Source organism: Lissotriton helveticus, chromosome 5_1 (assembly GCF_964261635.1).
Source record: "Lissotriton helveticus chromosome 5_1, aLisHel1.1, whole genome shotgun sequence".
Classification (NCBI taxonomy): domain Eukaryota; kingdom Metazoa; phylum Chordata; class Amphibia; order Caudata; family Salamandridae; genus Lissotriton; species Lissotriton helveticus.
The window spans coordinates 683,638,788-683,710,876 of NC_136065.1; positions in this window are offsets into that span (position 1 = coordinate 683,638,788).

Genomic DNA, 72,089 nt, shown 5'->3' on the forward strand with positions numbered 1-72,089 from the left:
TTGTAATAGCAGTGCGGGGTAATGCCCGCGTTGTTATGGATGTTTCCCGGGTGACGAGAAGGGGTTCAGATTGGGTGACTCGCGGCTGAAGCACCTTCAGCAAAAAATTCGTCTTGACAGCCACGGAGGGCAATTGAAGGTCCAGGACCTTGGTTGCCCTCCTCACCACCATTATAAATGAGGCGGCCTCATCCATAGCCACAGTAGGAGTAAAGACCAAGTCAGTATCTGGGGTGGAGTCCAGACCACTGGAATCTGCCAGATTCTCACACCATATGTCCTTGGTGACATCTAGTGGCTGGCATTCATGAGGGTAAAGTGGCCCGCCCCAATCATCCCTAAGTGCTAGCCCATAAGAATAGGGCAGAGACTCTGGCCGGGATAGAATGCCGCCAGTTGGTTCCAGAGTTGGCGTCGGACGAAGCTCATTCGGCTCAGTGTCAGGGATGAGTATGGGGTCTGGGATGAGTATGGGGTCTGCGACGTCGGTGGGCACCAGGGATGTCAGCAGTGAAGGTGGGAAAGGTTGAGATGGCTTGACCAGTGCCGCTCTGGATCTGTCCATGGATCTGAAGGCTCGACTGGTGACAGGGGTGAACCCAATTACAAAAGACTGTAAGGACCCCGCCAAACCTGTGAGGCCGGAGGGTGGGCCAGCGTGGAGCGGTCACCCGAATATGAGGTGAATGGCCTCATAAAACTCATGGAGATGGGCGGGGTCACTCCAGGTCTAGGAAATTCGAGGAGGCATGGAGACGGTCCTCGCACAGACTCAAGTGCGGAACCAGGCATCAAATGCCAACGTTCCCTCGTCTCCTCAGATGACTTAGACGGACAAGCCGAAGTTGAAAACCACTTCGACTACTTGTTCTTTCTCCATTTGGCGGACTTACCCGAATGCCTGGATGACTTTGACTGCAACGACGAGCGCTTGGAGTGGCTCCTCACCCGATCCCAGGACGTTCCTCTCAACCGGGATCGAGACCATCACGGCGTCGCACTTCGAGCAGCAAAGAGCTTGAGGGACCGCTCCCTCAAGACTATGGGGTGCATGACATGGCAAGCGCCGCAGGTCTTGCCATCGTGGTCTCTCTCGAGGCACCAGAGACAGATGAGAGGTGGGTCCATCACTGACATCTGCTGATGAGAGGCCTCACAGGGCTTGCAACCAGCCTTCCTTGTGGACATCCGTGCCAAACCAGGAGACACAGTCTCAAAAATCTTCGACACAAGGGTCGAAAAAAGGTCAGTGAATAAGTGACTGGGGGGGGGTATCCCTTCGCAGGATCTGCGTCGACTGGCACGGATAGAAAAGAACTGATGTCGGAGTGCTGAGGTGGCACCTATATAGGTTCCGAGCATGTCACTTCTAGAACAGATGACGGCCACACAGAGCTGAACAACGCCACCTACCGGCCTGCAGGGGCACTGCTCACTAAAGATTTCCAGATCCAGTCTGAAACCTGGGGATAATTATAAGGTAAGGAATCTGTGACTAGAAGTCTCTTTCAGATGAAAAAGAATTTGCAAAAGTGAAATAAAGAAGTTTAGAGTGGTGGAAGAGAGAGGCATGAGCTGGACTGAAGTCTAGGCAGCCGTGGTATATAATAACTCTGCCATTGTCGATAGCAATGATGGGCCCCTAAGGAAAAATGTCCACGCCTTATTTTAATGTTAGAAATTTTTGTTCACAAATTAATAATGTACCTGCGTATACGAGCAAGTGCTTAAAAAAGTGAGTCACGGGGGAGGAGCCAAGATGGCGACCGAGATGGTTGCGTAAACGCTCGGCTCCGTGAGCCTTCTCACCCCGCGCATACATCCTGGCAACTATCCTGGGCCGTAACGGCATATTTATGTAGGCGAAGGATAACCTTCACTTACCGTTTGCTCCTGGGGCTTCTGCTTGCTGCAGACCCGTTGAAATGTCCCCGAATGTTTTGCGGCCTTCACGGAGCTGGGACCGGTGCCTCGAGTGCATAGAGTGGCCGGCCGCGACTGCAACAACAGCGGCCTCTGGTGATGGTGAGGAGTCGGTCGGAGGGAGCTGACGACTTGCTTGCCGATGGTGACAGTGCCGACCCAGCCCAACTTGCGGAGAACCATGTGGGGAGGGCGATACAGCTGGGTCGAGGGGAGTGCATGATACTTGGCCCCCACTCCGGTGTTGTATCCGGGCACACTAACGACTTTTCCCGGAGTCAGCGTGCGGCCCCCAGGGAGCGGCGGAGTTTTTAGCCTTTTGGTGACTCTCCGCTGAGAAACCTGCCTTGACTTTTGAGATTCCTGTTGTGAATCCTATCCCTCCCTGGTGTGGGGCCCGGTCCCGAAGTGAGGTAGAGAAAGACGAGGCCGGATCAGCTAAGATGGCGGATAGCACCCTCTTACGCACACCTCATCCGGGCAGAGAATCCGTTGTGAGGGAGAGTCCTGGGGTCTGGGCGCCACGAGAAAGAGCCCACGTCCAGAGATATATTGGCTGCGTTAACAACCCTGTATGTGACCCTGAGCCGGGACGCCGGGGATCTGGGAAGAAGGATGGCCGCCATTGTTGTCCCGCCGCTCCACATAGGCATGGTTCAATCTCAAGGAAGCGCCGATGTGCCCGCCTCTGCGTCAGTGATGAATGCCCCGGCTGCGCCTGCGTTCGTGGAGACGCCGATAGACCCGGTCCGTGATACCGCTGTAGATTGCTCTGTTGTATATGTGAGTGACTCGTCGGGGCCCTTATCTGTACGGCGGCTGAAGAAACAACATCGATCCATAGTTTGGGCTGCCCCGGCGGCGTTTCAACGATTACTGGCTTGCGTGACTCTCTCTTCCTGGCTGGTGAGACTGTATTCGGGCTGGGGGATGTTTCCGGTATCGACACTGACACAGACGGATTTCCGCCATACGTCTTCGACTGGGTTTTGGGGGCTACAGTCCCATGGAGTAATGGCGCTGCCCGGTACGCCCGGATCGGTTGGACCCACCACACTGCTCTATATGCCGATTGATGACTGGCTGCATGTGGATACTATTGATAGGAAAGGCCAGGGGTGAGACCGTCTGGGACATGGAGGAGCGCATTGTTGGCTGACGATGTTTAGGGGGACACTCACCGGGGATGTTATTGATTGAATTGATAATTATTGCTTATTGTGGCTATTCTGACCTTGCTTTTATGATGCTTATTGTGCGCGCTGGGTGAGGGGGGGGCCGGGTGGTTTGATCGTGGGCCCTTCTCCACATTTTTTCCTTCTTTTTCCCTTTTTCTATTATTCTATATTTCGGGTTTCTCCTTTAGGGCGATAGGCACGCTGCTGGGGGGGGGTAGGCCGTAGCCTTCTGCAGGGGTGCAGGGTGGGGGGTAGGGGGAAGGGGGTTGTTTATTTGTTCTTCTTTGTCTCTATGGTCCTTTGTCTTTTCTTCTTGGTGTCGTCGTTTTTCATGTTTCCTACAATCTGTTTTGTTTTAGGGGCTGGGGTGCTGTTCGACACGACCTGTATGTGTTGTTTACATTTATCCTGACTCGTATGCCTTGACCCCATGTCTTTAAGAGTATTTGCACTCTTTGCAGATTTCTGTTTCATGTTGCTATTGTAGGACCATGTATGACCGTATGGCAATTATTCTGATATTTTTTCCTTTTTCTTTTTTATTTTCTTCACTGTAAAATGAACCCTATTTAATCCTGATTATCACGCTGTACGCTTGAATACGAGTTATATCCTGAATACGTGTCTGACCCCGAATTACGGGTTGCTATATCTTTCTATATTGCTTTGCTGAACTTCTGAATTGACTAGCGGCCGGCCGGAAGGGTTGTAGGCCCATGCTTGTATTTATGTGAAGTGATAATAAAGGTTCTCAAAAAAAAAAAAAAAAAAGTGAGTCACAGTGACTTGTTGCAGACTTTCCAAATCTCATCTATTTATTTTCTTCCTCCAATCACTATGCTAGGTACCTTCCCAGATGAGGAGAGATTTCTAAATTAGTTGTGTAGCTTCCAAGTGTTTGGATGGGCTTAATCCGTAGTTCTTAACCTCTTGATTTCTGTAGACCTCCACTTATTCATTTTTGGAGTTCGGGGGAACCCCACAGAATCATTATTTAAATCCGGGGACCCACACTGAGATTTAGCAATTACTTTGCTTTAAAGATCCGAGCAATACACAAATATACTGAAACAAGCATTCATCATATAAAACAACAAAGGATATTTGATTCACGATCAGATATGAAAAAATTTAATTTTCACTTTAATGGAAAGATTGGAGCTTTTTTAAATTCAGATGAGGCTACCCATTGTCCATATTGTTTTGAGTTTGATGCATTTGTACGGTTCCCACAAATTAACCTGAGTGCAAAAACGTAATTTATTTTTTTAACTTCCAATTTCAAAATCCTTCACATTTGCAGAATGTTTTAAAATTTTCAATTTTGCTTCTTTATTTATATAATCTTTATTAATCTGTTACTATTATTTAACTTTGTACGCACTTGCGGACCCCCTGAGTAGATATTGCAGACTCCCAGGGGTCCCCAGACCACAGGTTAAGAACCACTAGTCTAAATGATCATAGGGTGGAACATGCAACTAAGCACTTTTTCCCAGTCAGTCTTGCTTTTTATGGACAATACCTTGCTACAGGGGAGAGGAAAAAAACCTTCCTAAACGTATCAACATTATCTTGGAATATTATTTCTTTTTTAGTGTTTTGCAAAGCATTCACACTCGTTAATGTACGCTTCCATGTGCTTATATGAAACGTTATGAAGAATAATACCTGTGGATAGTTACAGATGAGATGGAGGAAACAAAGTTGAACAAGAGCATCAAAGTAAGTTCAGGAGAGTCAGAATCAAGCAGGGTTTTCAGGATAATCACTACAGGCCGGATTCACAGAACTAATTTACGATAAAATCCTAAACTTACTACTTTTGGTGTTCACAGAAGGCATTTAGTAGTCTTAAATTAGGATTTTGTCTTAAATTAGGATGTTGTCCTAAATTAGGATTTTGTCTTAAATTAGGATGTTATCTTAAATTAGGATTTTGTATTCTGGTGACACCTGGCAGGGTCCAATAGAAGGACTCAAGAGAGCACGAAGCCAAGAAACCTCAGACCTGCTCTCCCTGAGACCCATGCCAAAGGTTGAAACATCAGGATCATAACCCGAATGTTGTTGACTCATTGAAGCGGAGGGATAGTCTGGAAGAGCACCGTATATAAGATGGCTCTGATGAAGGGGAGCAGCTGTGAAGGGTTCACATGTGACTGTCACATTGATAGAAAGACCCAGCAATGTCAACAGGTGGACAGTCGTTTGGAGGTGAGTTACGACTCTTTGAGGGTAGTCTGTCTTCATCAAACAGTTGCGAATAGCATATGTTACCGTGCATGCCAAAACTACACGTGGCTTAATAATGCTGTCAATACCAAGACTGTGTCAATACCACAAGCTCCATTACAACGCATGCCATTAAAAAGACTTGTTTTAGGGAAGCGCTGGACTTTGGAACAGTTTAAATTACTATTCCAACTCCAGTCGGTGTATCAGTTGGGAAGGTGATGCACTTAAAATCCAACACCAGTCCAACACTGTATTCCCTAAAGCAAGCCGTTGTAATGACTTGCCTTTTAATGTAACTCATGTTAACGTCGCAGTTGTGGTACTGACTGTGTTGTACAGGCACTACAATGTAATGCCTGCATTGTAATAGATGTTTTCCACCAGTTGCTGATGTATGGAAAGACTGGCATTCTCAACCACTGCAGATGCATTGCGACCAACACCATCACCTTTGTGAACACCCGTGGTGCCCTGGTAAGGCCAAAGGGAAGCACAGAGAAATGAAAGTGCTCTTGGCCCTCTGCAGATGAATTGCGACCACCGCCATCACCTTTGTGAACACCCGTGGTGCCCTGGTAAGGCCAAAGAGAAGCACTGAGAACTGAGAGTGCTCTTGGCCTACCTGAAACAGCAGGTAATTGCAAGACAGAGATGTGGAAATAGGCATCCCGCAAATCAAATGCCACCAACCAGACTCCTGGATATTGGGCAGACAGGACCTGGGCCAGGATGAGTATGCTGAACTTGTCTTTCCAGAGGAAGTTACAAATACCACTGTCAGAAACGATTTCAGAGGGCCACGGGGCATGCAAGGACTAACCGTGGTTGTTGAGGTCTGTAACTTCTTATGTTCCCTGGCCCGACTTACTATGCATCCTAATTAACTGGGCCAAGAAACCCTCTGCACTTGATTCTCAGTTGTAGCTATAGACAAGCAATCAATGGCTTCCTCTAGGGAGAAGTGTAGCTAAAGGTTAGTGAACACGACTCATAAACTCAAAGTGCACTCAGCAGAAATAAGGACATTTGAAAGCAACAACACGATGCCCTTGAGGTTGGGGCTCTAGTGTTTATCTGGCAATTCTTTGTCCTACCCTCTACCTTGCAATGTGGTCCGGATTATTCCCCATTCACAGGTGGCCGCATCCAGGGATTGAACACGAGGAGGCAATACTCAAAAGTTCCCCTTTGACTCAGAATTAGTCAAAAGTGTCTATGGTGCAGCAGCACCTTCAGCAGCATATCCCCTGGGCCCCACCAGGCCCGATTCAAATCTTTCCCACTCCTGTAGTATGGATGCTTTCAGCGTTTCAGCCTGTGTCCTGAACGTGGTCCTTTTCTGGTCCTCTTTGGAGAAGTCAGGCTACATGCGGTACCTGCGGCAGCACCCAGCAGGCGCAGCCTCTCTCCAGAGTGGCACTGCCGGCTTTCCCCAGTGATCGGAGATGCACCCACTCTGCGAAGACGAGGTAAGTCAGTCTTCCACAAGGGGTGGGGGTGGGAGATTCGATTTTCCAGCTTCCAAATAGAGCACCAGCAATGGTGAGATGTCTTCCTCTGCATCCTCCACAGTCCTTGGGGGGTCAGTCAGAGGCAAATCTTGATGTGCTGGCTCAACCCACTGGTTGCAACCGATATCTTTTCCTGGACAATGGCCCAAGCTCTTGCCAAAGTTAGTACCGGTAGCATACGTTGTTGCCATGGCACTTAAAGGCACAGCACTGTAGCCTCCGATGGGGCAATTGCCTATACTACAGTGGCCCTTCCTGGCACACTGGGTTGTCAATAAGGCAGACATAAGTTTCTGGCACACTTATCATACACTCACTTCTACGGTGGCCTCCTCTATCATAAGGGATCACTACAACCAGGCGGTACAGGCTTGGCACACGATGCACAACTCACTCCACAGCGGCCCTCCCCCGGCCCATGTGCATGCATCAGTCTCTCTGAAGTCTGCAGTTTTGTCCTGCAGGCCTTATCACAGCCTGATGATCAGCAGGAAACCAAGTCACACTATCCCTGTGGCTGTGTTTGGTCTGCATCTGCACCATCTAAGTGAGTGATGCAAGGAATTCTCCTGCCATGCTTTTGCATATGGTGTTTCCACCCCTCTATCCCTCTTAAATATTGGGTTTCCAGGCCTGTTCTGTGTGAAGAATCACCAACTTTGTCTTGCACTCTTGCCACACTTCTGCTCGAAGAGGAAAATACAATGATATCTTTGGATTGTGGTTCCTTAAGCACTGTTTGCAGGACTGGTCTCATATTTGTTCTTCCCCTGCTTTCTTCTGAAGCATCTATCCCAGACTGTGGATACATTCTTTAAAATAAAAAAAATCTAACTTGTTAAGTGCATACAAAGATCTGATCAGCTTGCATGCCTTTGCTTGAAGGGCAAGGGCGCATCACTGAGCTATAGTACAACCAGTATCTACATGTCATACAGTTGCTTATTTTGCTAATGTGGGACTACATAAAAAATAAAAGCAATTGCTAGTCATAACAAATTTCAAATGTTTTTGTTACAGCAAGAGAAAACTGTGACTTCCCAGCTAACACTTCCTTCAGAACAACATAAATATTTCAATGGTTAGTGTGATGTATGCAGTAGCAGTACTAGCAACACCGCTGGATGTACAAGGAGCGCTAAATGAGAATTGAATTCAATGGATAAAGAGCTTTGATATATATTTAGTTGCAATTGACTGTACAAATACAGTGCAGCTAAGAAACAAGTTCTTTTGAACAATTGCTTAGGCGCAGAAGGAAGATATGTATCATATTGGAAAGAGACACATTTTATTAACAATATCCGACAACAAGAGCAGTGGAGAAAGAGTAACCTGCAACTTTGAGAATGTGGGCCACTACGTGTTGTTTTCAGGGCACACATGAAATGATTCGTGACCAAATCATCATGCGAAGCAGCTAAGGCACATGGAAGGTTGCTGTGTTAGAGAGACCCCAGCCTAGAAAAGCTTACAGCAACTATAAAAAGTACAGAAGAATACCTGCAAAAAAGTCGGAAACACAAGAAGCAGAAGTAAATCAAAAACAGAAAAACGTGGGGTGGTACATACGAGTGTTAATTAATTGTATAGAATTAATTGTTACTCTGTCCCATTATATTAATTGTAATGTGATATGTGACCAATTGTTGTCAAAGGCATTATTTCGTTTTCTAAATTTCTTGTTTGTAAATATCGTTCCTGTCTGTACTTCCTGCTTTTATGGCTATATTAGCCGAAATAAAGTTGAACTGAACTGAACTGAACATACGAGTGTAAGCACCAACAGAAACAAAGAAGGGGGAAGAGGCTCATGCTATCCTTGTGGATCCATTAGTCAGTATCTACTTTGAGAAATTGCCCTGTGGTGGGTAAGGAATGCAGAAAAATATTTTTGGGAGACTGACAAAGAAGAACATTTTAAGAGGGTATGTGTACTAGATGAAGATGACGACCTGCTTGACATCAAAGAAGACGTGGAAGACCTTATACTAGTTGTGGAAATCTTTGGGGAAAAATATGACATAAGCCAGCCAAGAAGCACATTTTAGTTTAATGAGGAGAGTCGGATGTTCTTGTTGACATTTGTCCAAAAAATAACATAATTTCAAAAAGTACCTATGAAGATTTAGCAAATAAGGAAGACTAAAGGTGCAGAATCATCATGCCTAGTCCTTACGGTTGCCACCAGGCCCGGTTCCAGGAATTTTTATTTGGGTGGGCCAAAGGTGCATTTGGGTGGGCCACTGCGAGCTCGATTTTTCGCATATATGTCTAGGCAGGCCTGCTTCAGGGCCCTCCTTTATCTCTTCTTAGTCTTACAAGGCCCTCTTTCCCAAATCTCTTTCTAAATGTGATCACTCTCAAAAAGTGTTTTTTCCATGTAATGTTCCTTTGATGGGAAGAGGAGGTTTCTGAGGTGGGAGTATCAGGCAAGTGACACTTCTCAGGCTCCCTCTGTGCGAGCCTTCAGCGAGAATCCCTCTTCATTACTACCTCCACCTGACCACGGACTATGCAGCGCACTCCCTTACAGGCTTGATTATCCACTTCTCCTCTCCAGTGCACCTTATCTCACAGTTCACCTTGGGTCCCAGCACCATATCAGGCACAATCGGGCTCCACTCCCATTCTAACAGTCTATAGGGAATGTCACATAAGCCAATGAGGATTTTCAAGGTGTATGAATCACATGTCATCCATACTGGTGGGCGGGATATTTTAAGAGTGTTTGGTCAGGTGAAACACAACCTTAGGATTTAAAGAGTATTCCATGGGGGTCAGCTTTACTGATAAAAATGTATATCTGCCCAAACATACTCATTTTAACAACATTAGAATAATGAAAGACTGGGGAAGTTCTAACTATATCACAAAACCAAAAAAGCTAAGTTCTAACTATACCATTCATGTTTGTATTCAGCTCTTTGATGACAGTTCATTGGTTACTGTCCTATGTTAGGATTGTAACTTCTGAACTGCAAGTAACACAAGGATCTCTGTGACAAAGGCAGTAACCCACTGAGCTATCCAGGGCCTTAAGTGGGCCGGGTCTCACTGGGTCTGAGCACCGGCAGTTTTTTTAAAGGGGCCTCGAAACGGGTCTCTATTTGGCTCTGTTTTGTGCGCTGGTCACAGGTAGTCCGTTTTTTTCCGAACTGCAGTGACAGCAGTCTGCTGTCACTGCAGTCCGGAAAAAAGTGCCAGGGCACGAAACAGAGCCCGATAGAGACCCGTTTTGAGACAGCAGGCACATCGGTGTACCCTGCTCACACTACTCACAAGTGGAATGTTACGGCATGACGTCATGCCAGGTGAGCGTTGTAGGGGGAAGGGAAATCCTTTAAAGAGAGTCATTTTCTCTCTGGATTTCCCTTCTCTTTTTGAAACTCAGGAGCAGCAACATTGTTTTGATGTCACCAGTGCTTTAAGTGGAAGCTTTTGCAATTATATACAAGCCATAGTTGCTGTTATTTATCTTATGCAACTAACAACCATTGACAAAGCCAATAGTCCTGACTTGTAGGTATGATGTTACTTGTTGTATCAAATACCTGGATGCAATGACAGAAACAGCAAAATACAAGTCGGGCCGCACACTGCTAAACACAGATTTTTAACGTACTGTTTTTAAGCCACGTCCTCAATTACATTGGCCACGCCCCTTTGAGAGACCCCCCAGTTTTTTCATCCCACTCAAAGCCCTGAAGCTATCCACATAAAATACAGTTCATCTGCATTTGAAAAATACTAACAGACAAATGATTGCTCTCCAGCAGGATTATTAATCACCATCGTTATCTGGGCATTTTGTATTCTTATTGTTGTCCTGCATCGGCCATGATAATGATAAAAACCGTTTTAACGAAGCACACACGTAAGTGTCCTGCAGGGCCTGTGCAGATTTTAAAAAGAAAAATATATAGTAACACATTCTCTTACCTACTCCATTAGTCAAACTTTGTGTCACAGCCTTATGTGATAAGCCACTGCAGGGGCCAGGAAAGGTGAATAGGAATAAACAAACTTCTTTTCTCCTGCGCTGCATATGAAAATAAATATCAACGCAGCAGGACAGTAAGCAAAGGTTACCAAAGGTTACCCTTGTCAAAGAAAGGATTTGTCACCTTTCACAATGCAGAGATGAAGGGGTGAAAAAATAAACAAAGCCTCGTTAACATGTACATGGTCTGGTAAAGACCTGTGAAGTACTGGGGCGCAGCTGTGATAATCTCTAAAACTGTCTGTGTGTGTGCGCCCCTCGGCCCGGGCTGACACACACGACGGGGGAAGGTTGAAGCAATTAAATCCCAAAGATACCTGCCTTCAAGCCCTCACTGCGAGGGCCAAGGATCCTGTTTGGGTGGGCCAGGCTCATGTCTGGCCCACCCAACCCACCCGCTAGAACCAGGCCTGGTTGCCACAAAATCATGCTGGTAAGTATATTTAAGGAAACTCTGAAATATGAAGGAAGGTGTAGTATAAATAGAGAATATGTAGAGGATCAGGGAGTCAACATTGTCGGAATGGAGAGAGCACACAATCTGTGCGTTAATAAATGTTTGGAAAGGAGTAGGGGCCAGATGTAGGTAACTCATTTTTACCGATTCTAAAATACCGAATTTTACCGATTCGGTATTTTAGAAATGGGAAATGAGATGTAGGAAAAGAATCGGTAATAAATACCGAATCGGAAAAAATCGGAAACCCCGATTCGGTATTTACCGAATCGGTATTTACGGATTCGGCAAATACCGAATCGGTAAATCCCATTCATTCCTATGGGCCTGGATGCCCATAGGATTGAATGGGAGTTACCGATTCGGTAAATACCGATTCGGTAAAGACCGAATCGGGGATACAAAAAAGCTAGCAGTTGAGCTACCAACCAATCACGTGCCTCCACCCTGTCCCTCAGCCAACCAACAGAGGAATCAACCAATCCTGTGTATCCACCCCACCCCACAACCTGGAAGTGGCCACACCCATGCAGGTGCAGAGTAACTGATCACCCAGGAGAGCAGTTACACACTGACAGGCTGTTGTGAAGCTGAGCTGTGTAGGAGTTAAAAATGGATTCCCAAGACTCCCAGAGGGAAGGTGCAGAGAGGAAGAGGAAGATGAAGTTCAGCACAGGTGAACTTCAGGTGCTGGTGGAGGAGGTGGTAAAGCACTACTCCAAGCTTTTTAGAAAGCAGTCTCTGCAGGTAGCAGAGGCTGTGAAGAGGAATACCTGGCTGGGGATCTAGTCCAAGGTGAACGCCATTGGAGTGACAACCAGGGAAATGGACGATCTAACGAAGAGATGGTATGATCTGAGGATCATTACCAAAAAGATATTGGTGGCAAGAAGGAAAGAGGCCAATGCTACAGGTGGAGGAAAGAACAGGGCACCTGCTCTCACGGATCTGGAAGAGCTCATGGACTCCACACTGGAGCCAGAGAGCGTGTTAGGAATAGGTGATGCTGACAGCTCAGCCCGAGCTGCATCAAAGAAAGGTAAGGGACATGTCCATCATTCCTCACCACTTGCCTGTCTCCCTCCCCCAATGTGGCTGTGTGTTGAGGAACTCCAGTACAGGCTTCTGTATCAGCCTGCAATGTATTATGGGAGTGGTAGTCATGAGAATTCACATCAGAGCAGGCAACATGAAAGAATGTCAGGCATGCGACACAATACAATTAGAGACAGGGGAGGACCATGAAATAGTGCAAATGATATGTGATTTATTATAGAAATACACGGTGAAAGCACCACTAAGCCACTGTCCATATCTGTCCACAGGAGAGACTTCGCGCAAGACAATGCAGGAGAGGGAGAAGAGGGCACCCCAAAGGGAGAGGAGTGAGGAAGAAGCCAGGGATGTAGGGCCCAGCACTGAAACACCTCCAGCACCCTGCACTCATGCAGCTGCCACACCACAGGCAGCCACCATGCAACTGCCATCATCTCCTCTGCTCCTTGACTCACCACAACATGAGCCACAACAACTTTCCACACCAGCAGACACAGAGGTGTCAGAAATCTGCAGGCCCAGGAGGCATGATGTTCCCCCGCTGAGAATCCTACAAACATCCTCTGATGAGGAAAGGGAGGTTGAGATCCCAATTGAGTCAATGGAGGAAAATACAGCTGGTCTTCGGTCCACTCCTGTCACTGTATCCGGAGGCACAAGACGCCGTGGGGTCCGGGAGGAAAGCTTGAGTGGGCATGGTGACGGTTTCTTCCGTGGACCTGAAACAACAATGGTGAAGGTGCAGCGCCTGCTGGCGAAAGCAATTAGTGCAGTGCACAGACAAATGTGCAAAATGAATAATAACTTTGACAACATGAACCGGGGGATCACATCAATGGCGGACAGCATGAGGGACATGGCCGATGGGGTCAGGGACATGTCACAGTGTGTGATGTCACTTTGTGACAAACTCCATGAGGACCGTGCACAAAGGCGCAGGGAGAGGCAGTGCATGCAACAGCAGACAAGGGGCATGCACCGTCTGGCAACAGCGACGTCACTGCTGTGTCGCCGTTCTGTTGCAATGCAGGAGGGGCTGGTGCACTGCTGCACAGATCTCACAAGGGGGATGGGGAGAGTCACTACAGCAATGGAAGTGCTGCTGACTAACCAGTCAGCCACCACAGGAGGTGAAGGTTTAGGGGACACAGACAACACTGGTAGCAGGAGCAGCACCCCTATCCCGAAAATTCGGAGGAGCAGCAGACGCCAGAGTACAGGCGCTGGCACAGCAGACAATGATCAGACCCAACCACAGGCATCACGCAGTGTAGTGCATGGGCGCAGGCAGTAAGGCTGCCAAATTTTGAGTGGACATGTGAGGGTGAGGTGACCCCTGTCCGCCCAGTTGGGCTAGGCACACTTAGGATTTGACCAATGTGTCTTCAGACATTTACAGTAGTGCCAATTAAACTACGTTTATTGCATTGAAACACTTGCTGTGTCTCTCTACTTACTCAAAAGTAGTTGTGTGTGATCTCTGCCCGTCTCTGTCTGCCGTCTGTTGGTGTTGGAACTCCTACTGTGTTGGGTGCAGGTAGTGCATGGTCATCGTCATGGTCTTCATAGTCGCTCAATTCCACCTCGGTGCCCTTCTTAGTAGCGAGGTTGTGCAGCATTGCACAAGTTGCAATGATCTTACAGCAGATGACTGGTGAGTACTGCCGTGCCCCTCCACTTTTGTGGAGGCAGCGGAACCTGCTCTTCAGAAGGCCAAAGGTGCGCTCCAAGATGTTCCGGGTAGATTTATGCGCCACATTGTATCGTCTCTGGCTGGGGGTTCGTGGGGTTGAGGTAGGGTGTCTGGACGAAGGAACGGAGGGCATATGCACTATCCCCTGATGTGAAAGGAGAAAACCATTACTCACAGGCACACATAAACATACGTCTGCATTATCTATCAAGGGAGTGTCACAAAGTAATTTACATAGCAGGTATCCTTCGCCAAATTCCCCCGCTCTCAGGCGGGTGTAGATCCCACTGTTTTGGAAGATGTAGGAGTCGTGGGTGCTTCCTGGGTACATGGCCACTATGTCCGTGATCATGTACTTGGCATCACAGATTACTTGTACATTTATTGTGTGGGATGACTTCCTGTTCCTGTAAATGTACTCTGTGGCAGCAGGTGGGCATATTGGAATGTGGGTGCCATCAATACAGCCAATGACGTGTGGGAAATGTGCCATTAGGTAGAAGTCAGTCTTGGTCCTGAGCAGGTCGGCATCAGTTTCCGGGAATCGGAGGTAATGCTCCATTCTCTGCATCATGGCATCCAGGAACTTCCTGAAGAAACGGGACAGGCAGCTCTGGGACACCCCACCTACCGCAGCAACAACACTCTGGTAACTCCCAGGTGCAAGCAGGTGTATGCTACAGAGCACCTGCACATGGGGTGGGATGGCGTGTGCCCTTGGTGTTGGGTGCTCCAGGAGTGGGTGCAGGTCCCTGATCAGGTCCAGGATGGTTTGGGGGTGCAGTCTGTACCTTTACAGTATCTCTGGCTCAGTCAGTTGGAAGAGTGTTATCCTCTGCCTGTACACGTCTCCATTCCCTCTCTCCTGCTGCCTGTAGCCGTAGCCGCCTTGCTATGACGTAGAATGCCGCCATTCTGGTTACACTGTTGCATTTTGGGGCCCTAATTTATAGCCTGCACCTGGTTACCACCTGCTTTCAATCCATGCTAAATACCGACTCTTAAATACCGAATTTCATGCAAATTCGGTATTTTAGGGGTCACCTACATCTCAAGAGTCTTATTTTTCCATTTCTTATTTTCCGATTCGGTAAATTTACAGATTCTGAAAAGTTACCGATTCGGAATGTTTACCGATTCACTAAATCTACCGAATCGGAAAAATTACCAATTCGGTAGTTTTTGGGAGCCCTAAATCTCAATGTCTTTTTGGCCGTTACCGACCGGTATTTGGCTACCTACATCTGGCCCTAGGTGTGTTTAACCTCCTGAATGACTTAGGTACACTTTTACAGGACTACAAGAAAGTCTTCAGGCCAGAACTTGGTGGGCTGAAAAGATCCTAGCATGAGATAATTTTGATAGAAGGGGCACAACATATCAAACAGAAAATAGCAAAAATTCCACTGCCTGCAAGAAATGAGATTAAGAATGTGATTAACGGGGGGCGTGGCTAGCCGCCGATAAGGATGGCCGCTCACTACCGTGGCTCCTATTGACTAACCCCTAAATCCCCTGCCATCCGATAGAATATCTATTACCACAGCAAAATGCTTGAACTGCAGACCTCCCCTGTCTATCGGGAGGTGTGTGGCATGGTGGGAGCACCACAGTGCTGGGGGCTGACCGTCTTGGAGGGTGTGGCCTGAGAGAAGTGCAGTCGCTGAGTCCTCGAGTGACCTGGTGCCCAGTGGCTGCAAGGTGGGTGCGGACCGGTGGCAAGGGAGGTAGCTCAATGTTGCTAGTGGAGCTCCTCGAACTGGCCCGTCACAACACAAGATTTTGCTCCATGACCCGACACAGGTAAATGATACCGGCGCCCGCTCACTGCAAGCTGCGGGGCCACCGGGAAATGTGTGTAGAGACGGCCAGCATGGCAAGAGCTCCTGAGGCTAGGGTGACCAACTGGCATGGGCACAAATTCAGTATGGTGAGTGTTCAAATTCAGGACAACGGGTCAAAATTAAGGACAGTTGGTCAAGATTCAGGATAAAACTTTGGGACAAAACGTACGTTTTATAGACACATTAGTGCCATTGTGAGATGTAAAATGGCAAGAATAGGATGTAGCTAATTTGGACCTTCAGTGCTGGACTAGGATGCAGTCCTCCGAGTGGCCAGCTTTATGTGTCAGATTGCTTCAAGCATTTCATTTCAGTTCAGCTGGTGGTGACAGGTGTAGGAGCTGGTACAGTCTAAGTGATGGATAAGACCCATAGAGGACACGACTTGTGTGAGGGTAAGAGCGTTACGCCGGAAAAGCGAGTTATTAACCAGCCTGAATGAGCTTTAATTGGATGCACACTGCTGAGTGTCATGGTATTATTGTGGGCCAGAACGGTTAGATAGGAGTTGACATTACTATATAATGACTGGTACAGTCTAAGTGATGGATAAGACCCATAGAGGACACGACTTGTGTGAGGGTAAGAGCGTTACGCCGGAAAAGCGAGTTATTAACCAGCCTGAATGAGCTTTAATTGGATGCACACTGCTGAGTGTCATGGTATTATTGTGGGCCAGAACGGTTAGATAGGAGTTGACATTACTATATAATGACCTTTCTAGTGGCTAGCCATATATCAGTCCTCCTTATTTTACCTATATATTGGAAATAGTATACTGTTTGGGCTGTTTTATTTCAGTGAGCTGTAAACTGCAGATTCTCACTGATGCACAGAAGTGTGCTACACACTAGAAACTGTATTCACTTTTGAGGCATAATTGTAGGGCAGAAGGAGGCACTGTCTTTTACATACAGAACATTTTCTACTGAATGGAAGCAAAAGGCCAACATACAATTTTACTGATAAAACTATATATCATACAATTGCTAATGTGTAGAAATGTGGTTTTAGCAAATATGTATCATTTGAACATCACCAAGTAAAGTGTCTTGGTTGTTTTGATCCTATTAAAACTCTGTTTCCAGCACACGTCTGAATTACAAACAAGTGGATATGTTTAAAACATTTGCACAGTTCATTTGTAGATATTTAAAAGCTCTGTGTTACCAACAAGCTGACAATTTACAGCCTTTGTTTTCGCATCCCCAAGAATATGTGGAAAAATATGGTGCATTCTACAATACATTTGTCATTATATATCAATTGTATTTGCTTCTAAAGCATGATAAATGATGACTTTATTATGCATCAAGATATAACAATCTTTGATGGGGCTCTTCAATGACTTCCTCACTATCACCAACAGTGCCTCTCTCTCACATGTATTTCATTTGTTTTATAGCACCTCTCATACCAATGTAGGGTGCCAGAGCACTTTACATCACATTCACAGACAGAGACAATGAATCATATGAGTGTAAAACAGTGTTTAGAAAATGTTACATATGGCAACGGGGACTACAAGGTATAGGATGCACATCACCCATACTCGTAGGCATTTTGTAAGAGTGCTTGGTCTGGAGAAGCACAGACTAAGGATTCAGAACTTAACACAGCGTTGACTTTAATGATAAGAATGTATTACTATCCAAACAAACTTTTTTAGCAACATCAGGAAAATGAAAAACTGGGAAGAAAACATAACTTTGTAACATGTACCATGCCTCTTACATGCAGCTCTTTGATGGCAGTTCATAGCTCACTGTGCTAGATTACGTATGTAATTTATGAACTGTATAGTAATAAAAGAATCTCAGTAACAAAAGCAGTAACCAGCTGAGCTCTGCACATAATATACTGTTCTTTAGTATGCATGGTACACATTTTTTGCAGCAGGCATATTAACACTATGTGCTACCTTAGATGATCCAAAACTGCCTCTAAACAAAACTCTAATCTCTCTCCATCAGGTACATTAGTCACCAGGGTTATTGTGACACTTGTATTGTTGCCCGGCAACTGCTGGATATACTGGGTATTGGGTATGGCATTCATTCATTCTTTTATCCACCATTCAGTCCTTCTCCATTCATTCTGTCATTCATTCTGTGTGCCCATCCATATCTAAACCTATTCAACCATTTCCAAACTTATCCATCAACTATCCTTCCATCCACCATTTCACTCATCCATCCCTCCATCCACCCTTTCACTCATCCATCCATCCTTTCACCCCATCCATCCTTTCACACATCCATCCATACTTCCACCCCTCAATCTATTCTCTCATCCATCCAACCATTTAGCCTTTCACCCATCCTTTCACTTACTCATCCATTAATTCACCTAGTCACCCATCTATCCATTTACCATTTCACTCATCCATCCAGCCTTTCTTCTAGCTCTTCACCCACCCTTTCACTCATCTATGCATTCTTTCCCTCATCCATCTGTACATCCTTTTCACTCACCCATACATCCATTCGCCCACCATCCTGTCAATCATCCATCCATCCTTCCTCTCTCTCTCCACCCCCCATTCACTTAGCCATCCCTTCAGCTATCTCTCCCCCCACCCATCTACTCATGAATCCATCCATTGACCCTACCTTCCTTTTACCCATCTACCTTCCCTTTCACTCACTCATCCATCCTTGCATCCATCCTTGCACTCATCCGTCCATCCATTCACCCTTTCACTTATCAACTCATCAATCCATCCATCACTCCCCTCAACCATCCACCCATTCACTTGCCCAAAATCCACAATTTCACTCATCCATCCATCCTTTCACACATCCATCCACCCTTTACCTCATCCATCACATTTTACCCCTCCATCCACCATTCCACCTATACATCTACTTATTTATCCTTTCTCTCATCCATCCTTCCACTCACTCATACATCCTTTCTCTCATTGTCTATCCATTCACCCTTTCACTAATCCATCCAGCCATTCACCCATTCATTCACTTACTTATTCACCCACCTTTGCACATTAATTATGAGCTGAGCCTTCGCCTGCAGAGTTGCAGACAGAAGAGGTCCATCAAGAACTTCACCTATGCTGTAGTTCCTAAAACAAGTGGTATTGCGGGGGAGAGTTTACTATTACCCTGCACATAGGCAATCTGAAATCTTTGAAGTCATGAGTCTTGCCTGATGCACAGTACTAAAGTGCTTAAGTGGGTTGAAAAAACTTGGGGGTCTCTCCAAAGGGTGAGTCTGATGTAATTAAGGGGGTGGCTTAAAACACATAAGCTAACATTCTGTGCTTAGCCGACTGGTATTCTCCTACTTCTGTATTTGCATCCAGATATATAATACATTACACCTACAACAAGCCAGGACTATTGGCTTTGCCAATGGTTGTTAGTTGCATTAAATAAACAGCAACTATGGCTTTGTTGTATATAATATTAAAAATGTTTCAGTTCTAAAATGATGAGACTGTGAAAGAACTCTAACCCCTTCTTTTTAACTTCTTTCGCTGGCTTCTTTTCATGAACTGGGTTCTGTACATTTATCTATCTGGTGAGGTGCAGCATGTTTCTTTATATGCTGTTAAAACAGAATGCTATTCAACACAGATGCACACAGTTCCCCTAGGGGGTAATATTGGTATAAATATGTGTGAGTGATCTACCTTCCTCTCTCCAGAGGTGGTTGTATGTGGGAGTCAGGGACAAGTGTCCCTTATCGGAATTAGGGAAACCTCACACAACAGGTCGGTTTTACGGCTACTGTCATATTACCAACCGATTGTTTCGTGTCATCATCGGCTTCCTGCTCCTGCGTCAAGCCGGCGCTGCAATGGCTGACGGGTAGCACGGGGTGCTACACTTTTGTGGAGGTCTTTTATTCCTGGCCGATGTGTGAGTGAGTGTGAGGGGCCCAAGTGGAAAAGTAGTGAGCGTGGAGTGTGGTTAAAAAAAGTTAGTATGGGGGGCGTGGCTAGCAGCCGACGATGGCGGCCGCAGCGTAGAGAGGCTCCCGAGTAACGGCGGCTTCCCACGACAATCCGTCACATTAATCCTGAAGTTTTAAGTGCTGGAGGTAGAGGAACGGACCCGGAGTCCGTGCGGCACCCAACGCGGCAAGATTGAAATCGGTGGCAGCACAGACGAGCTTCGGTACGCGGAGCGGACACCGGAGGTGCGGAGGGCCTTCTGCCAGCCTGGAAGCAGCGGGGTCGCGGAGAGAGGGTGACCGGCCGGAAGTAGCCCTGGAGCGGCGGGGGTGCGGCAGGAAGTGTCGGTCACCGGACGCGCGGTCCAGAAAGCCCGCAATCGTGCCTCCAGGGGTCCCGAGGTGAGTGCTGCCCCCCGCGACGCCTGGAACAGCCGTACAACGCCAGTTGCTCTGGTCGAGGGCGCATTCTGGACCTTGGCAGCGGCAGTGCAGCCGCCATTCCTCCGCGCCTTGCACAAGCGGCGCCCCGGCACCTGACAGAGAACCCCCTATCGGGACTATACTGGCCCCAGTTCCCAGGAATACTAAGTGGGGGACGGCGGGTCCCTGAAGGGCCCCTTCATTACTGTGTTCGACCCCCTGCACACAATCCGCGGGGGAAACACCGGAAGGAGTGGAGGAACTCCCGGCGGCTGACGCCTAGAGTGGGGTGCACGCCACCAGACCTTTTGGGAGATGTCACGCAGTCTTAATAAGGATTTGGGGATCAAGCGACCGCCTTGCTCCTAGGACCACAAACGGTGCCCCTGCGCAGATTGTCATAACCCTTGCAGGCACTCAGCGATACATACCCGAGGTGCCCCCTACCGGCTGTACATCTGAGGGGAGGACTCTTCACCCCCTCGCTGTGAACTACAGGCTGCGCCCACGACGGGAGTGTTTTGCTGGTGCGGCCGCGGTCGGCGCGAACGCTGGTATATTGTGAATCTAGGCGCTGCCGACATCGCGCATTACCATGTCAAACAGGGGCCCCAAAAACACCTCCACCCAAGCAAAACTGGATAAATTCGCGTATGAGAGACAGACACCGCCCCAGGAACAACGCAAAAACGTCGGGAAAGCGGCGGACACGGATGGGGCTAAGAAGGCCACGCTTGACGATGTCCTGGCGGCGTTGGCCCAGGTGCAGGCGACGGTCGGGGCGACCGCCACTGAAGTCACCCTGATACGGGCGGACCTCCAAAAAATGAACGAGAGGGTCAAGCAAGTAGAGGTCGTCACCAAATCTTTGGTGGAGGACGTGTCTGAACTGCAAACGGCAATGGAGCGACTTCAAGCTGACAACAAAATACTGAGGGACAAACTGGATGACCAGGAAGGTCGCTCCAGACGCAACAACGTCCGAATCTTAGGCGTGCCGGAATCCGAAGATACAGGGGCGATGGACCTCTATGTGGAGGACTTGATAAAAACCCGACTTCAGCCAAAGGGACTCTCAAACTTCTTTTCGGTAGAAAGGGCCCACCACATTCCGGGGGGAAAACCGAAGACAGGGGGCCCTCCGCGGCCAATACTAGCACGACTATTTAACTTCAGGGACCGAGATGCCATTCTACAGGCCGCCAGGGTGGCACCCGCCATTCACATTCAAAACTCGAGACTTGCGTTTTTCCCTGACTACACGGCTGAGGTATCTAGGAAAAGAAAAACGTTCCTGGAAGTTAAAAGAACGTTGAGGGAGAAGGAATTACCGTACTCGATGATCTTCCCAGCACGATTGAGAGTTGTTGCGGACAAAAAGGTGTGGTTTTTTGACTCCCCCGAGGCGGCCCGGGATTGGCTGGAAGGTTGGCACACGGTGGGCCGGCAACGCAAGAACCGCGGACCGGATCACGAACGCAGAGACGACAGCAGACATGGTTCGCAAGCGTCTGGTCGAGGAGGGGGGGCAGAGGACTCTCCCTCCCGCGGAACAGGAGGGGCGGATGGAGAGGGGTGACCCTCCCCCCCCGGGATCTACACTGACCACAACTGCTGCTGACCATCGACTTCACGTTTCAGTTGCTGCACGAAGACACTGGCATGACCTCACCTGAGGCACGCAGGGATGCCGCCTGCTCGGGGAGACACTCTCCCCCTTACACGCAAGTACTCTGGTTGTGGGATGGGTTAAGCACTCTGCTCAGTTGGGGAGGCGGGCAGTTGAAAGTCCGTTAGGCAGGGAAGCAGGGAGGGGGGGAAGGGAGACGGGTTGTTTTTTTAAGGTTACGAAATTGTTTGTTGGGAACACATATGTACGGCCGAGTGCTACACCATACCATTCTGGGGACATGTCGGACCGCTTGACCCAGTTAGGCACGGGAACAGAGGGGAGGAATTGCTTTGTAATATTTATGCTGAGATTGTACCCATATAGGCATGAACGTCGTTCCCACTGTTACGGGACTCAATGCACGCAGACAGGGGCCCCCGTGACATCTTTGGGCTCTTCACTGTGCGATGGCGCAGTTACTGGACCACTGGTTCCTCCTGAGTGCTCCATCTCATACCCCATAATTCCCAATGGCTAACAACATAGCACCATTAGAGGGACTGGAATCCACCGATACACAATGCCCAACTCTGTCCTTGCTGTCCTGGAATGTACGAGGTTTGGGAGACAAGGTTAAACGGGGGTTGGTATTGACTGCTATTAAGCGACTACGACCTACCGTGGCCTTGCTGCAGGAGACTCACCTGATAGGGGGGGCTAGAAAAGCTCTGGATAGACGGGGTTACAAAATGTGGGCTCATTCGGACTTTACGTCCGGTTCTAGAGGGTCCGGCATTCTAATAAAAAAGAATTCACGATTCCTGCCTCTATCGTCTCACACGGATGACCAAGGCTGCTTCGCGGCTGTGCATGGGCAATGGGAGGGGTCGCTTTTCAATCTTGTATCAGTATACATTCCGCCGGCACTGCATTCAGTACACCTCCCTAGATTAGGAGACTTTCTTCTGACTCTACCGGAGGGGGAGAATATCCTAGGGGGAGACTTCAACGCAGTCATGGACACACAGCTAGATAGACACCCCACACCGGCCCTGGCGGGGGGGGACACGTACCTGCGGCGGTTTGCAATGGCCATGGGAATGACTGACATCTGGAGACACTTGCACCCGGGCGCAAAACAATACACCTTTCTCTCCGCAGTGCATGGTAGCCTATCCCGTATCGACTACTTTTTGTCAATGGGCGATGGCCTTCGCCACGTTGACAACCTAGTGATACACCCTCGGGGGGTTTCAGACCATTCACCCCTCACACTGACCCTCACCATGCAATCGAGAACACGTAAACGCATCTACCCCATTCATGCATCCTACTTTAAAATTCCACAGGTCCGCAAGGCCCTTAAACGTGCCACGAAACAGTACTTTCTGGAAAATGTGCACTCAGTACGCTCCTCAGCGACACTCTGGGAAGCCTATAAGGCGGTCCTGAGAGGGCAAGCAATTAACACAATAACCGGGTATAGGAGGCAGCAATCCCAGGCACTGGCCGCTTTAGAGATGGCACTGAAGGAACGGACCACGGCCCATGAGCTGCACCCCTCTCCCTCCACCCTACACGCACTCACTCTCCAACAGCAGTTGTATAGCGATCACCTTCGCGTGGTTGTTAATGGCTACATAACAGATACTCAAAATAGAATTTATGAGGTGGGGGACAAAGCAGGGAAAATGCTAGCGTGGCTGGATAAACGTGAGACCAATTCCAGGGGGATACAGCGGCTCAAGGACATACATGGGGTGCCACATTCAGACCCTAGGCGTATCACGGAGATACTGGCGGCATATTTCCAACAAGTATACGCCACGGAACGGATAGTCACATCTGAAACCGCGAGAGCTCTCTTGGCTCCGATTGAGGTCCAATCACTGTCACCAGAGGCGTCAGGCGACTTAGAGGCAGATATCACTGTGGAGGAAATCCAACTGGCCATTCGGGCACTGACCCCAGGCAAGGCGATGGGGCCGAATGGAATACCCATAGAATGGTACCAGGCGATGCCGGAGACCCTCAGTGTACATTTGTTGGGGATGTTCAGGGACAGTCTCGAGAGGGGCTCCCTTCCGCTGGACCAACGAGTGGCGACTATCGTAACAATCCCCAAGCCGGGTAAGCCGCCGGAGGACTGTTCCTCCTATCGGCCCATTTCCCTATTAAACGCGGAAGTGAAAATCCTGGCTAAACTCCTGGCACTAAGGATTCTGCCACATTTGCCTTCGATCATACATCCGGATCAGTCCGGATTTATGCCACACAGGAACACGGCGTTGAACCTGCGGCGACTGCACGGGGTGCTGGCTAGAACAGAGGCCATCAAATCGCCAGCAGTGATTCTAGCGCTTGACGCCAAAATGGCATTCGATCTGGTGGAGTGGGAATACTTGTTCGAGACACTGACGCATATGGGCTTTGGCCCTCGCTTTCTTGCATGGGTCAAGCTGCTCTACACGGACCCAATGGCTCACGTGGTAGCTAATGGCCATTTTTCGCATGCGTTCCCCTTGGGAAGAGGCACGCGGCAGGGGTGCCCTCTGTCGCCCTTGCTGTTTGCTATCTCGCTGGAACCCCTCGCAACCCTCATACGAACTTCACCCCTCATTAAAGGCATAACGTGGCCTGGGGGTTGGGAAGATCGGCTGTCCTTATACGCCGATGATATGTTGGTATATCTAACCGACCCCGATGAAGGCATACCAGCGTTGTTGCGCATCTGCGACACCCACGGCAGTGTCTCAGGCTATACACTAAACTGGGCCAAGTCTGAAGTTTACATTCTGCAAGGTCCAGCCCCGACTCTTGACAGTGCGTGCCCACTGAAGCTGGCGGGAACGTCCTTTAAATACCTAGGAATACATGTCACTAGGGAACCGGCAGAATTCATGGATAAGAATCTGACTCCGCACCTGGTCCGGCTTAAACGAGATGTAGAATTTTGGTCGGGCCTGCCGTTAACGCTCTTGGGCAGGGCGGCACTTTACAAGATGATGGCATTACCGCGGTTTTTATATGTCCTTGAAAACTCACCATATCCTGTGCCACCTAAGTTCTTCCAGAAAGCGGCGGCTCTGGTCTCCAACCTTCTGTGGGGTAACCTCCCGGCACGAGTGGCACAGTCCAAGCTACACAGAGACTGGTACAGCGGTGGTCTCGCGTTACCGAATCTGAAATTGTACTACTGGGCTGCACACCTCAAGCCAATTAATCAGTGGATTCACGCGCCACATACTGACCCGGCATTCCATTCGGACAGGACACAACTGGGCATCATTAGCTTGTTAGGGCCATTATACGATCGCCGCAAGATGCGGGCACTGCTAGGCCCCACGAAACTAACAGTTCAAATATGGCACGCAGCGACGGAGGCCCTGGGTTGGAAGGGGAGGATAACCGCGATGACTCCACTGTGGGACTCCCGAGCATTGGGCAATCTCAGAAACACCAAGGGGTTCGCACAATGGGACACGATTGGCATCTCCACAGTAGGGGACTTGTGGGAGAGGGAGGAGGTAATTCCCTTTGCCCGGCTGAAAGAGCTGTACGATTTCGGTGACAGGGAACTTTACAGGTACATTCAAATTCGCCATGCACTGCTCGCAGTCCTGCCACCCGGCACACCACTGCCGGAGTCTTCTCCTCTGGAAGACCGCCTCCTCACTGATTACATGTTAGAGAAAGCGACGTCCCTCACATATCGTAAACTGCTTAATAATACCCCAGATCCGACGCTTCGCCTGAAGGAGAAATGGGAGGGAGACGTTCAGGATATAGATGAACATGATTGGAATGCGGCGCTGGGTTCACCTAGGGAGGTGGGCATCTCGGCACGCATGAGACTAGTACAATTTAAGATCCTTCACAGGGTTTACTACACAAGGTCGGTACTGCACCGCATACAGCGTGCGCCCCATCCTTACTGTTTGCGCGGATGCGGAGAGAAGGGCACTTTCTTCCACACCATATGGGACTGTCCCAAAATCCAGGAGTACTGGAAACAGATACACCGCACACTCTCACAAACACTAGACCAATCCCTACTGCCTGACCCGAGGAGGTGCTTACTGAATATATGGGAACCTACTGACCTGTCCAGGTATGAACAACTCTGGATCACAACGGGGGTCATGGTGGCGAAACGCGACATAGCACAGCGATGGGGGGCGGCAGACCTGCCGACTAGGTCCCAGTGGTGCCAGACCATGGACAGAGTAATGTTGACCGAGAGAGCAATATATTCCAGCCGTGCCTGCCCGGGGAAATGGAACAAGATCTGGTTAAAATGGAATGTATTCAGGGGGGATATTTGTGAGCCCTTGCTCGAGGATGACCAGGACGATTCCGATGACGAAAGTGAAGGGGGTTGAACATAGAAGGGGTAGTGGGCTAGGGACACATGAGGGTTTCCTGCGGGGTGTGCCATGGTGGGTCGGGCATTGAGGGAGAATGTATTGAATGCTGAACAACTTTGGGCACTAAGAACTGTGGTTCGACTTCCTGTCCTCCGATACGACACTTATAGCTTGATCTGTATTGTGTTATAGCGGACCGTACTGTCATTCCTAACAGGTTAATGTTCCTAGTTTGTTGTTTTATAAAAGGAAACGTGAAAATGGACATCAAAACCGCATTTTCCGACTGTTTTATTTGCTAGTACTGCACATTTTGTTTTCTTTGCACAGCATATTTCGGGGAACACTATTCTGATTTTGGCTTACATACTCCTTCTGCTTCTCTTTGCTGTGAGTGACGATTTTACGATGGCGGCCGGCCCGCAGGGTTGTAGGCATTCCGCTGTGTAATACACAATGTGCAATAAAGGTTTTGAAAAAAAAAAAAAAAAAAAAAAAAAAAGTTAGTATAGTCTACTCTGGGCATTTTATTCCTGTAGCTAACTACTTCGTTTAAAAATAAGAGGGGTATGGGGATTCAACCAGGGTATGTGTGGGAGACCCGTTCAACCCTCTTTAGTGATCAGGTCGACATGTTTCATGCCATCACGGCAATTCATCGGGACCTAAAGGTGCTCATATACTAGGCAGGAGCCCAAAGTGGGCCGCGGAGTTAAGTGAATACAACCTGAGGGGTCAGGAACTGGAACAGGAGAAGTTCCTGTGTTGTAGTCCGCCCTATGGGAAGAGGGGAGAAAAACATATAGTCATGACTATTCTCCAAAGGGTTATCATACAATCCTAGATTCACGGTAAGAACCGCTGTTTATGCATTCACCCGGATTGTGAATAACTAAAAAAGGGGAGAGGGGTGGAGCTATGTTTAAGACCTTAGTGAGTTGTGATCGATTAAAGCATGCCATGTGGGATTACCACCATATATATTCCCGGTCGGTAGAAATAAGGAATAAATCTAGATGGCAGTTTGAGGAATTGTATGCCAAAGGAGGGTCTCTTGCGGACCACTAGTAAGAGATTAAAACCAAGTCTTAGGACTTACCCTCAGTAGCTGTTAACGGTCCCCGCAGACTGCTTGGGCGGGACCTGTGATATCAACTGATAATCTAGAGGGATAAAGGATGAATAGAAGATTCTAAGTGCATTGAAGCGGAGCAATGGTCTTAGCTCAAGGCAAGAAGGTTCATTGCCGAAAAAAGGAGAGAACAAACAGCCAGTCTCAAAGTGATTTTACTAACCAGCCGGTGACAGTGATGGAAATATCCCGTTCAGTGTGAGCCGCAGCCCAGCTCGGAACCCCGCAGGATAATCCCCGGGTGATCGCAGCACCCACAGCGCCTCCCCGGGTGGGGTCCGCGGTGCCCTCGAGGTGACACGCCCAAGCAGACCAACTCAACCCAACACCAGAGCCTCAGGGGTGGGTAGGTGTAAGTATCGGGTCGCTAGTCCATAACGGCCCACGGGGATAGCGGCCGTGGCGGCCAGGAACCCAGGCACCACAGCGGCCCCGGAACTGCACTGACAGCCCAGTGGAGGGCCATTCCCCCGTGTGTCCCCGGCGGCAGAAAATCTGTGATCAGTGGACACGGTCTGTAAGTTTACGGCAACCCTCCATGTCTGGAGGCTGTATCCAGTCCCATAACCCCCTTACCTTGATGGTGTGAGGAAGTTACCTCTGTACCTAGGTCCGCATGACCGGCGCTGCTTGGTCGTGAAGCAGCTGGTAGTGCGAGGAGGTTCTTGACGCACTTTTAACTCGAAGTTGTTGATTGTAATTAGGGGCGTGTCGGTATTGTCAGTAACTAAGTGGCGGCCATTTTAGTCTAGTCTCTATTGAACTATAGCATTTTCGACTAGTGGGACAGAATGCCGGTCTATGCCCGTAGTATTATACTTCTACCTATAGTTTGATCATTTGTTTAGTGCAGATTGCTACCTCATATATGAAAGAATGTCTGCCTATTAGTGTATTATTGCAGTATTGCACTCCTAGCCTTATTCTGAACTTTTGTAATACACAGACTGCTACCTCATATAGTTTTGACTCACACAAATTGTTGTATCTGGATCCTTTCCCTATACTCTATCAATATTATACTTACAATTGTATTCTGCACTACTCTGCGCATTTCCGTAACCTACTCCCTTTCCTACCTCTCTCTCCTGTTACGCACAAACTGCTACCTCATACTTAATATACACCTAATATAACCTACTCCTATTCATACCTGCTCTCTCATGTTAAGCACAGACCGCTACCTCATACTTAATATACTTCTAATGTACCCTGCACTATTGCACAGCTACACAACCTGCATCCATTTTCACTCCTCTCTCTAAGGCACAGACTACTATCCCATATATCTCTGGTTGCACACGTAACTTGATACGTGCATCTGTACCCTTTCCCAGGATTTTACTTCACTTTGGTACTTTGTATGGCTTATATACTTGTTCTACTTTGTAATTTAGTATGTATTTGCTATACTTTAATATCGTAGGTATTTGCTAGACTGTACGCTCGCATATCCTGGTTTATGCTGATTGATCACTAGCGCCACTCGTGTACTCTATAACTTACTGTATGTATATGGTTCTCTGCACACTCTTACATTTGGGCTATGCTGAGCGATCTCTAGTACTACTATTGCACTGTGTAACCTACTGTATGTATTTGATTCCACTGCACATGTATACCACTATACTGCATTCCCCCATTCCTTCCTAAACCATCCTCGCAACATGGATCCTATCGGCAATCACACATATAAAATCAACTACCCACCGTCACTCACCAAAAAAGCCGCTAAACGCTTTAAACACAACTTCCTTAGGTCACACCCTGAAACACCCTTTGCTGACACCTACTTCTCACCGGTCAATGGATCCCTGAACACGGATATCATATTCCATACCGCACGCAGAGCTCAATGGAGAAAATCGTTCCTCACCCTACTCACCGTCTCCTCCACCAGGAAATCCGCTCACAGCCTAACTCTCTCCATCACACCATCCCAACTATTTCCAGGCAGAGCCACCATCACCATTTACAATAACGGGATTGTCCTAGCTCAATCCACAGACAGGAACCTGGAACTGCTAGACAACCTGTTCCCCATCCTCAAAGAGCACCTCTCCCATTCGAGGTCCAACACTCACATCCCCTCCAGTCCCACCATTCACGACCTCACAGCCACATACTCCTCAATCAGGGACACACCTACCACCCCTGATCGCCCATCTCCCACCCACAACCCCTCTATCCCAGTTCAGCACCTTGCAGTTGTAACACACTCCTCAAACTCAGACACAGATCGCGCCCTCCCAGACTCCACTCACATCCCCACCTCCTTTACCAACTCCCAGACCCCCACACATACCATCAACACTCCTCTCACACCTACAGCGGGCATCATTACCCCGCTCACCCCTAACAGCACAGCTCTCACACACAACGCACCTAACATAGTCCAGCACCAGAACAACACACACTGCGACAAATCCCCCCCTTCATCCCCCCCATCCTCAGTCCCCACTACCCTCTAACCAATCACGCAAAGCACACCTCCTCTCTTAATTTAACTCCCCCTCCCCACAACAGGACCATACCCTATCCCATTTCCCCTCCTACTCTCAGCCCCCATTACCCTTCCTGCTCCCCCACCACGACTATCAGTCTCCCAGCAGACACCCTGACCCCCTCGCCTACCACCAATGCCCGCACTCACACCACCAACCTCCTCCCTACCTCATCCACACCCCTCCCGCCCAAAACATCTCTCCTCCCTAACACCTTCCTGGACACCAACACAACGCATACCTCCTCGAACAACAGCCCACGCTCCCACCTGCACACGAATTCCCTGGGCAGCCATTCGCCTCTGACTGCAGCCCCCACCTCCACCACCTACCCCACGATGGACATCATCATGGCCACCCTCACTCAGATCAAAGAAGACATACACAACATCAAGGAACTACTCGCCACCCACCCCATACACCCAGCACCCACCTCCCCTCCCAACTTGTCCCCTACCCCTCCAGCTGACTCCCTCACTCAACACGCCCCAAACCGGGCGTCAATCGCTGCCCATAGGCGCAGCAATTGCCCTCGTCCCCCTCGCCGTCCCTACAACCCCCCTCACACAACTACACCTCCCCGCCCAACGGGTCCCACACTCTCCCGACTAACTCTCTCACTCAACTTTCCCCCAACCTGTCCTCACTCCCAGCTAGCAATCGCAACAACCGCCCTCGTCGCACCCACAACGATACTTCTGACCGCGACACTCTCACCCTTCTCCGCTCCTACGACCCAGCCCCCCAAAATCACATAACCACCCCACACCTCAACATTCCCACGTTACACTCAAATCCCCTTAGACCTCCCACACTAAACAGCAGACTCTCCATCCCCAATAACCTTAGGAAAGTCCCTCTCTCTCTAGAACCATCCACCACCCTCAACACACCTCGTCTCAAATGCACTCTCCTCAACTGTAGATCGGCCTCGAAACACTCTGCCGCTATTGCTGATCTCCTCTTATCAACGGACCTTGACCTAATCATCCTGACCGAAACATGGCTAACTGAATCCTCGACACCTATAATGGACATTCTGGTTCCTCTCAATTACCACATTATCAGGCTAGACAGAGCAGGCAAATTAGGTGGTGGAATCGCATGCATCTACAGGAACAACCTCTCTGTTCAGAAAGTCAATTCTACCACCCTACCATCCCCAACAACCTGGGAATACATCTGCCTTGACATTATCAGTGAGGGCAAACCGATATGTTCTCTTCACAGCATCTACCACCCACCCAGGGACAACTTCACCTTTTCCCAACAAATCATGGATATGATCTCAACCAATTCCGGACGACAGCTCACCCAAATATACCTTGGTGACTTCAACCTCCACTGGAACGATCGCAAGGACGCGGTGGTAAATAGTCTTAAAAACTTCCTAGATGCCCTCAACCTCACCCAAATATGCAACAGCCCGACCCACGAGAAAGGATCTATCCTCGACCTGGTCATCTCCAAAGAGGAATCTATCCAACTCGACTCCATCCAACCCTGTGACTGGTCAGATCATCATACTGTCACATTCTTTATCAATGAAAAAGTTAAAGTTAACCCGGCTCAAGTATCCAAGCCAAAAGTCTGGAAAAGAGACATGAAAAGACTCAACCCAGGCTCTTTGCCCCCTAACAGGTGCAATGTCTTACTGCCACCGACAGGCGATACGGACGTTCAAACACTGACTGACCATTATCTCAACACTATGACCTCTATAATTAATGAGGCTGCACCTTTGCAGCTAAAAAGAGCCTCTACAAAAATTTCCAATCCATGGTACGACGGGAGACTCAATGAAGATAGAGGAGACATGCGAATGGCAGAGCGTACCTGGAGATCAGCTCCCTCGGCAATGCACCTAAAAGATCTGAAGAGAAAGAGAAATGCCTACTTCAGGAAAATAAAACGCTCAAAAGCAGACTTCTTCAGCCTCCAGCTCGACCAAGCAAAAAACCGTCCGAGAAAACTGTTTGAGCTAATCAGATCACAATCCAAGGATCAACCCCAACCACTCATCACTGCGCGTGAGGCACCAACCTGTGAAGACTTCGCTGCTTTCTTTTCTCAAAAAACTGACAACATAAAGAGCGATCTCCTCATTGACGCAAGCCTCTACTCCAAACCACAGTGCCTAGCAGCCACTGAACCTAAAAACAATGCCACATGGTCAACCTTTGGCACATACTCAGAAGAAGAAATTGGCAATCTGCTCAGCACCCTGAAACCATCCAATCACCACACGGACCCCCTCCCTGCTGCAGCAGTAAAAGACTTCACCCCCTTCCTTATCCCTCTCTGGACTAAAATTATCAACAGCTCCCTCCAACAAGGAAGCATACCTGACTCACTAAAAGTTGGTCAGGTCACACCTCTCCTAAAGAAACCTACAGCCGACCCTTCTGATCTCAACAATTACCGTCCCATTACCAATATTCCCACTCTCGCCAAACTGCTGGAAAAATGCGCACAACTACAATTGACTAAACACATTGAACAATTCGAGCTCCTCAACCCGCACCAGTCAGGCTTCCGAGCAGGGCACAGTACAGAAACGGCTATGACTCACATAATTGACGACGCTCTTCAAATGCTAGACCAAAACGACACCTGCCTCCTCATCCTCCTTGATCTCTCTTCGGCATTTGATACTGTTAAACATGAGAATCTACTAGAGCTTCTAAACACAAGAATGGGCTTATCTGGAACTGTTCTCAAGTGGTTCACCTCCTTTCTTCACAACAGGGCACAGAAATTCAAGAGCAACAACCTGATGTCCTCGCCAATTCCCGTAACACTAGGTGTCCCCCAAGGATCCTCTCTCTCCCCAACTCTGTTCAACCTAGTCATGGAACCGCTCACCACCTTGCTCCAAGCATCCAATGTACACTTTCACATGTACGCAGATGACACCCAACTTTATCTCAAATTACAGTCCCCCAAGGACATCTTGCAACTGAACTCAACGATCAGAAGCACCCAATCCTGGCTGGCCGATAATCATCTCAAACTCAATGCCCTGAAAACAGAGTTCCTTCTGATCTCACCTCCAGCGAAGGTCTCCACCACTCAAATTTGGCTTAAAGACCTAACTACACTCAATGTCCAACCCACCATCGTGGACTCAGCAAAATCCCTAAACATAACACTTGACACCAATCTGAACATGCAGCAACATATCAGCAAGGCAACAAAGGGAGCAAACTTCCAGATCAACACTTTGAGGAAACTTAAACCTCTCCTCCCAGCCAAAGACTTCCAAACCGCAGTACAAGCACTAGTCATCCCTCGAATTGAATACGGCAGCATCGCCCTCTGCGGACTCCCCCTAACTACAACAGCACCCCTAAGAGCTTCTCTAAACGCTGCAGCGAGACTCATCACTGGGTCAAAGAAACACTCCCATATTACCCCTGACTTGAAATCCCTGAACTGGCTGCCATTTGAAGCTAGAATACATCTGAAAATCGCCTGCATGACACACAAGGCGGTACATCTAAACGCACCTGGATACCTTGCTCAGAAACTGACAATCTCTGGAGGAGCTAGAAACACCAGAGGCACAAACAATCTTCTGCTGAAACCTCGAAGATTCCGGAAGGAAAAAACATATAAGCGCTCCTTCTCGGGAATGGCGCCTAGGATCTGGAATTCTCTCCCGACCGAAACCAGGCTTATCTCTTCCACCACACTCTTTAAAAAGGAAGTAAAAGCTATCCTCATGGCTAAATGCACCTGAACTACTTTCTTGATCACTGTTAGTACTCTGTACCGATCTATACTACATGTTTGACCCTTTTGATTATTTGTATTAACTGTTTATTACTCACAGGTCTGGCTCTGTACCGCCTATTTGTACTACTTTGTACTCATGTTTGGGCTTAGTTGCCACCAATTTGTACTTATTGACCTATTGCTTTATCTGTTTAACCATGCTCCCTCATGTACTTCTCTTTGTAAAGCGCTCTGATATCTGCAAGGATCTTGTCCGCGCTATATAAAACTTTCAAATAAATAAAATAAATAAACTAAGCGACACATTTTCAGACAGGCGCAGTGGTCTAGTGAGTACAGATGACGGCGTGTGTCCGTCATCGTATCAATCTAGGCGCCATCTTGGGATGGGATGAAGAATTGTTATACTTCGAGGTGAGTGGGATGGATGCGTCTGATGAAGTCAGATACGCAATGTTGCTCAGGTACCATTCACAGAGGTGTGGTAGTCCGCTGGGGATTTGTAAGAATTTTATAAGGAATTTTATAAGAGCACCCTTTTGTCTGGAAATTTCATCAATGTGTCAGTCTGCTAGTGGCTGAGTGCCACGTATACAAGAAGGCGCAGTGGCCCAGGGTGTGGGGATGACGGCGTGTATCCGTCATCATAACAGTCTGGGCGCCATCTGGGGGTGGGATGTTAAAGTATTCCTACTAGAGAATATGTGGGAAGGATGCGTCTAGTGTAGCCAGGGTGGCCGAGTCTCTAATTTACCGGTCACACAGGTGTGGTAGCCAGGTGGAGACTTATCGAGTAAGTGTGTTCCAGGGGACGGAATCATTCAGTCCCTCAGTGTCTAGATGTAAGCGATGAACCCATCTCTGTTCAATCTTGAACAGGGCCTGTTGGTTTGATGAGGGATGCCACTCCAGTATTACCCACCGCATGTCCTCTGCCACATGGCTCCGTTGATTACAGTGCTCATACAGGCGGGTATGGGTCTTATGGCAGCGGATATTGCTGTTATGTTCCATGATGCGGGTCTTTACTGTGCGTGTCGTCATTCCGATATATTTCAAATCACAGGGGCACGTCAACATGTAAATGCACTTGCTGCTGTTGCAGTTTGTATGTCTGTTTAGGTGCCAAATGAATGTATCTGAAAGTTGAACAGTTTTGGTTTGGGTAGTTTGAGGGCAAACGACACAATTGCCACAGCGGTAGTGCCCCGTCACTGGGGGCAGATCCCAAAGTGTGTTTTGAGGTCGGGTACTGGTCTTTTTTGGACGGGTGTGAACCAATTGATCCTTCAGGTTAGAGGTTCTTTTGAACGCAAAGCGTGGGCGGGGGATGTCTAGATTAACTGAGTTCAGTATGCCCCAATGGGAATTCACTGTTTTTTTGATAAAGGAGGAATTCTTCGTGTAGGATGTTACGCACGTGATCAGATCCTCCTTCTCCTTAGTATTAGTTTCTAGCAGGGATTCCCTGTTGTTGTTCAGGGCTCTCTTTGCTGAGCGTCGCAGTAGTCTTGTTGGATATCCCCTCTCCTGGAGTTTGTGTTGTAGAAGGTTTGCTTCCTGTTGGTAGTCGGAAGTGGTGGTACAATTCCTACGGAGCATGAGAAATTGTCCAAAAGGGAGGTTATCCCTCAGTGCTCTTGTATGGTGACTGTTATAGAGCAAAAGGCTATTTCTATCGGTCTCCTTTTTGTAGAGGGTGGTCGAAATCTCCGATGGGCCCAGTACAATGGAAAGGTCCAGGAAAGGTATAGAATGATGCGAAATAGTTCCTGTGAATTTCAGATATGGATCTTGGTGGTTGATCCATGTACAGAATGCGTCACAACTGGTCCGATCGCCTTTCCAAAAAAACAGGATGTCGTCTATGTAACGACGCCATAGGGTGAGGTTCTCACGAAAGGGGTTGCGTTCTGGAGGGTAGATGCAGGTTTTTTCGAAGGCAGCCATGTAGATACAGGCTACACTCGGCGCGAAGGTAGAGCCCATAGAAGTTCCACGTATCTGATGGAACAGTTCTGATTCGTACTTGAAAAAGTTCTCTGTAAGGGCTATGTTGGCTAACTCCATGATAAAGGAGACCGGGGTGGGGGATGTCCATTCTTCCAGTCTCAGGGTGGATTCCACTGCCTCTAGGGTTGCCTGTTGGGGAATGTTCTTGTAAAGAGCTTCCACGTCCAACGTTAGTAGGAGGTCAACATCTGTTCTTCCGTCCACGTCGTTTATCAAACGAAGTACATCCCTGGTATCCTGGAGGTAGGAGGGAATCTTTTTCACTACTGGTTGTAGGAAGACATCGCAAAACTGGGACAGGGGTTCCAAGAGGGATCCAATGCCGGAGACAATTGGTCTGCCGGGGACTGGTGTGATGCCTTTGTGGATCTTTGGAAGGGTGTAGAAGTACGGTGTTATGGGTTCCGGAGTAATAAGGATATCGGCCTCCTTCCTAGTAATCAACTCATTGGTTTCGGCTTCAATCACCAGACTCATGATGGTGGTGGTCAGGCGCTTGGTGGGATCCACAGGTAGGGGCCTGTAATGGGTGGTGTTGGAGAGTTGCCGTCTACATTCGAGATCATAGTCACAGCGATCCTGTATGACCGTGGCGCCTCCCTTGTCTGCTTGTTTGATCACAATCGTGACATCATTGCTTAGTGCGTCCGTGGCTTGTCTTTCAACAGTTGAAAGGTTGTTGAATTGTTTGATGTTAGGTTTCTTTTTCAAACTCGATAGGACTGCTCGCTCGAAAGTGAGTACCTCAGGGGGAACCATGCCATCCGTTGGGGTAAAGGTGGAGGGTTTCTTCAGGCCGGTATCTTGGTTGGTCGGTTCAGGTTTACCGTCGAAGAAGGCTCGTAACCGTATTTTTCTAAAGAGATTCTTAATCTCAATCATCTCTTGGAAACTGTGCGGGATGGGTGTGGGGACAAATCCTAGTCCTTTTTCCAAAACACTGGTTTCCACAGGGGTCAAGGTTCTCGAGGAAAGATTGACAATTAAACTTTTCTCCCTCTGGTGGTGGAGCTCCGAGTTGACATCAGGGTTGGTGGTGCCGGTTGGTCTGACCACTGTACTCCCTTGTGTCCTCCTCTTTTTCGCCCTCTTCCTCTGCCCCAACCTCTGCCTTGAAAAGGTGGCGGATTAAGAGGGTAGAATTGTGGTGGACCTTGTGGAAAGAAGGGATACTGCCATGGGGGTGCCATCTGGGGAGGCCCCTCAAACATTGGTCCTTGATGGTATCCTTGCTGCCAATGGGGATGGTATTGCATCCGGTTGTTCCTGGGAGCTTGTCCTCCGCTTGAGTCACTGCTTGCAGAACCTCGTCTGTTATTATCATCTGAATTATCGTCCGAGGATTAGTTGTTCTTTTTGCTCTTGAAGTCATCCTTAAGGTAGGGGTAGACCTTTTCTTTCTCGAATTTAGAGATATCCTTCTGTAATTTGTCAGTTTTTTGCTTCAACAGGTAGTCGTGGTGATCTGCCATCCATGATTGATATCAGCCAGTTTCGTGGTGAAGGAGGTCTTATTGTTTTTATTGACGGCAGACTTCATTGTAGCCTCTATGCTTGATATTTTGTCTAACAAGGCATCTGCGAGACGTTTCGCTGTTTGGGTGACTAGGAAAAGCAGATCTTTGGTGCATTTCCAAGACACTTGGCACCAGTCCGTCTTGAATTGCTTGTCTTCCAAAAAGAGTCTTGGTATGAGGTTCACAATTAGTCCACGTGGGGCTATGTTGTTTCTCAAATATTCTGTCATCATCACCCCATGTATGGTGATCCTTATCAGTTTTTTTTTCAATTCCGTGAGAGTAGTCCAATCCTCATTGGACGTGCCTGAGGTGGAGGTAGTGGAATTATTCAATAGTGGAGGCGCTGATCTTAGGGCTTCGGCAATGGCATCCTCATCAAAACTCAGACCCGGTACATCCTCCATGGTATTTGGAGGAATGTCGGGAATGCACGAGAAGGGGAAGGGTGAAGAAAAACCGCAGGGGATTGTTTTTATGTGCGGTTAAATGATGGGCCAGTACAGTGAAGTACTTTCACTGTTGGTAACCTCAGAAGTCCCGTGGGAGTAACCCACGCAAATCAGTAAACAACGCAGAGGGACAGGAGGGGGACAATATTTAGAGGGGTCCAGTGTGCACGTCCCATAAGACACTATTCAACACAGATGCACACAGTTCCCCTAGGGGGTAATATTGGTATAAATATGTGTGAGTGATCTACCTTCCTCTCTCCAGAGGTGGTTGCATGTGGGAGTCAGGGACAAGTGTCCCTTATCGGAATTAGGGAAACCTCACACAACAGGTCGGTTTTACGGCTACTGTCATATTACCAACCGATTGTTTCGTGTCATCATCGGCTTCCTGCTCCTGCGTCAAGCCGGCGCTGCAATGCCTGACGGGTAGCACGGGGTGCTACACTTTTGTGGAGGTCTTTTATTCCTGGCCGATGTGTGAGTGAGTGTGAGGGGCCCAAGTGGAAAAGTAGTGAGCGTGGAGTGTGGTTAAAAAAAGTTAGTATAGTCTACTCTGGGCATTTTATTCCTGTAGCTAACTACTTCGTTTAAAAATAAGAGGGGTATGGGGATTCAACCAGGCTATGTGTGGGAGACCCGTTCAACCCTCTTTAGTGATCAGGTCGACATGTTTCATGCCATCACGGCAATTCATCAGGACCTAAAGGTGCTCATATACTAGGCAGGAGCCCAAAGTGGGCCGCGGAGTTAAGTGAATACAACCTGAGGGGTCAGGAACTGGAACAGGAGAAGTTCCTGTGTTGTAGTCCGCCCTATGGGAAGAGGGGAGAAAAACATATAGTCATGACTATTCTCCAAAGGGTTATCATACAATCCTAGATTCACGGTAAGAACCGCTGTTTATGCATTCACCCGGATTGTGAATAACTAAAAAAGGGGAGAGGGGTGGAGCTATGTTTAAGACCTTAGTGAGTTGTGATCGATTAAAGCATGCCATGTGGGATTACCACCATATATATTCCCGGTCGGTGGAAATAAGGAATAAATCTAGATGGCAGTTTGAGGAATTGTATGCCAAAGGAGGGTCTCTTGCGGACCACTAGTAAGAGATTAAAACCAAGTCTTAGGACTTACCCTCAGTAGCTGTTAACGGTCCCCGCAGACTGCTTGGGCGGGACTTGTGATATCAACTGATAATCTAGAGGGATAAAGGATGAATAGAAGATTCTAAGTGCATTGAAGCGGAGCAATGGTCTTAGCTCAAGGCAAGAAGGTTCATTGCCGAAAAAAGGAGAGAACAAACAGCCAGTCTCAAAGTGATTTTACTAACCAGCCGGTGACAGTGACGGAAATATCCCGTTCAGTGTGAGCCGCAGCCCAGCTCGGAACCCCGCAGGATAATCCCCGGGTGATCGCAGCACCCACAGCGCCTCCCCGGGTGGGGTCCGCGGTGCCCTCGAGGTGACACGCCCAAGCAGACCAACTCAACCCAACACCAGAGCCTCAGGGGTGGGTAGGTGTAAGTATCGGGTCGCTAGTCCATAACGGCCCACGGGGATAGCGGCCGTGGCGGCCAGGAACCCAGGCACCACAGCGGCCCCGGAACTGCACTGACAGCCCAGTGGAGGGCCATTCCCCCGTGTGTCCCCGGCGGCAGAAAATCCGTGATCAGTGGACACGGTCTGTAAGTTTACGGCAACCCTCCATGTCTGGAGGCTGTATCCAGTCCCATAACCCCCTTACCTTGATGGTGTGAGGAAGTTACCTCTGTACCTAGGTCCGCATGGCCGGCGCTGCTTGGTCGTGAAGCAGCTGGTAGTGCGAGGAGGTTCTTGACGCACTTTTAACTCGAAGTTGTTGATTGTAATTAGGGGCGTGTCGGTATTGTCAGTAACTAAGCGACACGTTTTCAGACAGGCGCAGTGGTCTAGTGAGTACAGATGACGGCGTGTGTCCGTCATCGTATCAATCTAGGCGCCATCTTGGGATGGGATGAAGAATTGTTATACTTCGAGGTGAGTGGGATGGATGCGTCTGATGAAGTCAGATACGCAATGTTGCTCAGGTACCATTCACAGAGGTGTGGTAGTCCGCTGGGGATTTGTAAGAATTTTATAAGGAATTTTATAAGAGCACCCTTTTGTCTGGAAATTTCATCGATGTGTCAGTCTGCTAGTGGCTGAGCGCCACGTATACAAGAAGGCGCAGTGGCCCAGGGTGTGGGGATGACGGCGTGTATCCGTCATCATAACAGTCTGGGCGCCATCTGGGGGTGGGATGTTAAAGTATTCCTACTAGAGAATGTGTGGGAAGGATGCGTCTAGTGTAGCCAGGGTGGCCGAGTCTCTAATTTACCGGTCACACAGGTGTGGTAGCCAGGTGGAGACTTATCGAGTAAGTGTGTTCCAGGGGACGGAATCATTCAGTCCCTCAGTGTCTAGATGTAAGCGATGAACCCATCTCTGTTCAATCTTGAACAGGGCCTGTTGGTTTGATGAGGGATGCCACTCCAGTATTACCCACCGCATGTCCTCTGCCACATGGCTCCGTTGATTACAGTGCTCATACAGGCGGGTATGGGTCTTATGGCCGCGGATATTGCTGTTATGTTCCATAATGCGGGTCTTTACTGTGCGTGTCGTCATTCCGATATATTTCAAATCACAGGGGCACGTCAACATGTAAATGCACTTGCTGCTGTTGCAGTTTGTATGTCTGTTTAGGTGCCAAATGAATGTATCTGAAAGTTGAACAGTTTTGGTTTGGGTAGTTTGAGGGCAAACGACACAATTGCCACAGCGGTAGTGCCCCGTCACTGGGGGCAGATCCCAAAGTGTGTTTTGAGGTCGGGTACTGGTCTTTTTTGGACGGGTGTGAACCAATTGATCCTTCAGGTTAGAGGTTCTTTTGAACGCAAAGCGTGGGCGGGGGATGTCTAGATTAACTGAGTTCAGTATGCCCCAATGGGAATTCACAGTTTTTTTGATAAAGGAGGAATTCTTCGTGTAGGATGTTACGCACGTGATCAGATCCTCCTTCTCCTTAGTATTAGTTTCTAGCAGGGATTCCCTGTTGTTGTTCAGGGCTCTCTTTGCTGAGCGTCGCAGTAGTCTTGTTGGATATCCCCTCTCCTGGAGTTTGTGTTGTAGAAGGTTTGCTTCCTGTTGGTAGTCGGAAGTGGTGGTACAATTCCTACGGAGCCTGAGAAATTGTCCAAAAGGGAGGTTATCCCTCAGTGCTCTTGAATGGTGACTGTTATAGAGCAAAAGGCTATTTCTATCGGTCTCCTTTTTGTAGAGGGTGGTCAAAATCTCCGATGGGCCCAGTACATAGAGGGTGGTCAAAATCTCCGATGGGCCCAGTACAATGGAAAGGTCCAGGAAAGGTATAGAATGATGCGAAATAGTTCCTGTGAATTTCAGATATGGATCTTGGTGGTTGATCCATGTACAGAATGCGTCACAACTGGTCCGATCGCCTTTCCAAAAAATCAGGATGTCGTCTATGTAACGACGCCATAGGGTGAGGTTCTCACGAAAGGGGTTGCGTTCTGGAGGGTAGATGCAGGATAAAACAGAATGCCCTGCCCTAGACTGAGGCAGGAGGAGGCCACCACATGCTTTAACAGCCCAGACTGTCCCATTGTCATTCTGTATGTGACAATCAGCCGCAATACAGATTGACAACGGGTGGGGTGGGGCTGCTCTTGTGCTCAGAGGTGTGGTGCAGCGGCCAGGGCGACTGACTCTGGAACACGGGGGCTCATGGTTCGATCCCCAGCAAAGGCGGCAGGTTAGCCCAGAACCTTGTGTCTCTGGGCAATTGCTCGCTTAATCTTCCCGATGGCCCCCAGCGCCGGAACACCTCTCCCGAGGTAGCTGTGCGCTTTACAAATGCTGGTATTTCATTTCATATTTCTTTTCATTTCAGAGGATGAGTGCGAGGCGGCCCCATCAGGGAGTTGAGGCTTCAACAGTGCTGTTACTCAATGCCCAAAATTACGGACAAAAGCCATCCGTAAAAGGAATCATTACGGACAGCGGACCTGAGGTCCAAATTATGGACTGTCCGTGAAATGTACAGATGGTTGGTTACCGTACTTGAGGCCCAGTGAGATCCAGGCCTGTTGTGGCAGCTTACTCAGTGGGAGCGGGAGCACACCCACCAAAAAGTGGGGACAGAGCCCCTCTGCCAGATCGACCTGCCCTGCAAGTCTCCTGTATGCTGTAGAGAGCGGAGGTGGCTGCCGTCGAGGTGAGGCCTGATGAGATAGAGAGCCTGGGGCATGAGTCCTGAGGTGTGCCTGAGGGGACCCCTTTACCTTCCATCCTGTTGGCTGCTGCCAGTGGCTGCATTGGAGTGCGGCCCTGAAGAGAGGATCTTGAGCCCTGTCAACATCGGTCAGAAGGGCAGGCTCTTTGCTGCCTGTCTTAACCTCGTGAAGACTGCGACCAGTAGGGAGCCTGAGTCCACACACATGTGTTGGTACCCTGCCGGTGGGAGAGGGGTGATAGTGGAGTTGCCCCTTCGGTTGTATCTTCTTGGAACAACCTACAGAGAATTCCTGTCCGGCCGCGTTATGATTTCATTATGTTTTTTACTTGTACATGTTTTCAATTTAATGGTGACATCTCTTCATAGCCAAGGCAGCAGACTGCACTACTGGCCTTGTTTCCTTTCCCTCTTTGCTCCACCAAAGATAGAAGCCCGATTGTAGATTCCAACTCTTAATTCCCATTGTCTCAAGGACAACTGTCATGGTCCCCGCTGCAATGTCCATGTCTGCTTGGCACCCCATGCGAGTCCCTACTGTAGGGGTTGTATGATGGAACAACTACCACTTGAACAACTACAGTCTAAACAAATACTTCTTAACCACTACTTAGTCTAAACCACTATAGTTTTAATAACAACTATCTTTTACAACTACTATGCCTTTACCTCGCTTGCCTTTACCCCATTCATGTATCTACTTTACTGGTAAGTATAAACCCATATGTGGAAGGCTTGTAGTAGCCAAAAACGTGTAGGCCGTCCTAATCGTTGCACGATTATTTTGCACATGGTGTGTAAATAAATATACTTTTTTGTTCAAAGCCACCTGTTGCTGTGCCGTGACTTCAATTGCCGAGAAATGAGGTGAGAAGAATCCAAGAAATATATATATATATATATATATATATCCAAAACAAATCCCCTCCGTTCCGAGCAGAATCAAAGGACGCAGCGGGGCTTCAAAATGACTTTTATTAAGGAATAGGGCATAACGCGTTTCAGCGACTGCCTTCATCAGATGCCATTTCCTTTTTCCCAAGTCTCTCCACCTTAGATCTTAAGTAAGCACCTCCTTATATATATATATTCACTGAAAAAACCATAGGTTTCACACCAGTTATAGTTAGGAGTTAGCATTTAAAAAACCTATTAAATTCACTGAAAAAACCATAGGTTTGACACCAGTTATAGTTAGCTGGAAATTTTACTGACATAAAACCATTGAAATTCCCACGTTATAGTTAGTTGGACTCACTATAACTCGCGCGCCCGCAATGCACTGCTGATGATGTCACATATTACATCATTCATGACATGGTTAGTGACATCACTGATGACATCTCAAATGACATCACTGATAACATCACTGATGACATCTCAAATGACATCACTGATGACATCACTGATGACATCATCCAGTGTCTGTTTGTTTCTGTAAAGTTAAAATATGTTTTACATATTGAAGAATGAGTGTATGTATGAGTGTCTGGATGAAGGATTTAGTAGGTGCATGACTGACTGTATGAGTGAGTGATTAAATGTGTCTTAGCGAATGCATGGGTTAGTGACTAAACTGTCTGAATGTATACATCATTATGTTTGTTGTTGTGTAAGCTGCTGCATGTGAGAGTTGTCATATATAAATGACTATATATAACAGCCTGTGATGGCATAAGTGACTGTATCTATCAATATGTACTTGTATCAGTGATTGTAAAAGACAGTAAGTATGTGTTAGTCTATGTTTAAATAAGCAAGGTTTTGTGTGTATAACTGTATAGTTGTGGAAATGGGAGTGTGATTGATTCTTTATATGACTGACTAGGTGTATGAGTAACTCCATGGATGAGTGGCAGTGTGTGAGTCTCTGTATAGGTGTATGAGTGCATATGTTGGTCTTGTATTGATGAGTGACTGTATGTATGAAAGATTGTATGGGTGAATGAGTGGATGTGTGTGTAGACCTAGAAATTAGTGAGTGCGTATGTGGTAAGTGGTTTTACTGTGTCAATGGTTTCAGGAATGGTAGTTTGTATTTAACACTAGGTGTATCATGGGTTAGATTAGAGTATGAGGAGGTGTATTGTATTATCATATGGATTATGTCATCAGTGATGTCATTTGAGATGTCATCAGTGATGTCATTTGAGATGCCATCAGTGATGTCATCAGTGATGTCACTAACCATGTCATGAATGATGTAATATGTGACATCATCAGCAGTGCATTGCGGGCGCGCGAGTTATAGTGAGTCCAACTAACTATAACGTGGGAATTTCAATGGTTTTATGTCAGTAAAATTTCCAGCTTACTATAACTGGAGTCAAACCTATGGTTTTTTCAGTGAATTTAATAGGTTTTTTAAATGCTAATTCCTAACTATGACAGGTGTGAAACCTATGGTTTTTTCAGTGAATTTCATAGGTTTTTTAATAGCAAATTTCTATAGCTATAAAATATAATATTTTTTATAATGAATCCTATATTGTATATTTATGTAATACTATTTTGTTTATGTATATTGTTTATGTTTTTTTTTTTTTTGTTTTTTTGCCCTGGAGCGCTCCCGGTGCGCGTACCAGTTAGCGCACCAGTAAGCGCAGTCTTGCGGCACGCCCCGGTGCGCGTACCGGTGAGCGTCCCGTTAGCGCTATTGCCGCGAACGAAAACCTCATCGTGACGTATCGCGTAGCCGCGTGATGCGTCTTATGACGCACGGCGTAAACGCACCCGGAAGCGGCCGAGCGCATATGATCGCGCTACGTAAGCGCCCCCGGGCGCGTAGCGTAAGCGCGTCGGGTCATGTGACCTGAAAATAACACTTTTCATTGGTTCAGAACAGTTTTTTTTTCCAAATGATGAAAGCCCCCACCTTTTTTCCTCATTCTCACTTTGTACTTTGACTGAGGAACACCTGTTTGCAGACCTGTTTGTAGTAAGTGAGAAATGGCTGCAGCAGCAGCAGGAGCATCTCAACCATCACCACCACCACCACAAGGACCACCACAACACCACAGTGGTGGTGAAGAAGAAGAGGAGGAGGAGGAGGAGGAGGAGGAGGAGGAGGAGGAGGAGAGGCAGTTCCTGCCTGAAGATAATCCCCCGTATAAACCCAAGGAGCACTTTGTGTGGGAGTTTTTTAAAATCCAAAGGGGACTAAAGAAAGTAAATGCTCCAAAAGCCACATGTCTCATCTGTGGCACTGTACTTTCCAGGGGGAACCCTGCAAAAAAGTATTCATTTGGCAACCATACAATGCTTCTCCATATGCAACGCAGGCACCCAAACAACTATGCTGCGGCAGAGGTCAGAGAACTGACCAGAAACCCTCCCCAATCTTCTCCCAGCACCTCCAAAAGAAATCAACCCACTCCATCGGGTCCAGAGACAAGGAAGATGGTCCCAAATATCCAACGCCAGTTTGGAGATTATAAAATAGTTTGTATATTTTGCGGGACTACAATTTCCTATGGAGAGCAAAGTATCAAACTGATCAACCGTGCTGGAGACAACTACCACTGCAAAAGGAAACCTTAATTTTTTCCTGATTTTTTTTGCTCCAGTTGAGCCGTTTACAATTCCCTGTTTTTTGTTTGTCCCCATAAAAATTACAAAAAAAATATAAAATTGTTCAAAAAAGCCAAAAAAGTAAAAAATGTTCAAAAAAACAATAAAAAAATATAAAACAACAAAAAGAATTAAAAAAGTTCTTTTTAGAACTACCTCCAATTCATAAAAAAATGCTACATTTTTTAACAACTCTGTCATTCTTTTTTCTCCATGGTACGCTCCCCGGTACGCTCCCCGGTGCGCGTACCGGGCGCTCCCCCCGCGTAACTCAAAAAAAAAATAGCCCTTTCTGCCTGTTACCATAGCAACTCCCTCCTCACTGAGCTCTCAGGTTTAAAAGTTTATTCTACAATGTTGCAAATGAACTCAGCAAGGATGTTTGACCTCTCAATACACCAGCTTATCCGGTGCAATGTTTCTTTAAATGACTTTTTCTTAACCATTCAAATTACTTCTCTCACAGAACAGAACCATGCACCCTAACTTTCAGTTTTCAACTATCTGAATCCACCAATCATTGCTTGAATCAAGAGCACTGAAACTCCACAGTTTTTTTGCAAACTCCTACTGTTCCAACTGCCATTTCATTCCCACACTTCATCTGACTGCACCAGAACCTCCTCTCACCATGTATTCTGTCAGGATTATTGGACATAGCTACATCCACTGGGCTCAAAGGTACGCAGCTATCAGAAATTTTCACAACCTTGATTTACCAAATGTGGACATCGAGTGGATTAGCCAGAGAGGATTGAGATCTCACCAATTGATACCATTGGTGAAAACCTTTTTGCATCTGCCACACCCTGACCTCATAATTATGCACTGTGGTGGAAATTACCTAGGCACTTTGACTGGGGTAGGTCTGGAAATGCTTTTAAAGGACACCTTTGGGCAATTGATGGCACTTTTGCCACAAACTGCCTTGGTATATTCCAATGTATGCCAAAGACAGAAATCGAAGTGGTCCAACCAATTTTGTCCACAATTTGAGAAAGCACGGAAACATGTGAATAAATCTGTTTCTGCTTACATGAGAGACTATGGAATGTGTTCAATATACAACAATAACTTGCGTTACAACATGCAAGATATCTACAGAGGAGATGGTGTGCACTTCTCAGATGAGGGGAATAGAATATTCCTCCTGAATTTAAGACTGTGCATTGGAACCTACTTGTAGGTACCTAAATCAGCCACAGAACCCAAAAGCTCTTTTCAGGGCTACCCTACCTCTGATCACTCAAAATGATTATTTTACTGTAACTTTTTTCACTATTTTTCACCAAAGTACGCTCCCCGGTACGCTCCCCGGTGCACGTACCGGGCGCTCCCCCCACGTAAATAAAAAAAATAATGTTTGCCCCGCGGGGCCCTTTTATGGCCCCCACATCAAACCTAGGGGGTCAGGGGGGGTCTACCCTGCCCCCTTTTGGTCATTTCCCCCTTTGTTTTTGCCACCTCTTGTGTCTCGATCCTACCGAGACACAAGATGGCGGCCGATCCGGACTGTTTGGAATGTACGGGCCGTGGATGTGACTGACTTAGGTGTGGCTGCGGGGAGTCGCCAGTCACAAAGCACTGGCGTGAAGGTTCACCCCTGCCACGTGTCCAGGAAGCCTGTAACTTCCTTTATCATATTGTTAGCACTCCGACAGGGGAGTGTCTGTACCGAAAATTACAGTTCATCATTTACAAGTTTGTAAACCCCCTTTTTCTGTCTATTTACCTGGTTGCGAGTAGGTGCCTTAGGGTGCACCTCCTCACAGGTAAGAACGATTATTGGTCCTGAAGAAAGCTGAACTGACTTTTGGTTCAATAGCTGAAACATGTCGACCTTCTTTATAGGACATTAGGTTCAAGTTTACACAACCTTTTGCATGTCCGCCTTTTTCACCTGTTTTTAATTGGGCCAGTACTACCCCTTGTATTAAAAAAGTCTTTTGTTGGGGGAGTAGTCTTAACTCATTTTAATCAGCACTATTTTTTCAGTACTATTCACGTACTAATAAACAGGAACCCGATGAAGATGACTGGCTACCTGCCTTGTGTAGGTGCCTGAGGGTTCTTTTTTTCCTCACTAAATATGCAGTATGTCTACACACCCTTTTGGTATCGTGATTCACTTTGTGTGATGGTGGTGGTCTAAGTAATTTTGACCTCTCCTCTCATTTTTTGTATAAAGGGACTCTTATGTTGTTTTGTAACTGTTTGGAATGTTGACAGATACCCGAGAGCCAATCAGCTTTCCGCTCGCGAACTCGCGTAGCGCGCTGGGGCGCGCACCGGTGCGCGTACCGGGGCGCGCATATAGATATATATTTTTTTTTAACCTAAATTACTCAAAATCCACTGGAGCACATATCTTGAGACATAGCAAAGGCACATCGGGCTACCAGTCCCTACAATTTTGCCAAGTTTGGTGAAAATCCATTCAGCCGTTCGGGCTAAAAGTGAGTCCAACCGCCCTATGGAAATTAACATGGGGAAAACATGTTTTGGGACCCCCCTTTTATCTCGGCCCCCGCTTCACGAATCCCCCCCAAACTTTCAGGGAAGGAGCGGAGCAGAGCTGGCCATTTTCTTGGAGAGATTCAACCAATTCGATCAATCGATGCCAAAGTTATTCCAAATAGAATGTTGTGGATTTCCTTTGGAAACTAGGTCCTAACTATAACTACCTACTGGCAACCGCCAGTAGGATATATATATATATATATATATATATATATATATATATATATATATATATATATATATATATATATATATATATATATATATATATATATATATATATATATATATATATATATATATATATATATATATATATATATATATATATATATATATCCAAGAGAGATTTCCCATGTACAAGGAAACGTTACGACAACACTCCAGAAGTTGCTGTGCTTGAGAATTTATTCGGCAGCAAAACAAACAACGCGTTTCACCAACAGGCTTGATCACGTTTGTCAAGGATACACAATCTCAGTCCTTTTACCATTAACACAATCTAAACATAGATGAAGGACTTTCCAAAAAACACCCCCCAGTGCACAATAAAGAGCGGACATATTGGAGTGGTACATTACATGGTCACGATGCAGCACGGTTTTAAACGGTAAGAAAGTTCAAAGAATCAAGGTTATAAATATTTACTTGATTTCGCCCTCATATCAGCCTGAAAGCCAAACATAATATTCTATTCCAAAATGTAAAAAGAATGAAAAAACCATATTTACAGATAGGTCATCTCCTACCCCCATCGTCATGTTTCTGGTGAATGCCGCCCAAGTGGGCTATTATTTACAAAAACATAAAACACGACTACTTGTTTCCACATTCCGCCCCAGTGGGCATAAAGTACTGTTCTCATATTTGCAAATGTACATATAAACATGGTCTTTAGTTAAGTAACATCCCATCCGGATGTTGGCTCAGTCTCGATGGCAATTATATGCAGGACATTGGTTCAGCAGCCTCTCATGCTTGGTCTTATGGCAATGCATCACAGCGACCATTCCTTATTAATTTATCAATGGATCCTATCCAGGAATATCAACTCCACTAGTCCCAAAGTGCATAGAATCTGTGAATTAATTAAAAACAAGGTGGTATTTACAATTTAGGCGTACATAGTTTGCGGCATTCTGCGGACATGCTGATACTGAACATGCAAAATTCATATAGGGCATTCTATGCTTCAATTCTATCAGCATTACATTCCAGGCGTCAGATCATGATAGTTACTTTTCTAGGTGAACAGACAATTCTTCATGGTTATTCAACCCCTGTGGGTAAGTACACTCAAAATCAATGATCATTCTTGATTCTAGCTTTCGCAGACATGTGGTTCTGTCTCCCCCCCGTGGTCCTAGGTCTACTTTGTCCAGCACCACCATTTTGAGTAGGTTTTCATTTTGATAGTGTTGCTCAAAGAAGTGCCTTGCAACTGGGTACTGCGCATTGTGATTTTTTATGGCCCTCATGTGTTGGAGCACTCTCTCCTTTGCCTTCAGAGTCGTGCTCCCCACATACCACTTATTGCAGGGGCAGATTAACAAGTACACACAATACATGGTGTTGCAGGTTAGGGTTTTGCGTATTGTAAAGGTTTTGCCCGTGCTAGGTACCAGGACTTCCCTGCGGTTCTCACTATTACGACACGCTTTACAGGATCTACAGCATCTGAATCCTGGTATGTCTTTAATTTTACTTGCTCCCATCACTGCATTAGGACTTAATTCATCCCTCAATGATTTGCTCTTTCTGAAGGTGACCTGGGGGTGATCTTTCAGGTGTGGCTTCAGATGTTGGTCTGTCAATAACACATGCCAATGTCTGTTCAGGATCTTACTCACTTCACTAGACTGGCTTGAAAAGGTGGTTATAAACCTGATCTTAGATTCAGTTTCTGTGTCTGCATTAGTGTTAAGGAGGTCCCTCCTTACTCTAGCATCAGCTTTCGCCACGGCTCCCTGTATGGTTTTGTTGTTGTAACCCCTTTCTCTGAAGCGTGTTATCATCCTTGCTTTCTCTGTCTCGAACTGCTCACTAGTACTACAATTGCGTTTTGCACGCAACAGTTCCCCATAGGGGATACTATCCACTAATTGTCTAGGGTGTGCACTTCTTGCATTCAACAGACTGTTGCCCGCCGTGCTTTTTCTGAAAAGACTAGTGATCACCTTAGTCCCCTGTATCTCTACTAACACATCCAGAAACTCAATTCTGGACGTGTGTATTTCAGCTGTGAATTGTAGATTCACAGTGTTGTTGTTGAGCTGGCGCACAAACTGTCTAGCCGATACTTCTGAACCATTCCAAATCAAAAAAATATCATCGATAAACCTCAGCCACAGGACAACCTGGTTGTTAAAGGCGCTTAGTTCATTGGACACCTGCTCCTCCCACCACCCCATGAAGATGTTAGCGTAGCTGGGGGCGAAGCAGGTGCCCATCGCCGTGCCCTGTGACTGACGGTAGACCACCTCATCAAAAATAAAATGATTATGCGTCAGACAAAACTCAATCAAGTCTAACAGCATGTTGGAATGTTCCAAGAATGCAATTGATCTTGCTTTTAAAAAATGTCTCACCGCCTGTAAACCAAGGTCATGTTTGATACACGTGTACAAGCTGCTCACGTCCATAGTGACCAACACATAGGTATTCTCCCACACAATACCTTTCTGGATGTGTTAGTAGAGATACAGGGGACTAAGGTGATCACTAGTCTTTTCAGAAAAAGCACGGCGGGCAACAGTCTGTTGAATGCAAGAAGTGCACACCCTAGACAATTAGTGGATAGTATCCCCTATGGGGAACTGTTGCGTGCAAAATGCAATTGTAGTACTAGTGAGCAGTTCGAGACAGAGAAAGCAAGGATGATAACACGCTTCAGAGAAAGGGGTTACAACAACAAAACCATACAGGGAGCCGTGGCGAAAGCTGATGCTAGAGTAAGGAGGGACCTCCTTAACACTAATGCAGACACAGAAACTGAATCTAAGATCAGGTTTATAACCACCTTTTCAAGCCAGTCTAGTGAAGTGAGTAAGATCCTGAACAGACATTGGCATGTGTTATTGACAGACCAACATCTGAAGCCACACCTGAAAGATCACCCCCAGGTCACCTTCAGAAAGAGCAAATCATTGAGGGATGAATTAAGTCCTAATGCAGTGATGGGAGCAAGTAAAATTAAAGACATACCAGGATTCAGATGCTGTAGATCCTGTAAAGCGTGTCGTAATAGTGAGAACCGCAGGGAAGTCCTGGTACCTAGCACGGGCAAAACCTTTACAATACGCAAAACCCTAACCTGCAACACCATGTATTGTGTGTACTTGTTAATCTGCCCCTGCAATAAGTGGTATGTGGGGAGCACGACTCTGAAGGCAAAGGAGAGAGTGCTCCAACACATGAGGGCCATAAAAAATCACAATGCGCAGTACCCAGTTGCAAGGCACTTCTTTGAGCAACACTATCAAAATGAAAACCTACTCAAAATGGTGGTGCTGGACAAAGTAGACCTAGGACCACGGGGGGGAGACAGAACCACATGTCTGCGAAAGCTAGAATCAAGAATGATCATTGATTTTGAGTGTACTTACCCACAGGGGTTGAATAACCATGAAGAATTGTCTGTTCACCTAGAAAAGTAACTATCATGATCTGACACCTGGAATGTAATGCTGATAGAATTGAAGCATAGAATGCCCTATATGAATTTTGCATGTTCAGTATCAGCATGTCCGCAGAATGCCGCAAACTATGTACGCCTAAATTGTAAATACCACCTTGTTTTTAATTAATTCACAGATTCTATGCACTTTGGGACTAGTGGAGTTGATATTCCTGGATAGGATCCATTGATAAATTAATAAGGAATGGTCGCTGTGATGCATTGCCATAAGACCAAGCATGAGAGGCTGCTGAACCAATGTCCTGCATATAATTGCCATCGAGACTGAGCCAACATCCGGATGGGATGTTACTTAACTAAAGACCATGTTTATATGTACATTTGCAAATATGAGAACAGTACTTTATGCCCACTGGGGCGGAATGTGGAAACAAGTAGTCGTGTTTTATGTTTTTGTAAATAATAGCCCACTTGGGCGGCATTCACCAGAAACATGACGATGGGGGTAGGAGATGACCTATCTGTAAATATGGTTTTTTCATTCTTTTTACATTTTGGAATAGAATATTATGTTTGGCTTTCAGGCTGATATGAGGGCGAAATCAAGTAAATATTTATAACCTTGATTCTTTGAACTTTCTTACCGTTTAAAACCATGCTGCATCGTGACCATGTAATGTACCACTCCAATATGTCCGCTCTTTATTGTGCACTGGGGGGTGTTTTTTGGAAAGTCCTTCATCTATGTTTAGATTGTGTTAATGGTAAAAGGACTGAGATTGTGTATCCTTGACAAACGTGATCAAGCCTGTTGGTGAAACGCGTTGTTTGTTTTGCTGCCGAATAAATTCTCAAGCACAGCAACTTCTGGAGTGTTGTCGTAACGTTTCCTTGTACATGGGAAATCTCTCTTGGATATTTGGGCCGCCGGGACCCCAACGACGACCCGCTCGTGAGCCGGTACTGGCCAGACACCGGAATTGTGTTTTGCAATATATATATATATATATATATATATATATATATATATATATATATATATATATATATATATATATATATATATATATATATATATATATATATATATATATATATATATATATATGTATATATATACATGTATGTATGGGTAATGGGTTTGTATGTACCTGTAAAACATTTGAATTTCGTGGTAAAGGCATGCATGCTAAAGACATATGCGTTGTAAAGTGAATAAGTATTAACACTATATATACACACACACACACACCTATACTCACTATTAATGTTATAAAATCTCTTTCCACCCAAAAAACCTACACCCACCCCACACCTTTATAATTCCCATTCCACCCAAAAACCTATACCCTCCCTAAACCCTACAAATTCCTTTTCCACCCAAAGATCCACACCCACCATAAACCCTAAAAATACCCTTGCAATCCCAAAAACCCATACCAACCCTAAACCCTAAAATTACCCTTGCCACCCAAAATCCATACCCACCCTCAAATTACCCTTGTCACCCAAAAGCCCATACCCACCCTTAACCCTAAAATATAGTTATCACCCAAAAACCCATACCCTCCCTAAAATTACCCTTACCACCCAAAAACCCATACCCACCCAAAACCCTAAAAGTGCCCTTGCCACCCAAAAACCCTCGCCCACCCGAATCCCTTAAAAATTCCTTTCCACCCAAAAACCCATCCCTACCCCAAACCCTAAAAATACCCTTGCAATCTCAAAAACCCATAACCACCCTAAATTCAAAAATTAACCTTGCCACCCAAAAACCATGTCCACCCTAAACCCTAAAATTACCCTTTCAATCCCACAAACCCACACCCACCCTAAATACTAAAATTACCTTTCCCACCCAAAAACCATACCCAGCTTAAACCCTAAAAATACCCGTGCCCACCCAAACCGTAAAAAGTACCTTTGTCACCCAAAAACCCATTCCCACCTTAAATCCCAATATTACCCTTGCCACCCAAAAACCCATACTCATCCTAAACCCTTAAAAATACACTTGCAACCCTATATATACATATATAAACACATATATATATTTTACGCATAATACTTAGCTTTAATACTTACCAAAAAACGTACATTTTAAAGTAATTTGTTTATACGGCGAGTATGCCTTTACCTTTAATGCATTTACAACGAAATTCAAACACATTTTTACATAGTAAACACTATTATAGAAAACGGTTTCCTAAACTTATTCTGCTAAAAAACAAAACATTCACTCTACAAAACCATATAAAATACAGTCATCAATCATTTTAGCGCAATAGTAATACATCTTTCATATACAATCCAAGAATGCCATCTACTGGCCAGAGGTAGTTGTAAATGCATTAGTGGTTAACCCCTTCCATGCTGATGACGAGCTCAGCTCGTCATCAGCGTTACCTACCGTGTGCTGATGACGAGCTGAGCTCGTCATGTAACGCGGTAATTACAAAAATGCCGCACACAGCGGGAAAAACGGCCGCACGCATACGGTTAAAAGACTCTTGATTCAGGTTCAGTCGTTGTTAAGGAGTCGTGGTTCAGGCCCTCCGTTGTAAAGGTCGTTTCCCCTCCTGGAACGTCAATTGTCAAGGTAACAAAATTAAACGAGGAATGTTTTTTCCATATCTCAAATGCTATTCGCCCGACGTGATATTGTTGCAAGAAACACACCTTTAGGTCAACTCCTGTTGAGCCCTAAACAGATGGGGATACAAAATAGTTACCCATGATTTACAAGGGGGCCCTGGGAGGTTGGAATTCTCCTTTATAAATCAATCCCCTTTGTTGTGCAACAGACTTGGCCAAATCCACCTGGGAGATAAATTGTGTTGACAGGAAAATGGGAGGGGAGAGCCCTACTAATAATTTCCCTCTATGGCCCTCTCATGCTTCAAGATGCAGCTTTATCAGACTTGGGTGCACTTCTCCCGCTCGCTGATGGTAGCAAATTACTAGGGGGGAGACTTTAACCATTTGTGAGGCTAAAAATTGATGGCACCCTTGACACCAGAGGGCAACACGCTACCTGCTGGCCGATTTTATGTCAGAGTTTGGACTAGTGGACATGTGGCGCACTTTCCAATCCTCAGTGCAACAATACACACATCTCTCGGGAACCCACGAGAGCTTATCACAAATTGAGTACATACTTGCCCTGACTAACAACCTTCCCTGTATTTGTGCGACACAGCACCTCACCAGAGACATTTCTGACCATTCGACAGTGTGCACTACTTACAGCTCCTCAGGAGGTGGTGGTGGACTTAGGGTGCCACTCAGCCCCTACAATCTGAAAATACACTGTATCCGTGAGAGAATCTGAGAAGCCACAGAGCACTACATTCAGGAAAATGAGGGCTCAGTAGAATCCGCTCGGATGCTGTGGGAAGCTCACAAGACCATTATTAGGGGTCAGGGTATAGCACTGATAGAGAGCCATGAAAAACACAAAAGAGGACCGGTTGGCACACTTTGAGAAAGATATCAGCCAGTTGAAATCTCAGCAGGTGTTAGATGACCAGGGTCATTTGCACCATGCCCTGTCCCCCAAACAGACGAATACAGGGATGTTTTTTTTGTTTGAATATCTTTTATTGCTTTTTTTGTATGTCGCATATAATACACAGCATAACATCTGTAATGGAATTATAGCATTGCATCACATAACCATGTATAAACCGTCGGTCAATAGTGGCGATATAACTACATAAATGATTGTTCCCTCCGCCACAGCATTGGGCGATATTATATCAAAAGAGAGGCCCTGTTTGTACATCTCCAGCAATTTATACGGATATACGGATATCACGGATATTCAGGTGTATGAACTCTCCTGAAATGACACACAGGCCCTGGTTGAGGACTTAATGGAGGAGGAGGTAGGGCAATCCATCCGTAATCTAGCGTAGGGCAAGGAGTTAAGCCCTAATGGTCTTCCGATAGAACTTTACAAGTTGACAGCTGATAGTGTTGCCCCACCTCTCCTGCACATGTTTCTGGAAAGTCGCAATGTAGGGCAACTTCCTCGGGACCAGAGGCTAGCGAGCATAGTGGGTATTCCCTAGGAGAACAAACCGCTCGACGACAGTGCCTCATAGAGGCCTATATCACTGCTGAATGTGGAAGTTACACTTCTCGTAAAGCTTTTAGCCACACAATTGGTTGGGGCGATCAGATGTTTGATTCATCCCGATCAATCTGGATTTATGCCGGGTAGAAACACGGCGCTCAACTTGCTAAGGCTGCACGGGAATTGGGATGAAATGTACAAAATCCGAGAGGACATGCTCATGCTGTCCTTGGACGAGCAGATGGAGTTTGAGAACGTGGAATGGCCCTTTATGTACGCAGTCCTGAAAAGATGGGATTCAGTCCCCGATTTGTCTGTTGGTTCCGATTGTTATATTCAGATCCTCTGGCGCAGGTGGCATCGAATCAGCATTGTTTCCCCTTCGAAGGGGTAAAAGACTGGGTAATCCGCTCTCTCTCCCCTGATCTTCGCTTTGGTATGGGAACCACTGGCGGCATAGATCCGGGGCGACTCCTTGGTCAGAGGACTGAGATAGACTGCAGAGTGGGAGGACCGAATCTCCATCTATGCAGATGACATCCTGCTTTACGTGGCCAATCCCCCATACACACTTGATAGGGTCCAACACATATTTGCACTCTATCGCAAGTATTCTGGCTACACTATCAATTGGAATTAATCCCTGATCTATGTCCTTAATGGGGAGCCTACATACTCTCTGATGACTGTGAGGCTAGGGTGGTTGCAGAGGGATTTCACTACTTGGGAACCTTTATCACAAGGGATTTTGGACGAGTGCTATACACATAACCTTGAACCCCCACTGCTTGGGACCGAGAGGGGCTGGACAGGCTTGAGAGTTGCAGGGGGCAGGGCGAGGGACAGGGAAGTGTGAATATTTACCTGTCTATGTATAGCAATGTGATACTGTTTAACATCGTTCTTGTACCTAATGTCATCTGGTTTGTTTTTGATTTACATGCAAATGAAAATAATTGTATAAGTATGTGATTTACCACTGACTTGCAGCAGCTATTCAAGTTATTGAATGCTTCACAATGGCAGTTATGCTTACAAGAAGAGGAGTGGCAACATGAGACTATGAATAGACTTTCATTAGTTGAATTGCTATATGGTGGCTGACTGCCAACCATTGCCATTAATTCATGAGACAGTAATGAAGCCACTAAAAGGAACAGCGTTCACTACTCTCGACTTTATGGCTGCATATCAGACTAGTCTGCATGAAGCTTTCATGAATCTCTTGGAATCCTTAATGCTAGAAGCAGAGTAACCAATTCAGGCATATGCAATTTGGCTTAAGCTCTGTATTCTTTGTTTTCCAGCAGAACATAATTTAAGAAAATGTTTCAAGGGATAGAAGGATTATGCGACTTGGGAGTCGCTGTTTTCATTTTCACCTCATCAATGGAGAAGCATAGATCAACAATACGAAAGTTGCTGTAAAAATGCAAGACAGTAGAGTAACAGTAAACAAAGAAAACCGTTAAATGATGCAATTCAATGTGGAAAATGTAGTTCTTGTCATAGAAACAGAAGAAGTGTGTACAAAACCTTCACTGGTGTTTTCTGTGTTAAAATCACTGTCTCCAATGTATATGGAGAATCTATTTCCATGCCTTGAAATGCATTCAGTTGTAAAGATAATTGTTGACTTCGCATGAGATGCTGAATGTGATAGCTGCATGCCGGGGTATAAGAAGGTACCATCATTGCAGTTTTTTGGTCTTGCCTGCATCAGCACATGCGCATTTACTCTTGCTTGTGAGAGATAGTGTTCGACAAGGGGCTTGGATCCCGCCCACGGCTTACCATTCATGAGATTCACTGTCACTCTCATTTGCTCCTTTCAAATTGAGCAGCACAAACCGACTTCAGTTCCTCTTCTTTCGGCAGAAGAACGAACAGTGGGCCACATTCTCAAGCCTGGGCGATAAAATTATCGCCACTTTATCGGCAAGAAACGGCTGCTAAAGTGGTGATAATGGGCTTGATAATATGCTCTATGGAATTCCAATCAAAGCTCATGTTAGATGTGAAGGACATCTAACATGAGCTTCGATTGGAATTCCATAGAGCATATTATCGAGTCCATTATCGCCACTTTAGCGGCTGTTTCCTGCCGATAAAGTGGCGATAATTTTATCGCCCAGGCTTGATAATATGCCCCGAAGTACGGATTGAGCTACTATTTTTTCTATTCTTTCTTATTCCGCTGCCGTTCTGTCGATGTTGTCTCTTCCCATCCGACACCCTGTCCATATTGCTTCTCTAACTCCAGTCCATTTAGCTTCTTTGCCACCCCCAACAACTCCATATTGCTCCCACTTCCATGTCTATGGTATTTATTCCACTCTTGAAAACTAGGTGCTTATTCCCCATAACCCCCCATCTGTTTTCCATCCTCTCCTTTCACCCCCAGTCCATATTGCTTATTCCCCGCCCAAACATCCCCCATTGTTGTGTTGCGTATTACCCTCCCTCTCTCAGGTTGTGCCTGTCGTTTATTCCCCTCACGTGAACCGCCATAAGATAAAAAAAATATATATATGACTCGCCCAGCACTGGATGCTTCATATTGCTTTTTTTTTACCGTAAAGTTTCCTCCCACCCACACTCCTGTTGCCCACCCCCAACTGATTGGCAAAGCCAAGAACTCTCCCATGAGCGAGACCTACTGGCTATGACAAAGCCTGCTTGATGAAGCGTTGAAATCTGTGAACACAGTTGGCGAGAGTCAAATTCGGTCGGAACTTGGCCAAAGCCAAGTGGATTTGATTTGAAATCGCACCATTGTCTTTGCTTCAAACAAGTTCAGAGATTCTGACCTTAAATACTCAATAGAACATGCGCTGTTGGTTTCTCCAGTGGCTGTAAATAACCCTTTTTAAGGGTCGACCGTTTTCGATTTGCGTTTATCACAATCCCCTAGTGAGCATTTAAGGGGGTTGGATCAATGAGTATGTCACCACATCTTGCAAAGCATGTAAAGTTAACAAATATGTTTTCCTTGTTGAGCATGTACCATAGAAAACGAACAATGCTGGTGATTATTTGTCATGTACACCTTACAAATGTAATTACAATGAGTAGAATAATGATATCGCGTGTGGTTGTAGCATGACCGATGGATGGGAAATGGTGCAATGACTAAGGGTGTTTAGTTACATTCTATGAAGGATTGTGTGAAGCATAACAAATAAAATAAATCATTATAAAGGCTTGGTGCAAAAAAGAGGGAAGTAGATTTGAATCTGCACCGTCTTGAAAGGTCTAGAAGGAATTAACAATTGAAGATAACATGGCTCATTAAGGGGCATATCCTTGTAGTTTCTATGAAGCCTAGAACAAAACTGAGTGCTTTGCTACTAAAAAGTAAATGTGTACAAACGTTACAAAATACTGGTGGCCTGTCATAGACTGCAATGTCGAATTGTATGAACAAGAGTGCCAAATAAATAAATCTGTTGATAAAACTCCAAAGTCAGATTCTCATCGCTTAGCCCCTTACCATTAACTGACACACCCCGGCAAAATGTGGGTATTGATTTGATTGGCCCTATAAAAGGCTTGTCCAACTCCATAAGCAATGACTAACTATTACAACTCATGGCTCTAAATTACATTTTAAACTACAACTAATGACAAGGCAATTATTTAATTCCTACGGCAGATTTTTGCCTGAGAAGGGTTCCCTAGTGATTTAGAGAACTATAATGGCGAAAAATCCTTTCCGCCAAACGGACAGCGGTGAGAAATTGGGTTTCTGATTGAGGGGGTGAAACCCTACTCAAGCACAATCTCAATGCTTGTCAAGGCAAAACACGAGCAAATCTCAAATTAACCTGTGCTCTAACCTCTGTAGCTTGGCCCAAAACCAGTCAGGCTTTAGAGGCAATGTGCAAAGTATTTATGCAGCACACAAACAGTACTAAAGTGACAAAAAAATACACCAAAAATCCCACAAACATTTTGAAAAATAGAGTAAACTATAATACATTATTTGGCAAGAAAATGAGAAAGATCAAGTAGGAGAACCGGAGCTTTGCAGTTTTAAAGATTTCACTAACAACAGTGCTTAAAAACACAAAGCGCCAGCTGTGGTTATACGGTCGAACTGGACCAGGACAAAGTCACAAATTCAGGCCAACAGCAATAGGGCACAGGCCGGATACAGGGACCAAGTTAGCCCAGCTGAACAAAGTACCTTAAATCCTGGTTACGAGTATTGCGAGATCTCATGCTGAGAATGCATCATGCAGCGGTGGTTACGATGAGCTGCAGGCTACAATGCGAGGACCTGCGTTGAGGATGCAATGCGCAGTGGTGGTTCAGAGGAGCTGAGATGCGAGCTCTTGCTTCAAGGATGCAGCATGCAGTAGCAGTTCAGAGGAGCTATGCGTGCGAGGTCCTGCGTTCAAAAGGCGTCATGCAGCGGCGTCCTGTGTTGGGGATGCATTATGCAGAAGCAGTTCTGATGCTTAGCTGGACGAGATGTGGCGATTCAGCACAAGAGACCACAGCTTGTCTGGCAGAGCACCTTCAGGCCCACTTCCAAGGCTGGGGTGGCACAACTTGGTGGCAAAACTCACAGCAGGCAGAGTCCTGGTGCGGGATTCCTTTACTGTGGCTCTGATCAGGAGGCCAGCCAACTAGCCCTTGGAGACACTCTGGTTGTCCTGGGAGCAAGATGAGGGTTCAGTCCTTCTCACTCAGGTAGCAGAGCAGCAGAGTAGCAGTCCGTCTTGTGGCATAGCAGCACAGCAGTCCTTATTCTGAGTCTTCCACAGGTCCAGATATGCACTGAAGAGTTTAGTCCAAGGGTCCACTATTTATACCTGGTGCCACTTTGAAGTGGAAGAAACTTCTAGAGTCCTAACCACACAGAGTTGTTTGGAATTCCCTGTCTCTTTGCCCTGCACCAGCTTGTCTACGGCACAAAAGACTAGTGTGGAACCCTTTGTGAGTGTGCTGAAGCAGAGGCTTTGTGATGTGAAAGTGCAGTAGGTGACAGCTCCAACCGCTACCAAGTCAGAGATGGCCCATTCTGCCAACATCTATTCTACCTTTGTCTCACTGTCTGGGAGAAGTATGCAAAGACCAACTGTCAGCTACACCAAGTCATGTGACCCAAGATACAGGCTGCAAGCACCAAATGGTTGGGACAAGAAAATGCCAACTTCCTAAAAGTGGCATTTTCAGAATTGTGACTTAAAATCCAACTTTACCATTAAAAAGATTTTAAAATTATAATTCTTTAGAGACCAATCTCAATATTCCTACATGCTCCCAAATGAAAGTTATCACTTTTTGAACGAGCTACTTACCTTCCGTATAGCCTTATCTGGTAGAGACTCTGGGCCAGATGTAGGAAAGTTCTATTTACCGACTCATAAATACCGAATTTTACCGATTCTGTATTTATGAATCGGTAAATATGAAGGGGTGAGATGTAGGAAATGTTTTAATTTGATTTACCGAATCGTTAACATTCGGTATTTACCGATTCGGTAAATACCGAATCGGTATTTCCCTTTGATTGCTATGGGCTGTGAAGCCCATAGGAATCAATGGGACATACCGATTCGGTATTTACCGAATCGGTAAATACCGAATGTTGCAAGGGTGCAGGGGGTGTCACTTTGACACCCTCTAGCACACCAAGTAAAGGCATGTGTGACATGTGGCACACATACATGCCCTAAGGGCATGTATGTGTGTCACATTGCACAGTGTGCATGCACAGATGTGCATGCACACCTGGATTCGGTATTTTACCACACAATAGGATTGGGTGGTAAAATACCGACTCTTAAAGCCCAGTGGCACTCTCAGGAGTGTCACCTACATTTGGATTTACCGAATCGGTAAAATTACCGATTCGGTATTTTACAGAATCAGTAAATGTACCGAACCTTAGTTTTTGTGAGCAGTACCCCTGTGTGCTTGTAGGTGGTGTCGTTTGACTCCGCATGGCATCGTCAGCCTCATCCATGCAAAAGTGACGTGCGTGCTTATATAGGCGCCACCTCAGCGCGCTGATGTCAGTTTCTTTTTGTGACTTTCCACGCCAGAAGCCTGTAGCCATAAAGAACACAGACCATTGATGTGGAAAACTAGGGTGTGAAAGGGGAAGGCCCAGACCCTAGAAATCTGTTCGCAGAGCGGGAGGATGGGTGGGTCGATAAGGAGTCTGCAGCTAAATAGAGTCTCTACTAATTAAGGCATTACCGAAGGTAAGTAACTTGTTTACCTGATAGAGACTTTTAGCCACAGATTCCTTACCTTAGAATAGATACCAAAGCAATACGTCCACGGAGGTGGGTCTGCAAAACAACTTCACATCAAAAAGTACTGCAGGGCTAAAAGAACAAAGTGCCCGTCTTGATCAACCTAACTGTCTAGGCAGTAGTGTTTTGTGAACGTGTGGTGAGAGGCCCACGTTGCTGCGGACAGATGTCCAGGACCAGGACTCCGGGTGTTAGCACCGTGGTTGCAGCCTTGGCTCTGGTAGAATGAGCACTTAATCCCTCCGGGGGCTGCTTCTTAACCAATGCATAGAAGATTTTACTGCAAAGTACGATCCATTGGGAGATGGTCTGTTTCTTCACAGCCTTTCCCTTCTTCACTCCGAAATACACCATGAAGGGCTAGCTGTCCACCCGGAACTCTTTAGTGAGGTCAAGGTAGAACGACAGCACTCTGTGTCTAGGTGGTGGAGTCATTCCTCTTCCTTGGAGAGATGTGGTGGAGCGTAACAAGTAGGCAGGGTGATGGACTGTAACAGAAACCCCCACAAGTCTTCTTTAGGTAGGGAACTAGAGGCGCGGGCCTCAAGGGTGGGCCAACTCCAACACAATTCTTTTCACAAAAGTCACCCGAGTTAACTGAGGGAGAGCACCCGGTGAACTCTGCCCGGGCCTACTTCACAGATTCTATCTACTGGCTTCTTACCGTCTGTCTCACAGGTTTTTGAGACATACATAAAAGTTCACAGGATATCTTCACACACCTACATGTCATCCTTCATCATTGGATAGCCCAATGCTCTCCAAAACTCTAGTTTGGTGGATAACAGGCCTGCACTTAGGAGTCAAGAAGGCACTTTTTAAGCTCGTATGGAGCTAGGGATCCACTAAAAAGGTTAAAAACCAGTGTGGTAAACTGATATGGAATTTACTTGGAGGACTTGTAGTACTCCAACACCACTAAAGTGTTGACCTGTTTCTGCTAAGGCCAAAAGTCCACTATTCTAGAATAAAGGGTCAACCCAGTAACCGGCAGACCTGTGTAGAACAATTATTATCAATGCAAGTGGTTCCTATGAGGGACGCATGGCCCTTGACTTCCATGGCTATAGTTATAGAAAACCCTCTTTCAAGTAAGGTTTGTTATGCGATTTGCGTATTTCTTCTCATTTCACCAAAAGGCTAGGATTTAAAATGTACAGTATCAATATTATGACAGGGTACTCCTATATAGTGATGGTGCAGTGAAAGTGATGAAGTAAACAAATAGTGTGCAAGTGTTATACACAATAATAATATATACATGTGATTGATAGGGACATTGTGATGTTACATACAACACTCGGGTTACGAGTGTCGAAATCCAGAATCAACTTAAATTAAAAAATAGTCCACAATGCAAACTTAATTAGAAAAGGGTCATGATCAGGACGGAATACTGTAGGATGCACCAGTGGAATTGTGGCCACTGTCCTACAATCTTAGATGTGTATCTCACTAGATCTAGGTGTTCATTATCAGGCTTGCTTCAGGAGCAGGTAAGCAGAAATAGTAAGTAGTGGTAAGTCTCTTGGCGGTGGATAGAACAAGAGTGACTAGGACGAAATCGGAGGTGAAAGGAACCAATTACTTAAGGTCCCAGGTGCGCTCATTCATTAATTAGGTCTCATAAGAAGGCTGTGGATCCTTTTAATAAACAGGTGGGCTGTGGGGTACAGCTTTAAACCATGCGTCATTCAACAATCTCGGTCTGAGGAGACCTCGAGAAATGAGTGTCAGTGTAAATATATTAATAATCACGCATCCATATGGCCAAGCATAACAGTTAGTTAGATCTGTGTTATGTTGTTCGGAGTCCGCACAGATCGTGATGAATCTGGAATTTATTTGGTCGTGTCCAGCCCACATCGAATCGTGAACTTTGTTGCATCTCTTCTATTAGACATAGTGTAGTAACGTGACACTACACAAAGGGGTACGTTGAAATACTTCTTTATTATTTATTCTAGTTAGAATAAGATAGGCACATCCCCAGCTGCAGGCACTGGGTGAGACACTGAGTTCTCTCAGCGAACGTTCTAATGCCACCTTCAGTGACGTTACAAGGAGGCACCAACCAGGGAGGGGAAGAAGGGGGGGAACCGGGGAGGGCTATACAGGTGGGAGGTTACAGCACCTCTTCCTCCCACCAGGAAAACACAATCAAGTATAAGAACATAGATAAGTGGCTGAGGAAAACTCTTCTGGAGTGTAGACACTTATATTTTTTGAAAATCTCTAAGCCACTCTGAGGTTTTGCGGAACCTGGTGCTTCTTCTCAAACTGTGCTGATCATTCACTTCTTCTCTCCCCTCAGCACAGTTGTGAACACCAAGTTCAGCACAGGATTTCCCAGGGGCTACTCTGTCCATACTTCATTTCTTTCAATTCTCCAAGGTTACCATGTTTTTATGCACCTCTCTTATTCTTTCAGGCGCAAAGTACTTATCTCCTTTTCTACCCAAGCCATCCGGCTTCCTTATGTGCACCAACTGTCCCTCTCTCAGCACCCTTTCCCTGGCTCCCCACTTACGGTCGTACCATTTTTTGTACTTGTCCTGACGTGACACAACATCCCTTCTGAAATCCTCTTTGTTCACTCTGACCGGTTCTTTGGAGAATAACCAGTTGGGAGACAACTTGGACCCCGCTTTTCTCCCTCTCAATAATTCGAAGGGGGAGTAACCTGTGCTGAGACTAGGTGTCGTGTGGCATGACCAAAGCATGTCTTTTATGGCCTGTTCAACTGATAAATCTGACCTCCTAGCAAGTTGTATGCACTCCTTTAACATCCTATTGGCTCTTTCGACCTTACCATTGGCTTTAGGGCAGTATAGGGGTGTACGAACATGGTTGACTGACAGTTCAGCAAGGAAGACCTTCATTTCCTCCGACACCAGTTGCACACCGTTGTCAGTGATTAACGTGGAGGGAATCCCTTCTTTAGAGAAGGTGTCTCCTAAAAATCCAATTATAGCCTTAGTGTCAATGGTGTGAACCAGTTTATGTGTTATCCAATTTGAATAATAGTCAATTAGTACTAGAAGGTATACATCTTGAGAACTCTTAATTTGGAGGGGCCCTGTGATGTCCAACCCCAACTTGTCCCAGGGTACTTCAGGAACTTGCACAGGCGTGAGGGGTGCTCGCCTGATTGTCCTAGACTTATCACTGAGCCCACACGCATAACACTCCTTAACCTTCTCTTCCATTAACTGATCCATTTTTGGAAACCAATACTCAGCTCTCAATTTCGCCTTACATAAACTTCTACCCAAGTGTCCTTCATGAGCAAGATCAAAAATGTGATTACACATACTTGCAGGGGGAACAATCTTCCCAGACTTATACAAGTTATTACATTCAATAGACAGGTCATCTTTAACATTCCAAAACGGTTGCAAATCATCTGACAAATTTTTACATTTGCTTGGCCAACCCTCGACGACCAATTTTTTGACTTTTAGTATTACGTCATCTTTACCCATCTCAGTGTTCCACAGATCCATCGCAATAGCTGGCTGTCTTAACTCCATTACAAAGTCTTTTTCCTTGATATCTTTCCTTTCCTCCCTTACTGGGGCCCTTGACAAATAGTCCGCAACTTTGTTTTGAGGACCTGGGACATGCACCATTTTGAAATTGTATCCTTGTAGGCCTATACACCATTTGGAAATCCTGGGTGTCATACTCTCGATCTCTTTTTTACTGTACAACGACAATAAAGGTTTGTGGTCTGTGTGTATCTCGAAAGGGATGCCTCACACATAGAAATTGAAGTGTTTAACTGCCCAAAACACAGCTTGGGCCTCTTTTTCCACCGTTGAGTAATTCTGCTCTGACCCTGTAAGTGTTCTAGAGGCAAAGGCCACCACATTGATTGTAGAACCACGTCTTTGAGCTAACGTGGCCCCAACTCCTCTGGCACTAGCATCAGTGAAAATTATTGTGTCTTTATCCACCTGAAATTTTCCTATGTATGGCGCAGAAATGATTGCTTTCTTTATTTCCTCTAAAGCTGTGCTCTGTTCCTGACCCCAAATAAACTCTACATCCTTCTTGACCAGGTCTCTGATAGGTTGTGACACCATCGCAAAGTTCCTAATGTACTTTGACATGTACTCTGCCAACCCAAGGAACGCCATTATCTCTTCTTTATTAGACGGAACTGGAGCACTTCTTACAGCATCCACAAGATCAATTTTAGGTTTTATTCCTTCTTCTGAAATTGTATGCCCCAGATAGTCCACTGATGACACACCGATTTTGCATTTGCTTTTCTTTGTCGTGAAACCTACTTTCCTCAGCTCCTCTAACACAGTGCGTGCATTGCTGTTGTGTTCCAGCTCGTTGGAACCATAGATCAATACATCATCCTGAAAGCACAGTGTTTTAGGACAATCCTTCAACACATGCTGCATTGCCCTCTGAAATGCTGAGGCTGCAGATGCCAAACCAAATGGCATTCTCAAAAATTTTAAATTGCCAAAAGGGGTGGTAAAGGCAGTCAATAGCTGAGAATCAGGATGTAGCCTGATCTGGTAATACGCAGAGGATAAGTCTAAGACAGTGAAGAACTTTGCCCCATGTATAGTACTCAACATCTCATTTATTCTTGGTAAAGGGTGCCTGTCCACTAGAATATTGGCATTTAAAGACCTGAGGTCCACACACCACCTAAGACTCCGCCCCCCCATCCTTAGTTGTGATAACAATGGGCGCCAACCAGGTTGAACACTCAACCTCCTGTATAACTCCTTGAGTTATCAATTTATTAATTTCAACTTGTAATGGCTCCCTCATCATCAAAGGGATGGAGCGTGTTTTATGCATAACAGGTCACCGCTTCTGCTATCAGGCTCACTGCAGCTTCCTGAATCACGGCCGGGCTTGGCTCCGCCCCTAATTTTACCGGGCTCACTGCAGCAGCATTTGCTCCAGCTTCCTGAACCACGGCCGGGCTTGGCTCCGCCCCCAACTGCACGATCGACCGGCCGGGCTTGGCTCCGCCGGTCTGGTAAACGACCACAGTACCCAGGATCCCTCCTGGCAAAACGCTGACGCCACCATCGAGCGCGCCAGGAGGCGCTTAAAGCAGCGTCAGGTCCCTCGTACCGCGAGGACGCGCGCGGGACGTGCCGGACGAAGCCCGGACAAAGGGTGGACAGTCTGTGGGCCAGGACCCCTGTCCATTATTGTTGTGGCCCTACCTCACTGCCCCTCAAGTAAGATTCATCCTTGACATCGTTTCCATGAAGACTCTGTTAATTCATTCAATTGGTGAACGCTTTTGTGCTTACTTGGCTTTGGGGGTGATACTCCTAGTTGACTAATAACCAATTGTATTAAATATGTCTAAACAAAGGTCTTCATCTGGTCCAAACACTATAGATAACTATCTGGTTCAGGTGGTGAGTAAAATAAACACCACTAGACGGATATCACTGGGCTTGACCTCACCCCCTGTCAACTCTCTTCTTGATCCTACTATGTTAGAAGTTCCGATACAGGTACATAGTAGTGATATTTCAGTTACCGAGACAAGCCCGAATGCTAATCTTGATTTGAATATGTCCTCTGCTATTAACATAGTCAATGACTCAGGTGACCAGTTAAACGTAATAGAAGACGATCTCCCTTCCCCTGTGTCTGTGCCTGCGACTAGAGCTATTAGAACATGTAGAAAGGGTCAGAGTAAACGGGTTGGTTTACGCTCTAGCAGGAAAAGAACAGTGTGAGAAGTTGGCCTGGTATATGATGCTCACTAGTTCTAGTGATCACCTTGTACCATGCCAAGCAACCCCCTTGGTTCAGGTTGTAAAGTCAACCTTATAGACAAGCTATCCTAGGGGTAGCATGGACTAAGCAGTCTTAGGCTAAACTCTGTAAAGGCATGTGAAGCAAGCTGTTTTACCATACACAATCCCTTGAATACCAAATGAAAGGACACCACACAGATATATATTGAAAATATATATAGATTTATTTCTACAAATATCCCCTATACTCTTTATGAGCACAGAAGCAATTGCGTTAAAACAAAACACAGTTTAAATATACAAAAGTTGCACGAATATGGATGAGCCCTAGGGGCCACCTAAACCATATATTAAAATAGTGGTATAGAACCACTATGGGGAAAGTGAAGAGGCCTAGGTCCTGGGGAATCGCTGGAGCTGTTCGAGACTAGCAGTGATGAAGTCGGGAAAGGCCCGCGGGACGTTTTCGTCGCCAAGATGGCCGCTAGCCACGTGGCAAGTGGCCGGGATGGCGCGTCGAGTGGCACAGTGCAAAAGGGCCCCACGCAGATCGTGGAGATGCTGGGGGGCTGATCTTCGGTGCAATGGCTGCTCGAAGTTGGGGCTTCTCAAACTCCAAAGCACAGCGCCGAGGGTGCCTCGGGTGCTGCGCAGTCAGCTTCTCGGGGGACTTTCAAGAGGTCCGGTCCCACGTCTCTCAGTGCCTCCACGGGTCCCTTCTTTGCAGGGACTGTGGATCGGGCTGTGAGAAGTCTGGGAGTCTGGGTCTTGTCAGGCTCTGGGCTCGGGCTCCGGCGGGAGGCGGCGGCAAAGCAGACGTCGAGTTGCTGGATGGTGCCTGTGTTCACAGGGTGGCCACTCCTAGGCCACAAGGGAGATGCTCTTCAGTCTTCTGTGCAGCAGAATGTCGAAGTCCAGTCGTCTTCTTAGTTTCAAGTTGATTCAGGATGATCTGAAGTCTCAGGACACAGCTCCCACTCTTATTCGAATCTGGGGGGCCGGATCACCTACTAGGTCCCTCCTCTGGGTGGGACCAGGAAGGGGAGTGGTTACACCCCCTTTCCTTTGTCCAGTTTCGCGCCAGGACTGGGGCTGGAAAGCCCCAGCGCCGGTTTGAACTGGCCTATGCACAGGGACACCTTGTGTGCCCCAGGCATGTCTGATTCTATTCAGCCCTGTCCTACCCAATACACAAAATCCTGTCTGGGGTGGTGCTAGCACCTCCCAAGGCAGGAAACCCTTTGTCCAAGCTGCCCTCGCTGGAAGGACTCCCAGCAACAGGAGGTCAGACTTGTGTCTGTGGTGGCAGCATCCATTTTGTGATGCTAAGGCTCAGTTTAACTTTAACCGGGGTTCAGGTTAGGTACATGTCGTGTCCCTCTAGAAGGGTGGAATGCTACCCCCGTCGCCAGAACTGGCGAGGAGGTAGTATTCCAATTCGTATGACACCTTACTCGACATGTTTTGATAAAGCCAAACCCAAGTTAGCATTTAACCGCGAGGATTATAATGCACTTAAGAGTATATGGTATGGCAGTATCATGAAACAGCTAAAGGACATGGTTCCGAAAGCTGCAGACAGGCTCAGCTCATGCCAGAGCACCATCTCACATATTTCCAAGCACTCTGCCTCCAGGATTGATGAGGCCTTCCATAGGAGTGACTGATAGGAACATATGTGTCCATTTTAGGTTAGGTATAGGCATACTACACCTAAGTAAGGGGTGGTTACACCGACTTACCCCAGCTGAGTGATCAGCCAGTTGTGTCAAATATGGAGGCCAGGCCAGGGGTGGCACAATACGTGCTGCAGCCCCTGGTAGGCCTTGGAAGCACCTATGCCCTGGGTACCTGGGTACACTGTTACAGGGGCCAATAAGGTGAACCAATTCCAATTGTGTATGTACCTAGGGTACATGGAGTCCATTTTAAGGAGAGAGCAATTAGCCTGGGGCCCTGAATAGCAGGATCCCAGGCCAACTAAAGTAAAAAACCAGCTAAACACCAGGCAAAAAGTTTGGGGGTAACCATAGTCAGATATCCACCTTCCTACACAACCCCCCCCCCCCCCAAACGAAAGGAGATAAGGCTATCCTTGACCAGGTAAGCCTATATTGCCTAAAGGGCTATATAAGGAAGTACCAGCTCTGGCTTGGTTACCCCCTGTCTCATGGTCCACTAAGCAACCCCTCACCCTAAGGGTATCTGAGGGTCTCCACCATAGGGAATCTCTACCTGTGGTGTGTCTTGGCAAAGTTAAAGGCTGATGTTGAGAGGGAGTACTGAAGTGAGATTCCTCTGTAGGACTCAGCTTCCTCCAATCATTCTCCACCATGTAGGCCTTTCTTTCTTTGACTGAGTTGCACTGTGCTCTCAGGGTCAACCTCTGGCTACCTAAAGCTGGAGGCTGGATCCCTTTGGTTGGCTTACTGGAGGGACAGTTCAGGTTTGGGCCCTTTGGGTCCCAGGTTTGGCTGTGCCCAACAGAATCCATCTGTGGGAGGTCCCTAACTAATTTTAAAGGGGATCCCTCAGGAGTTTTTAAAGTTTTTACCTGGCTAGGACTGCTAGCTTTGGTGCCCCTAATCTGCTGATGAGGGTGCTTTATTTGGCAGGGGGCCCTTTGGGGCTCACTGTCCTTCTTGACCTCTGCAGCCCTGGGCTGACTAAGGCAAAGTAGAGAGGGGCTGGTTACCTGCTCCAGACTGGGTCCCACCTGAGAAGGGTCCACTGACATCAGGGGCTCTGTCAGGCTAGGCCTAACCACCTCTGGGGCAGTTCCTTCACCAGGGGTAAGATCAGTTCCCTGAGGAGGCTGATCCTTTACTAAAGTCTGGTGGGAGGGAGATTTCTCTTCCTCCTCAATGCTCTCTGTTTGTGTGGAGTGATCCATCTTTTCAGGCTTCACAACACATGTATCAGTTTGAGTTTGGGCTGTGGCCATCACAGCCCCACCAACCTTTTCAGGAAGGGACTCAGTTTGGGTGTGGGCTGTTACCATCACAGCCCTGCTAATCTTTTCAGGAGGGAAGTTAGCTAAAGATGGGGCTGAGGTTTGCTCAGCCCTACTAACCTTTTCAGGAAGGACATCTTGGATTGGGGCTGTAGCCATCACAGCCCCACTAACCTTTCCATGGAGATTTACCATTCTAGAATGGGTTTGTTGTTCAACCTCAGCCCAGGCTGAGATTTCCAAATCATTCCCCAGTAGACAATCTACAGGCAAGTTTGAGGACACTGCCACTCTCTTTGGGCCAGTGACTCCTCCCCAGCTGAGATTTACCACTGCTATGGGATGATTTTTCTGAACTCCATCAATGTTTGTCACCTGGTATGTGGCACCAGGTAAAAGTTGCCTAGAGGGGACTAGATTCTCAGTCACCATGGTGATACTTGCCCCTGTGTCTCTGTAGGCCTCAACTTTCAAACCATTGATGAGGGGTTCTTGTCTATACTGCTCAAAGTATTTGGGCAATCAGTGAAATTGGCAAACCCCATGCCAGTCTCATAGACAAGAGTATCTGAGGTAGGGAACCTGGTTAGGCCAGAATCCACCTGAGCTCCAAAGGTAAACCCACCCAAATTCCGGCGGGTGCTCCCACCCCCTGGGGGATTACTGCTAACAGTAACAGGAGGTGTTGGAGTGTTACCTGGAGGGATATTCTCCTTATTGCAGGCCCTAGGGCAACTGGGGTCAGTTTTCCAATGGCCAGGCTTTTTACAGTTATGGCAATAAGGCTTTTTCTCTGTAGAGGAAGTGGCATGCCCCCCCCCCTTTCCATTGGAGTTTTGGGGCCCTGGGGAAGTTTTCTCTTTGGTTTTATCCCCACCTTTCTCTTGAGGCTTGGTAGTCTCTTTCTTTTGGTCACCACCCTGGTTCTTAGGCCTGATCCTGGTTCTGACCCATTTGTCTGCCCTCTTACCCAATTCTTGTGGAGAGGTCAGATCAGAGTCCACCAGGTGCTGACGTAGAAGCTGATTTTGACAATTACTTAAGATTTGCTCTCTCATAATTAAATTATACAATCCTGTATAGTCTGTAACCTTACTTCCCAGCAACCAGCCCTCCAGAGCCTTAGTGGCACATTCAACAAATTCAGACCAGTCCTGAGTCTGTGTCTTCTGGGTATCTCTGAACATTAACCTGTACTGTTCAGTGGTTAAGCCTAACCCATCAATCAGAGCACTCTTCAGGACCAGGTAGTTTCTAGAATCCCCATCACTAACTGTGAGGAGTCTGTCTCGGCCTCTACCTTCAAAGGAGAGCCACAAGATTGCTGCCCACTGCTCCTGAGGGACCTGCTGTACTTTGCAGGCTCTCTCAAGTGCAGTCATCCATTTGTGGATATCATCCCCAACTTTGTAGGGGGGCACAATCTTACTCAGGTTTCTATTGTCATAG